General features: G+C 41.1%; 3 protein-coding genes across 3 annotated transcripts; all 3 read left to right on the forward strand.

Annotated features, from left to right (window-relative positions):
- The first annotated feature begins 10,218 nt into the window (after nucleotides 1-10,218).
- On the forward strand, nucleotides 10,219-11,331 carry LOC138368019 (uncharacterized). Its single transcript, XM_069330315.1, has one exon. The coding sequence runs from the start codon at nucleotides 10,219-10,221 to the stop codon at nucleotides 11,329-11,331; it is 1,113 nt and encodes a 370-aa protein (XP_069186416.1).
- A 1,213-nt stretch (nucleotides 11,332-12,544) lies between these two features.
- Nucleotides 12,545-12,883, forward strand: LOC138368020 (uncharacterized). Its single transcript, XM_069330316.1, has one exon. It carries the CDS (start codon nucleotides 12,545-12,547, stop codon nucleotides 12,881-12,883), a length of 339 nt encoding a protein of 112 aa, XP_069186417.1.
- A 1,104-nt stretch (nucleotides 12,884-13,987) lies between these two features.
- Nucleotides 13,988-14,473, forward strand: LOC138368021 (uncharacterized). Its single transcript, XM_069330317.1, has one exon. It carries the CDS (start codon nucleotides 13,988-13,990, stop codon nucleotides 14,471-14,473), a length of 486 nt encoding a protein of 161 aa, XP_069186418.1.
- Nucleotides 14,474-72,089: the final 57,616 nt, after the last annotated feature.

Consider the following 72,089-nt stretch of genomic DNA (forward strand, 5'->3'; position numbering starts at 1 on the left):
CTTACCTTGACCCAGTGTTGGATGATGCCAGCCTGCACCAGGTGCTGGATGCTTACCTTGACCCAGTGTTGGATGATGCCAGCCTGCACCAGGTGCTGGATGCTTACCTTGACCCAGTGTTGGATGAGGCCAGCCTGCACCAGGTGCTGGATGCTTACCTTGACCCAGTGTTGGATGAGGCCAGCCTGCACCAGGTGCTGGATGCTTACCTTGACCCAGTGTTGGATGACGCCAGCCTGCACCAGGTGCTGGATGCTTACCTTGACCCAGTGTTGGATGAGGCCAGCCTGCACCAGGTGCTGGATGCTTACCTTGACCCAGTGTTGGATGAGGCCAGCCTGCACCAGGTGCTGGATGCTTACCTTGTCCCAGTGTTGGATGATGCCAGCCTGCACCAGGTGCTGGATGCTTACCTTGACCCAGTGTTGGATGATGCCAGCCTGCACCAGGTGCTGGATGCTTACCTTGACCCAGTGTTGGATGATGCCAGCCTGCACCAGGTGCTGGATGCTTACCTTGACCCAGTGTTGGATGATGCCAGCCTGCACCAGGTGCTGGATGCTTACCTTGACCCAGTGTTGGATGAGGCCAGCCTGCACCAGGTGCTGGATGCTTACCTTGACCCAGTGTTGGATGAGGCCAGCCTGCACCAGGTGCTGGATGCTTACCTTGACCCAGTGTTGGATGATGCCAGCCTGCACCAGGTGCTGGATGCTTACCTTGACCCAGTGTTGGATGAGGCCAGCCTGCACCAGGTGCTGGATGCTTACCTTGACCCAGTGTTGGATGAGGCCAGCCTGCACCAGGTGCTGGATGCTTACCTTGACCCAGTGTTGGATGATGCCAGCCTGCACCAGGTGCTGGATGCTTACCTTGACCCAGTGTTGGATGATGCCAGCCTGCACCAGGTGCTGGATGCTTACCTTGACCCAGTGTTGGATGATGCCAGCCTGCACCAGGTGCTGGATGCTTACCTTGACCCAGAGTTGGATGATGCCAGCCTGCACCAAGTGCTGGATGCTTACCTTGACCCAGTGTTGGATGATGCCAGCCTGCACCAGGTGCTGGATGCTTACCATGACCCAGTGTTGGATGATGCCAGCCTGCACCAGATGCTTACCTTGACCCAGTGTTGGATGAGGCCAGCCTGCACCAGGTGCTGGATGCTTACCATGACCCAGTGTTGGATGATGCCAGCCTGCACCAGATGCTTACCTTGACCCAGTGTTGGATGATGCCAGCCTGCACCAGGTGCTGGATGCTTACCATGACCCAGTGTTGGATGATGCCAGCCTGCACCAGATGCTTACCTTGACCCAGTGTTGGATGATGCCAGCCTGCACCAGGTGCTGGATGCTTACCATGACCCAGTGTTGGATGATGCCAGCCTGCACCAGATGCTTACCTTGACCCAGTGTTGGATGATGCCAGCCTGCACCAGGTGCTGGATGCTTACCATGACCCAGTGTTGGATGATGCCAGCCTGCACCAGATGCTTACCTTGACCCAGTGTTGGATGAGGCCAGCCTGCACCAGGTGCTGGATGCTTACCTTGACCCAGTGTTGGATGATGCCAGCCTGCACCAGGTGCTGGATGCTTACCTTGACCCAGTGTTGGATGATGCCAGCCTGCACCAGGTGCTGGATGCTTACCATGACCCAGTGTTGGATGATGCCAGCCTGCACCAGGTGCTGGATGCTTACCTTGACCCAGTGTTGGATGATGCCAGCCTGCACCAGGTGCTGGATGCTTACCTTGACCCAGTGTTGGATGATGCCAGCCTGCACCAGGTGCTGGATGCTTACCTTGACCCAGTGTTGGATGATGCCAGCCTGCACCATGTGCTGGATGCTTACCATGACCCAGTGTTGGATGATGCCAGCCTGCACCAGGTGCTGGATGCTTACCTTGACCCAGTGTTGGTTGATGCCAGCCTGCACCAGGTGCTGGATGACTGCCATGACCCAGTGTTGGATGAGGCCAGCCTGCACCAGATGCTGGTTGCTTACCTTGACCCAGTGTTGGATGAGGCCAGCCTGCACCAGATGCTGGATGCTTACCTTGACCCAGTGTTCGATGAGGCCAGCCTGCACCAGGTGCTGGATGCTCTTGTCAAACGTGTGCTTCCAAGGGGTGTGCTTGGCAAAGTACCACACCATTTGGCCATGGTATATACTCTCTCTCATCTCGTAAGTCTTAAAATCCTGACAAAACATAAATTGTCAGAGTTTTCTTATTTACTCAACAATTATTAACTCACACTCAACTCACACTCATCATTATTCCTGAATTATTATATATATTCTGGATCTTAATATTGCCTAGATAAGAGTAAGGAGCTGGATATGCAGAATATTGTTGTTGAAAATAAGTGTATATTCGTCTATATGAACTTGGCAACCCATCCTCCTGTTTAGATAGTCATGAAGTCGTACATAATTAGCTTTCAAATAGTAGTATACTGATTAGTAAGTTTTTTATAAAAAAGTGAAGTAAAAAACAAACTTAAATATTCCTAAGCCTAGTAGAGCACACATATGTAATGCATTAGGCCTCAGATATCATGTATAAGGTCTAGTAAGAGTAGGTTATGGTCCTCGTCATTACCTTGAGTACTACCAAAAGAGGAGGACGGGCTCAACTTGAACACTGTTGATGGTAACTCAAGAAAACTTAGCACACTGAGAAAGGACCATAAGGGTCTTCTCTCATAAGAGGCAATAGGCAGACCATGACATGTATATTACAATACTCATTCTCTCTTATGCCTGAACGATGTAATACTGCACTGACAATCACTCGTTCACCGTCAACTCTATCGTTACACTGAGCCTCCACCTGCTGAGGGTGAGTTGTGAGGTGTGTAATATGAGAAAGCAGTACTTACAATAACTGACCCCTTACTTACACTCAAACAATTATAAAGCCCTTATTTTCAGACAGCTACACAGACCTTACTTACACAAACAGCTATACAGATCTTACTTAGACACACAGCTATGAAGATCTTACTTACACACACAGCTATACAGACCTTACACGCACACAGCTATAAAAATCTAACTTCCACACATAGCTATAAAGATCTTACTTATGCACACAGCAATACAAACCTTGCACACACAGCTATAAATATCTTACACACACACAGCTATATAGACCTTACTCACACAGCTATCCAGATCTTTTTCACATACACAGTTATACAGACTTTACTTACACACACAGCTATACAGATCTTTCTTACAAACACAACTATTCAGATCATACTTACACACACAGCTATAAAGATCTTACACGCACAACTATTACAGTTCTTACTTACACACACACACATCTGTACAGACTTTACTTACACACAAATATATAAAGACCTTACAAACACAGCAATACAGATCTTACTTACCCACAAAACTATAGAAATCTTACTTACACACACACACACAACTATACTGACCTTACACACATGGCTATATTGATCTTACACAAACAGCTGTATAGACTTTACTTACACACACATATGTACAGACCTTACAAACACAGATATACAGATCTTACACACACAGCTATACAGATCTTACTTACACACACACAGCTATACATACTTTACTTACACACACAGCTATACAGATCTTACTTATACACACAGCTATACAGACCTTACTTACACTCACACAGGTATACAGATCTTACTTACACGTACACATATACAGACCATGCACGCACAGCTGTACAAACTTTACTTACGCACACAGCTATTCAGATCATACTTACACACACAGCTATACAGATCTTACTTACACATACATCTAAACAGATTTTACATATGCAGCTATACAGATCTAATTTACACACGCAGCTATACAGAGCTTATTTAGATACACACAGCTAAATAAACATTACTTTCACACACACACATATACAGATCTTAATTACATACTCAGCTATACACATCTTACATACGAAGCTATACAGACTTTACTTACACACACAGCTATTCAGATCTTACTTACACACAACTATACAGATCTTACTTACACACACAGCTATACAGTGCGTACTTACACACACACACACACACACACACACACAACACACACACACACACACACACACACACACACACACACACACAGGTTTACAGATCTTTCACACAGCTATACAGACCTTACTTACACTCATACAGGTATACAGAACTTACACATACTGTAACTATCCACAATCACTGTACCTAAAGCCTACAAATTCCACTGATGTTAATGAAATAATCCTTTCCCTTAAAATCAAGTCTAGTGCCATTGAGGAGATACCAACTTTAATTTACAAAAAAGCCTCCAGATCTTTAGCCCCTGCTATTGCATTGCTCTTCAACAAGTCACTTGAGCGCCAAACCTTTCCAGATATTCTAAAAAAAGCGAGAGTAACCCCTGTCCACAAATGTGGTGATCTCACAGATGTTAACAACTACAGACCTATATCAATCGTGCCTAACTTGTCAACAATATTTGAAAAATTAATCTACAAGCAGCTTTACTCCTATCTAGCCAAACACAATATACTTAGCTCTTGTCAATATGGCTTCAGACCCAAAAAGAGCACTAACGATGCACTTATTAGTATGCTTAACTTGATTCATGCAGCTCTTGATAAAAATGAGTTCCCTGTTGGGTTATTTGTGGACCTGCATAAGGCCATATATATACAACATAAATTGTCAGATTTTTCTTATTTACTCAACAATTATTAAGAAACACTCACCTCACACTCATCATTATTCCTGAATTATTATATATATTCTGGATCTTAATATTGCCTAGATAAGAGTAAGGAGACACTGTAAACCACCAAAACCTTCTTCTTAAATTACATCATTATGGAGTCGAGGACACTCCCTGCAATACCTCAAATCCTACCTTACTGACAGGCTCCAATATGTTTCTGTGAATAATTCAATTTCTCCCAACCTACCCATCAACATCGGTGTTCCTCAGGGCAGCATACATGGCCCTCTCCTCTTTCTCATCTACATTAATGACCTTCCAAATGCCTACCAACACCTCAAACCAATTCAATTTGCTGACGACACAACCTACATTTACTCTAGTCCTGACCCCCTTGCTCTAAATGTCACCGTGAATACTGAGCTAAATAAAGTCCATCTTTGGCTAACTGCCAACAAACTCACCCTTAACATTGACAAAACTTTCTATATTCTGTTTGGCAATAAATCCTCTAATCAAATAAATCTCAGGATAAACTATACCGAAATTTGTAGCAAAATAGATGGCAAATTCCTTGGCGTTCTCATTCATCACAAGCTGAATTTCCAGGGACACATTCTAAATATATAAAAAAAAGTTTCAAAAACTGTTGGCATTCTTTCTAAGATCAGATATTATGTACCCCGCCCTGCCCTGGTGACGCTCTATTACTCCCTTATCTATCCATATCTCAACTATGGTATTTGTGCTTGGGGCTCTACTACCCAAAATCATTTACGTCCTCTAATTACTAAACACAAAGCTGCTATTAGGACAATATCCAACTCTGGCCCCAGACATCACTCGGTACCCCTACTCAAATCTCTGAATATGTTAGATATTAAGTTACTGCACATTCTCTCATGTGTATTATACATATATAAAACGCTGAACTGTAATGCCAATCCTGACCTCAAAAGCTTCATTGAAGATTGTAACAGAACCCATGAGCACCACACCAGAAACAAATGCCGTTTTAATATTCCAAGAGTACGACTTAATCAAACTAGAAATGCTCTACAATTCAAGGGACCCAGAATGTGGAATGACCTTCCCAACCATGTTAAAGACTGTACCTCTCTCAACCAGTTTAAGATAAAAACTAAGCACTACCTAATAAATTCCCTGTAACCTACCTTACCCCTATATTGTCAACCCTTGTCTGTTTTTTTAACAACGCTGTTTGTCGACCTAATTGTATTTGTGCTGCTTTTTCTGCCATGTACCCCCCATTTTTATTTATATTTATATTTGTTCTCAACACATTTTATACTTTAATTTCAATTAGCATTAAGTTTTAGTCCTTATTTTTTTCCTGCCCGAAACGCTTTGCATAATAGTGGCTTTAAGCATTGTATGTACTAGCTCTATTTATAAATCTATCAATTTTTGTATAACCTTTTGTATGTATGTACTTTACCTGAATAAACATTTATTTACCTGAATAAACATACACGTATACAGACCATACACGCACAGCTGTACAGACCTTACTTACACAGCTATACAGATCCTATTTACACATACATCTAAACAGACTTTACATATGCAGCTATACAGGTCTTACTTACACATACAGCTATACAGATCTTACTTACACATACAGCTACACAGATCTTACATACACACACACAGCAATACAGATCTTACTTACACACACATAGCTATACAGATCTTACTTACACACACACACACACACAGGAATACAGATCGTTCTTAGACACATAGCTATTCAGATCTTACTTACACATACAAAGCTATACAGATCTTACTTACACACATCTATTCAGATTTTACTTACACACACACAGCTATACAGATCTTACACACACAGCTATACCGATCATACTTACACACAACAATACAGATCTTACTTACACACACAGTTATAGAGATCTAACTTACACACACAGTTATACAGAGCTTATTTAGACACACAGCTAAACAAACATTACTTACACACACACACAGCTAAACAATCATTACTTAATCACACACACACACACATATACAGATCTTAATTACACACTCAGCTATATACATCTTACATACGAAGCTATATAGACTTACTTACTCTCACAGCTATTCAGATCTTACTTACATACACACAACTAGACAGATTTTACTTACACACACAGCTATACAGTTCGTACTTGCACACACACACACAGCAATCCGGCCTTTCTAACACAGAGATATATATAGATCTTAATTACACACATAGCTATACAGATCTTACTTACACTCAGATATACAGACACTACACACGCAGCTATACAGATCTTACTTTCACACGCAGCTATACAGATCTTACTTACACACACACACACACACAGCTATAGAGACCTTACTTACACACACAGCTCAGCAGACTTTACACACACAACTATACAGATATTACTTACACACACAGCTATACAGACCTTACACTCACAATTATATAGACCTTACACACACACACACATACAGCTATACAGACTTTTCTTACACACACAGCTATACAGATCTTACTTACACACACCGCTATAAAAATCATAATTACACACAAATATACAGATCCTTCTTACACATATAGCTATACAGAATTTACTTGTCGGAAATCCGACACACACACACACACACACACACACACACACACACACACACACACACACACACATATATAGAATAATAATAATAACATATGTTACCCCATAACATATGTAGCCTGGTAGGATGGTAGGCCTCGTAGCCTGGTGGATAGCGCGCAGGACTCATAATTCTGTGGCGCGGGTTCGATTCCCGCACGAGGCAGAAACAAATGGGCAAAGTTTCTTTCACCCTGAATGCCCCTGTTACCTAGCAGTAAATAGGTACCTGGGTGTTAGTCAGCTGTCACGGGCTGCTTCCTGGGGGTGGAGGCCTGGTCGATGACCGGGCCGCGGGGACACTAAAAAAAGCCCCGAAATCATCTCAAGATAATCTCAAGATAATCTCATAAACGAAAAGAGAATGGGTGATTCCGTGACGTCATCGATGCTATGTATTTATATCAACTCTAATTTCTTCTAAACAACAGTCTAGTATTTAAACTTAATAAAAAAGTGTTCACTAGGACTGAATATAAATAAATACAACAGGAATATAGCTAACTTTCTATTCATTAATTAAAAATATAACCACCAAATATTTTAGCACGTCTCCCCTAGAGGCGTCGGCACGTAGGCTATGACAGAATCATAACACAAACAACATGAAGCAAGTGCTCCAGAAAGAGTTGTGATACTAGTCTCTCACGATAGACTTTTTCTATCCCAAGAGATCAACAACAGCAACACCTCTGCCACACAAAACATCCCAAAAAGGTAATTGTGAGGGAAGTTACTGAAGCAGACAGTTGGCCCCCCAATATAACAGTGATTTTACCCTGTTGTATACCAACCTTGTAGGCCTCCTGATAGCCGCTATTTTATGCACTTTGAGGCACAGGGCCACACTCTAGTCTGATGATGAAGAACATGCTAGCCTTAGCAGGCCCCACCTACAGTATTAGCTAAGGCATATATGTTCTTTAATACTGTAGATAGAGTAGTATACATAATTAAATTAGCTATAAGAACAGTAAATTAGACCACCATATGTGATAACATTTATAATTTATATATTAAAGACTAGGTAAACAATTTGTGGTTTATGAAGGATCAGAGTAGTTTAAGCCACAAATTGTCCCCCCCCCCCCAACTGTGTGTGATAAGTTCTAGCAGCTGAATGAGAATATACAGTCCACTAACTAAGAACTAACTCACAAGAAAAATAATATAATATTAAAGTCAAATTAAAAATATAATAGAGTAAATATTTAATATTCATAAAAAGAAAAAGAAAATAACCTGCTAGGATTTTCCCAGATAAGTTATGGTCCTTCAAACCGGATAGAATATATATACGTTAGTGCAATATTTACACAATTTTTACATATACATTAATTATAGCAGAAAGACACTGCTATACAATTTTCTTGCCTAACTTTTCAATCGCTGCTATCAAGTGAACAGAACTTACAACAAGCACTATTATTGTTCTGAGGACTGAACAAAAAGAACAATTGTGTTTTTTCATTACAAGCATTTGATAAGAGGTTAATTTACCCATAAATGTATATGATTTTTATAATTTTATGTGTTTACATAATATTCTATAACAATTACTGCATGCCACATTATTTACAACCAATTCTTGCACAAGGGCAGGACATTTTAGGCTGGTGTTGTACAGCAACTTAGTCTAATTTATTGTGCTAACCTGGTGTAAGGGTAAGAATTTACACTTGTCTAGAGATGCACCTATATTACAACCTAGCAAGCACATATTTTTATTCAGTTTCTCAAGACAACCCGAGTTGCGTTGTCTACATAATATTACCATAACTATAGAAATAAATTAACTATATTCATTGCATCTTTGAGTCTCAATTAGTGTCTACACCAACCTAAGGTGATAATTGAGGATCTTACCTATAGGTACAACCATAGACACTGGATTTCATTCAAATTATTAGTGTGTGTATGATTATATAATGAGTATTTTTAAATGATAAACAGCTCTAGTTTGGAAACTGGTAGCTCTACTAGATCAAGTGCTATTAACAGTCCAAATCAAAGTCCAACAAGTCTTAGTACTGGTACAACTGCAGCACGGCTAGCAAATACAGCCATCATGTCTACTGCCAAAGCTGTAAAAGCGACCCTCACAGGTATGAAGGGCCACTTAACACCTTTATTGGCAGATCAGTAAATGCGATGATTTATGTAAAGAAACTCCAGTTGATTATGTAGAACTGGTAGGCCATCATAAGGTTGGAGAGAGAAAATTTGAGCATGTCAAAGGCCAAATCCTGAAATATCAGGATGTTCTTGCTGCTACTAACATAGATGAAGATGCAATGGACGCTGTAGTACAAGAAAATGCAGATTATGAAGATGCAATACAAACAAAGATACAACACTTTGTCAAGTTAATAACCAAACACAAGGCCACTACAAACATTGCAGCCACAGCTTCCCAAAATCCGACACAACCAGAAGTCAAATTACCATCACTCAGTCTCCCAACTCTCTCTGGTACAGAGGACGAGAGTTGGGATAACTTCTGGAACAAATTTGTCGATTCAGTGGATTCTAATGCCACTATAGCCAAGTCCACAAAATTTACATATTTGCAAGCTGTCTTAACGGATGAAGTGTTAAAAGTGATCTGTAATTTGACCCTAACTGATGATGGTTATGATAGCGAAGTACAGCTTCTTAGGGAAAATTATGCTAGGCCAGAAAGGGCTATCAGACTTCTAACTCAGAGGCTATTAGATATCCCTCATCCAGATGGATCAGCTGACTCACTCCAAGCCTTTAGATTGGAGCTTGAGTCCTTGCTCAAGGCGTTTAACAATAAAGTGAATTGGATTGGATAATCCAAGTCCATATGAGACGCAAATTACCCAGTGACGTACTGGATAAGTTGTTTGTCTTACATAACAAATCTTCACTGACAGTAAAGGAGATAATGGAAGGTTTGAGATACATCATAGAAAGACAACGAGATAACACAGATGGAAAAGCGACATCTAAACCTTCTTCTTCCACTCATAGTAAACAACAGAGTACAAACAGGACTCCAAATACAAGTAAAACAACTTCCCCCTCCCCAAGGAGGAAACAAGGCAGTGTGGCCACATATGCAGTGGGTCCCTCTAAACATACTGTTAATATGTCACCCAAAACGGTGACTCCCCAAGATGCTGTTAACGTCTGGAGGCCATGTGTGTTCTGTGAAGAACAACATACCATGTACAACAGCAAAGCTTACCCTGATCGTACTACACGAATAAAACGACTCAAGGAGTTACGTAAATGCACCCGGTGTATAAGGTCACATAATCCCGTCACCTGTATAACTCAAATACGCACCTGTAATAGATGCAATAAGGGTCAACACCATACAGCACTTTGTGGGGACTCAAGTACAAAGTCTCCCAAGCCACAAGTAGAGAAAGGAACTTCCACTTCAGTACAGCTTTGTACCATACTACCTGACATAAGTGTCTGCTCAACAAGGTCTGATCATAAATCAACTCTACCCACTGTACAATTGATCATTAAAAATGGAAAGTTCAAGGTCACCATACGTGGATTATTTGACCAAGGATCCCAAATGGCTTTTATCTCAAAGGATTTGGTAGATGCCTTTAAACTCAAGCCTATACGAGAAGAACAAATAGACATAGCAGGATTCCTGACTAACTCAGGAGCCCAAGTCTTCAAGGTAGTACAACCTAAAGTACGTTTAGGCGGTTATGTCCAAACGATACAAGGTCTTGTAGTAGATAGATTCCCATCTGACCGGTATGTGTATGGTCTAGGGACAACAGCCAACTTCCTGGAAGAAAAGGGAATCAAATTGTCTCACATAATCACATCAGATAGCCTCTCCAATATTGGAATCCTTATGGGTCCAGATGTCTACAATAAGTTTAACAAAGGAAAGGATGAAAAACATGGAATAAACCTGTTACCTTCTGCAGGTGGCTATTTGTAACAGGTCCAGTATTACGAATGAAGCAACCCCACACCTTTAAACCACCAACATGCCAACTCAGTTATGGTTGCATGACTAGGAGAAGAGTCTCCACTACAATTCAGAGACATGTCCGAGGATGAGCTTGATCCTCCTGTACATAAACTATGGGACCTGGCAACTCTTGGCATTGTCCCTGAACAACCTAGTTCAGATGACGACTGGCCTTACAAGCATTACCTGGACTCAGTTATCTACAGAGATAATCAATACTGGGTCAGGTTACCATGTAAGCTGATCACCCTCAGCTACCCGTCAACCATTTTATGGCACAAAACCAATTAAGGTCACAGATGATGCGCTTACAAAGACATCCTGAGAACTTGAAATTGTACCATGAAATAATCAAGAAACAGCTCGATGACAAATTTATCGAAGTTGTTACAAATGATAACCAAAAGGAAGGGCACTACCTGCCACACCACCCAGTACTGAAAATTTCAGCTACTACCCTACTATGGATATTATTTAATTGCAGTGCTAAGACAAAATTAGAACAGTGTTTCCTTAAATGACTGCCTTCAAACTGGCCCTAGCCTGACACAAAGGCTGTACGACGTGCTGTTAAAGTTCCGCATCGGGACTTATGCATACATGGCAGACAACAGAAAAGCCCTCCTTAGGATAGGTCTACAAGAAGAAGACCGTAACTACATCAAGTTCCTATGGATCAAGGATCCTAACGATCCAAACAGTGAATTAATCACTTATAGATTTGTGTCTGTTTTGTTTTGTGCCACGTCTTCTCCGTTTCTGCTTCAAGCTACCTTAGACACACACTTGAAAAAGTCCAATAGACCAAACTAAAACGGAAATTAGCAATAACTTGTATGTGGACAATTTCCAAGGAACAACTAGCAGTGAAAGCAAACTGCTGGGCATATACCACGAGGCCAATCGAGAATTAATGGCAGAAAATATGCCTCTCCAGTCATGGGTCTCCAACAATGCCAAATTAAATCAACTGATCGAAACTGATTTTCCCGACTACCAGGTACCCGAGAAGACAAAAGTACTAGGCGTCGAATAGAATACGACAGCAGATCAGTTGACAATCAAGTCGGTGGAGCCAGATACCACCAACCTAACAATGAGAAAATTACTCTCACAAGTCAGCAAACCCTTCGACCCATTGGGACTATTGAGTACAATGTTGATAAATGGGAAGTTGATAATGCAGGAATGTTGGCAACAAAGGATAGGCTGGGATGATCTTCTAACACCTACCTTACAAGAAAAGTGGCAAGTGCTAGTGAAAGATTTAAGTATCCTAGAGTCTGTCAAGTTCCCTCGGAACACAGTAAATGAAAAGGAACCAATTAAGCTACATGTATTCTGTGATGCCTCAGGAAAGGCTTATGGCACAGTAGCTTACCTGGTCTCAAATGGGCAAGCTAATTATCTCACATCAAAGGCCAGAGTGGCACCGTTAAAGAAGCGATCATTGTCACAACTGGAATTAACAGCCTTACTGCTAGGAACAAGATTGGCTCATTATCTGATCAAGGTTTAAAGCCTTAAGCAACATCCACTTTGAAGAAACAGTGGTATGGTCAGATAATGAGGCAGTGCTACAGTGGGGGAAAAATAGTAATAATAAAAATCCTTACGTGAGTAACCGCGTTAAGGAAATACGAGAGTTGTCGTCAGGGTATAAACTGAGATATGTACCCACCAAAGAGAATCCAGCTGACTATCTCTCCTGAGGCTTTACTTTACAGCAATTAACCAAAGCAGAGATGTGGTTCAATGGACCTCATTGGCTAGTCACCGACAGTGGCCTGAACAAAAGCCACAAGTCATTGTGACCAATGTCACTGTTCCCACTGAGAATCCAGAACCACCTTGGACTTTGGTAATTGATCCTAATCGGTACTCTGAGCTGAACAAACTAATAGGTGTCACCCAAGTGGTGTTTGATTTCTAAAGAAAATAGGAATCAAGCATTAATTCCCTAGTGCCCTAAGGTACTGGGTCAAAAAGAGCTCAGACAGATACTTTCGGGACAGAATTTGACAATGTCCCTAAGAAGCTACAAAATGATTTGGGTCTCTGGGTAGATACCAACAAATATAACATAATCAGATGCGGAGGCTGCCTACAGCATGCGGACATAGTTCTGGAAACAAAAATTCAATATTGCTTCCTCGTCACCACATAGTAAGCAAACTAATAGTGTTACACATACATAAATACAACACTTTGCATGGTGGGGCATTAGATACTCTCACAGACTTATGACAACAGTACTGGCTACCCCAAGGTAGGCAGACTGTAGAATCTATAATTAAATCCTGTGTTATTTGCCGGAGATATGATGCCAGAGTGTGTCCATATCCTGGCCCTCCTCCACTTCTAAAGGAACGAGTTGTCCCTTTGAGACTACAGGAGTAGATTTCACAGGAGCACTAACACTAACAGGCATCAAGGACAAAAAAACAGTAAAGGCATATATCTGTCTTTTCACTTGTGCCACAACAAGGGCAGTCCATCTAGAAGTGACTCCTGATATGAGTTCTGAGACATTCTTACAGGCTTTCTGCAGGTTTGCTTCACGTAGATCCTGTCCTAAGTTGATGATCTCAGACAATGGGTCCAACTTAGGGGCAGGAGAAGCATGTCTGAGGAAAATCTGTACACACCCAAAGTGCGTACTGCCCTTAATCAACGGCAATGCCAACGGAAATTCATACCTCCCAGAGCACCATGGCATGGAGGTTTCAATGAATGCATGATTGGTACGGTGAAACGTTCTCTATGGAAAACCCTACACCGCCAAAAGATTGACCTACAGGAACTCCAAACCATTGCCATAGAGATAGAGGCTCGAGTTAATGACCGACCACTTACCTACCTCTCTGATGATGTTTTGCAGCGTGAACCATTAATTCCATCTCATCTGATGTTTGGGAGACCTCTCAGAACCCTAGTGTCCCTTAAGGACGAGGAACCAAAGGACCCTTCATATGTCCGAGAGAGTGATTTGGTTCAACGTTTCAAACATCTATCAGGGGTGATAAGTCTTTGGAATGACAAATGGAATCGAGAATATCTAACTGCTCTGAGGGAGCATCATTATGGGGCAAACAACCCCTCCAATTGAATTAACTTGAACCCTGGTGATATAGTTCTGGTGGACAGCGATGGGCTACACTCAGAGTGGCCTATAGGCCAAATCGTCTCTGTTCATCCAGACAGCCAGGGAATCTTGAGAATAGTGAAAGTAAAATGGCGAAGCAACACTATTCTCAAAACATTAGAAAAATATGTTCCTTTAAAACTGGCAGGAAAAAAAAGACATTCAACGACTTCCAGCACCCGAAGAGCTAGTTAGGGACGTCCCTCCCGAGCAGACTGCTGCCCAACGATGCAAACTCAAACAAAAGCAAGACTTTAAAAAAATATTAATAAATTAAATAAAAATAAATAATAAATAATAAATAAAAATAAATAATAAATAATAAATAAAAATAAATAATAAATAATAAATACAAATAATTAATAAAAATTCTGAAGGAGAGGAATAAAGTGTTTGCAGTCCTTACCGGGATTACGATCTGTGATCCTCCCCCCACAGAATTATGTTGGAAATCCAACACACACACACACATAATAACATAAGTTACCCCCATAAAGGAAAAGAGAATGGGTAATTCCGTGACGTCATCGGCGCTACGTATTTATATCAACTCTAATTTCTTTTAAACATCAGTCTAGTGTTTAAACTTAATAAAAAAGGGTTTTCACTAGGACTGAACATAATTAAATACAACAGGAATATAGCTAACAACCTATTCCTTAATCATAAATAGAACCACCATATATTCAGGATGTCTTCCCTAGAGGCCTCGGCACGTACGCCATGACAGAATCATAACAAAACAACACGAACATCCCTGAGAGAGTTGTGATACTAGTCTCTCACGATAGATTTACGCTATCCCAAGAGATCAACAACAGCAACACCTCTGCCACACAACAGAAATACTTGAGTATCCGACTGCTTTATTATTTATATGATTGGTGCATGAAGTAGTATAGATTAAGTAGCCGGTTATGGGAGAGCTTTAAAGCTCACACACGTACGTACTCAACATTATACTTCACTCTTATTCCATGTCACATCTTCACTTAATATGTTAATGTACAACCACTAATGTTAAACATCCCAAAAAGGTAATTGTGAGGGAAGTTACTGAAGCAGACAGTTGGCCCCTCAATATAACAGTGATTTTACCCTGTTGTATACCAACCTTGTAGGCCTCCTGATAGCCGCTATTTTATGCACTTTGAGGCACAGGACCACACTCTAGTCTGATGCTGAAGAAAATGCCAGCCTTAGCAGGCCCCACCTACAGTATTAGCTAAGGCATATATGTTATTTAATACTGTAGATAGAGTAGTATACATAGTTTAATTTGATATAAGACAGTAGATTAGACCAGCATATGTGGTTTGATTTTTAATTTATATATTAAAGACTAGGTAAACAATTTGTGGTTTATGAAGGATCAGAGTAGTTTAAGCCACAAATTGTCCCCCCCCCAACTGTGTGTGATAAGTTCTAGCAGCTGAATCAGAATAAACAGTCCACTAACTAAGTACTAACTCAGATGAAAAAAATATAATATAAAAGTCAATTAAAAAATAAAATAAAATAAATATTTAATATTCATAAAATGAAAATGAATAAAACCTGCTTGGAATTTCCCACATTATTTAAACACACAGCTATACAGACCTTACTTACACATACAGCTATACAGACCTGACTTACACATACAGCTATACAGACCTGACTTACACATACAGCTATACAGATCGAACATACAAACACAGCTATACAGACCTTACTTACACACACAGCTATACAGATCTTACTTGCAAACATAGCTATACAGATCTAACTTACAAATTCAACTAAACAGACCTTACATACACAAACACAGTTACAAAGATGATACTTACACACACACACAGTTACAAAGATCATAATTAAACATACAACTAAAAAGATCTTACTTACACACATAGATATACAGATTTTACTTACACAGATATACAGACCGTACACACGCAGCTATACAGATCTTACTTAAACACGCAGCTATACAGATCTTACTTAAACACGCAGCTATACAGATCTTACTTACATACACAGATAGATAGATCTTACTTACACACACAGCTGGTCAACCTTTACTTACAAACTCAGCTGTACATACCTTACTTACACGCACACAGCTATACACACCTTACTTACACTCACAGCTATACAGATCTTGCTGACACACACAGCTATACTGATCTTACTTATACACACAGCTATACCAACCTTACTTACACATACAGCTATACAGGTCTTACTTACACACACAGCTATAAAAATCCTAATTACACACGACTATACAGATCCTTCATACGCACACAGCTATACAGACTATACTTACACACAAAGCTATACAGACATTACTTACACACACACAGCTATACAAAGGTTACTTACACACACAGCTATACAAAGCTTACTTACACACACAGCTATACAAAGCTTACTTACACACACAGCTATACAGAGCTTACTTACACACACAGCTATACAGAGCTTACTTACACACACAGCTATACAAAGGTTACTTACACACACAGCTATACAAAGCTTACTTACACACACAGCTATACAAAGGTTACTTACACACACAGCTATACAAAGCTTACTTACACACACAGCTATACAAAGCTTACTTACACACACAGCTATACAAAGCTTACTTACACACACAGCTATACAGAGCGTTCAAAGACACACACAGCTATACATACCTTCCATACAAACAAATATATACAGACCTTAATTACATATTCAGCTATACAGATCTGACATACACACACAGTTACAAACATTTTACACACACAAACAGTTACAAAGACCTTACTTAAAAACACAGCTATACAGTTTTTACAAACATACACAGCTATGCAAACCTTACTTACACTGACAGCTATACAGACCTTACACACACACAGCTATACAGATCTCACTTACTCACACAGATATACAGATCTTCCACACACAGCTATACATACCTTACTTACAAAGGTGTACATACCTTACTAACACACACATAAAGCAATACAGACCTTACTTACAGTCACAGCTATACTGATCATACTTACAGACAGAGCTATGCAGACTTTACTTATTCACACTGGTATACAGATCTTACTTACACACACAGCTTTACAGAGCTTATTTACTTACACAGCTATACAAACCTTACTTACACACACAGGTATACACAGCTTATTTACATTCACAGCTATATCAACCTTACTTATACACAGCCATTCAGATCATACTTTCATACACAGCTATACATATCTAACTTACACACACATCTTTACAGATCGTGCACCCACACGCAGCTATACACACCTTACACACAAAGCTGTACAGAACTTACTTACACACACAGCTATACAGACCTTACTTACACACACAGCTATACAGATCGTTCACAGACACTCACAGCCATTCAGGCCTTACTTACACAAAAATATATACGGACCTTACTTACACATACAACTATACAGATCGTGCATACAAATTCAGCTATACAGACCTTACTTACACACACAACTATACAGACCTTATGTACACACATAGCTAAACAGACCTTACTTAAAAACACAGCTATACAGACCTTACATACACACACTTACAAAGATCTTACTTAAACACACACACAGTTACAAATCTCTTACTTAAACACATAACTATACAGCTCTTACTTACTCACATAGCTATACAGACTTTACTTACACACACAGATATACAGACCATACACACACAACTATACAGATCTTACTTACACACACAGCTATACAGATCTTACTTACACACACAGCTATACAGATCTTACTTACAAACAGAGCTATACAAACCTTACTTACACACACAGCTATACAGACCTTATACACACAACTATACAGAGTTTAAATACACACACAGCTAAACAGATCTTCCCTACATACACAGCAATACAAACCTTTCTTACACATACACCTATACAAACCTTTCATACACACACATATAAACAGAGCTTATGTGCAAACACACACAACTATTCAGACCTTACCTACACACACACAGCTGTACATACTATACTTACACACATAGCTGAACATACCTTACTTACTCTCACAGCAATACAGACCTTACACACACAGCTATACAGACCTTACTTACACACACAGCTATGCAGACCTTACTTACACACACAGATAAACAGAGCTTACTTACACATACAGATATTCAGATCTTACATACAAAAACTCAGAACTTACTTAGACACACAATTATACAATTCTCACTTACACACACAACTATACAGACCTTACACACACACAGCAATACAGATCTTAGTTACATACACAGCTATACAAACCATACTTACACATACAACTATACAAACCTTTATAACACTCTTCAGATATACAGACTTTACTTACACACACGGCTTTACAGAGCTTATGTTCACACACACACACACACACACACACACACACACACACACACACACACACACACACACACACACACACACACACACACACACACACACACACACACACACACACACACACACACACACACACACACACACACACACACACACACACACACACACACACACACACACACACACACACAGCAATTCAGACCTTACTTACACTCACAGATTTCCTGATCTTACTTACTCACACAGCTATGCAGATTTTACTTACTCACACTGGAATTCAAATCTTACTTATACTCACAGCTATACAGAGCTAATTTACATACACAGCATACAAACTTTATTTACACACACACGGCTATTAAGGGCGTATTTACATACACAGCAATATCAACCTTATGTACACACACAGCTATACAGATCTTAATTACACACACAGCTATACAGATCTTACTTACTGTCTCTGCTATACAAACCTTTCACACACAGCTATACATATCTTACTTCCACACACAGTTATACAGACCGTACTTACTCACACAGCTATACGGACCTTACCTACACACACAGATATACATTTCTTTCTCACACATATAGCTATTTAGATCTTACTTACACACACAGGAAAACAGACCTTACACACACAGTTATTCTGATCTTACTTATAAACACTCAGCTATTCAAACCTTACTTATACACACATTTATGCAAATTTTACTTACACGCACAGCCATACAAACCTAGCTTACACACACAGCTATTTCGACCTTACTTACACACACAGCTATTCAAGTCTTACTTACACACACAGCTATACAAACCTAGCTTACACACACAGCTATTTAGACCTTACACACACAGCTATTCAAGTCTTACTTACACACACACCTATACAAACGTTACTTACACACCCAGCTATATAGATCTTTCTTACATCCAGCTATACAGATCTTACTTACACACAGAAAGTTATACGTATCTTACTTACACAGGTATACACGTCTTACACACAAAGCTGTTAAAACCATACTTAAACATACAGCTATACTTACTTTACTTACACACACAATTATACAGATCTTACTTACCCACACAGCTATACAGATCTTTCTTACACTCAGTTATACAGATCTTACACACAAAAAGCAACACAGTTCTTACTTACACAGCTATACACATCTTACACACAAAGCTGTTAAGACCATACTTACACATACAGCTATACAATCCCTACACACACAGCTATATATATCATTGAAAGACACACACACAGCTATACAGATCGTTGAAAGACACAGAAATACAGTCCTTATTTACACACACATATATACAGACCTTACTTATACACACAGGTATACAGATCTTATTTACAAACACAGCTGTACAGACCTTACTTACACATATAGCTATACAGACCATACGTAGACACACAGTTGTAAAGATCTTACTTACACACACTTCTATACAGATCTTACTTACATACACAGCTATACAAACCTTACTTACGCACACACAGCTATTCAGAAATTACACACACAGCTAAACAGATCTTACTAACATAAACAACTATACAGGTCTTACTTATATTCACAGCAATACAAACCTAACTTATGCATACAGCTATACAAAACTTGCTTACACACACAGCTAAGCAAACCTTACTTACGCACACACAGCTATACAGAAATTACACACACAGCTAAACAGATCTTACTAACATACACAACTATACAGGTCTTACTTATATTCACAGTAATACAAACCTAACTTATGCATACAGCTATACAAAACTTTCTTACACACACAGCTATACAAACCTTATTTACACACACGGCTTTACAGAGCTTTTGTACACACACTCACAACTATTCATACCTTACCTACACACACACATAGCTGTACATAGCTTACTTACACACATAGCTGTACATACCTTACATTCACACAAAGCTATATAGACCTTACTTACACTCACAGCAATACAGATCTTACTTACACACTCAAATATACAGATCTTATTTACACACACACAGAAATACAGACCTTACACACACAGCTATACAGATCTTACTTGCACACACAGGAATACAGACCTTACCTACACGCTTAGGTATACAGACTTTACTTACACATACAGCTATTCAATCTTCCATTCAAACACAAATATACAAGCTTTACTTACGCACAGAACTATACAGACCTTACTTAAACACGCACCTATACAGATCTTACTTACATACACAGCTATACAATCCTACTTACACACACACAGCTATTCAGATCTTACACACACAGCTAAAGATCTTACTTACATACACAGATAGATAGATCTTACTTACATACACAGATAGATAGATCTTACTTACACAGACAGCTGTTCAAACTTTACTCACACACACAGCTGTACATTCCTTACTTACACACACACTGCTATACAGATCTTACTTACACAAACAGCTCTACAGATCTTACTTATACACACAGCTATACCAACCTTACTTACACATACAGCTATACAGACCTTACACACACACAGCAATAAAGATCTTACTTACATACACAGCTATACAAACCTTACTTGCACATACAACTATACAAACCTTTCTTACACTCACAGATATACAGACTTTACTTCCACACACGGCTTTACAGAGCTTATGTATACAAGCACACACACACAACAATTTAGACCTTACTTACACTCTCAGCTTTCTTGATCTTACTTACTCACACAGCTATGCAGAGCAAATTTACATACACAGCTATACAAACTTTATTTACACACACACACGGCTATTTAGGGCGTATTTACATACACAGCTATATCATCCTTATTTACACACACAGCTATACAGATCTTAATTACAAACACAGCTATACAGATCTTACACACAAACAGCTAAACAGATCTTACTAACATAAACAACTATACAGGTCTTACTTATATTCACAGCAATACAAACCTAATTTACACAGACAGCTATACAAAACTTTCTTACACACACAGCTATACAAACCTTATTTACACACATGGCTTTACAACGCTTATGTACGCATACATAACTATTCAGGCCTTACCTACACACGCAGCTGTACAAACCTTATTTACACACACACACACGGCTTTACAGAGCTTATGTACACACACTCACAACTATTCATACCTTACCTACACACACACAGCTGTCCATACCTTACTTACACACATAGCTGTACATACCTTACATACACACAAAGCTATTGAGACCTTACTTACACTCACAGCAATATAGATCTTACTTACACTCTCAAATATACAGATCTTAATTACACACACACAGAAATACAGACCTTTCACACACACAGAAATACAGACCTTACACACACAGCTATACAGATCTTACTTACACACATAGCAATACAGACCTTATTTACACGCTTAGATGTACAGACCTTACTTACACATACAGCTATTCAGATCTTACTAACAAACACAAATATACAGGCTTTACTTACACACAGAATTATACAAACCTTACTTAAATACACAGCTATGCAGATCTTACTTACACAGCTATACAATCCTTACATACACACACAGCTATTCAGATCTTACACACACAGCTAAAGATCTTACTTACATACATAGATAGATCTTACTTACACACACAGCTGTTCAAACTTTACTTACACTCACAGCTGTATATACCTTACTTACACACACAGCTATACAGACCTTACTTACACTCACAGCTATACAGATCTTACCTACACACACAGCTATGCAGATCTTACTTACACACACAGCTATAAAAATCTTAATTACACACAACTATACAGATTCTTCTTACTCACACAGCTACACAGACTATACTTACACACAAAGCTATACAGACATTACTTACACACACACACAGCTATACAAAGCTTACTTACACACACAGCTATACAAAGCTTACTTACACACACAGCTATACAAAGCTTACTTACACACACAGCTATACAAAGCTTACTTACACACACAGCTATACAGAGCGACCAAAGACACACACAGCTATACAGATCGTTCAAAGCCACACACAGCTATACAGATCGTTCAAAGACACACACAGCTATACATACCTTCCATACAAACAAATATATACGGACCTTACTTATACATACAGCTATACAGACCTTCAATACAAACAAATAAATACCGACCTTACTTACACATTCAGCTATACATATCTTACATACACACACACAGTTACAAAGATCTTACACACACACAGTTACAAAGATCCTACATACACACAAACAGTTACAAAGAACTTACTTACAAACTCAGCTATACAGTTTTCACATACATATACAGCTATACAAACCTTACTTACACTCACAGCTATACAGATCTTACTTACACACAGAGCTCTACAGAGCTTACTTACATACACAGCTATATCAACATTACTTACACACACAACTATACAGAGCTTACTTTCATACACAGCTATACATATCTAACTTACACACACGTCTATACAGACCTTACACACACACACAGCTGTACACATCTTACACACAAAGCTGTACAGAACTTACTTACACACACAGCTATACAGACCTTATGTACACACACAGCTATACAGACCTTATTTACACACACAGCTATACAGATCTTACTTTCACACACAGCTATACAGACCTTACATACACACACACACACACACACTTACAAAGATCTTACTTAAACACACACACAGCTACAAAGATCTTACATAAACACATAACTATACAGCTCTTACTTACACACATAGCTATACAGACTTTACTTACACACACAGATATACAGACCATACACACACAGCTATACAGACCATACACACACAGCTATACAGATCTTACTTACACACACAGATATACAGATCTTACTTACAAACAGAACTATTCAAACCTTACTTACACACACAGCTATACAGACCTTACACACACAGCTATACAGATTTTAAATACGCACACAGTTAAACAGATCTTACGTACATACACAGCAGTACAAACCTTACTTAGACATACAGCTATACAAACCTTTCTTTCACACATAGCTAAACAGACCTTACTTACACGGCTTTACAGAGCTTTTGTGCAAACACACACATCTATTCAGACCTTACCTACACACACACAGCTGTACACACCTTATTTACACACATAGCTGAACGTACCTTACTTACACTCACAACAAAAAAGACCTTACACACACAGCTATACAGACCTTACTTACACACACAGATAAACAGAGCTTACATACACTTACAGATATTCAGATCTTACATAAAAATACACAGACCTTACTTACACACACAATTATACAAACCTCACTTAAACACACAACTATACAGACCTTACACACACACAGGAATACAGATCTTACTTACATACGCAGCAATACAAACCATACTTACACATTCAACTATACAAACCTTTCTTACACTCACAGATATACAGACTTTACTTACACACACGGCTTTACAGAGCTTATGTATACACACACACACACACACACAGCTATACAGACTCTACTTACTCATACAGGTATGAGTAAGTCCTTACACTCACAGGAAAACAGACCTTACACACACAGCTATTCAGACCTTACTAATAAACACGCAACTATTCAGACCTTACTTATACACACATTTATGCAAATTTTACTTTCACATACAGCTATACAAACCTAGCTTACACACACAGCTATTCTAGTCTTACTTACACACACAGCTATTCAAACCTTGCACACACGCACAGCTATTTAGACCTTACTTACACAGCTATTTAGACCTTACTTACACACACAGCTATTCAGATCTTACACACAGAGCTTTACAGATCTTACTTTCACACACAGCTATACTGACCTTACCTACACATACAGCTATACAGATCTTACACACACACACAGCTATACAGATCTTTCTTACATTCAGCTATACAGATCTTACTTACACACACAAAGCTATACAGATCTTACTTACACAGCTATACACATCTTACACACAAAGCTGTAAAGACCATACTTACACATACAGCTATTCTTACTTTACTTACACATACAGCTATTCTTACTTTACTTACACACACAACTATTCAGATCTTACTTACACACACAACTATACAGATCATACTTACACACAGCTATACAGATGTTTCTTACACTCAGCTATATAGATCCTATTTACACACACAAAGCTGTACATATCTTACTTACACAGCTATACACATCTTACACACAATGCTGTTAAGATCATACTTACACATGCAGCTATACATATCTTACTTACCCACACAACTTTACAGATATTACTTACACACACATCTATACAGATCTTACTTACACGCACAGCTATATGGACCATACTTACACTCACAGCTATACTGATCTGATTTACATACACAGCTATTCAGACTTTACTTACACACACAGGTATACAGTCATTTCTTACGCACACATCTATACAGATCTTACTTACACACACAGCTACACTAACTTTACTTACACACACAGCAATACAGTCCTTATTTACACACACACATATATACAGACCTTTCTTATACACACAGGTATACAGACCTTATTTACAAACACAGCTATACAGACCCTACTTACACATATAGCTATACAGACCATACGTAGACACACAGTTGTAAAGATTTTACTTACACACACTACTATACAGATCTTACTTACACACACAGCTATTCAGACTTTACTTTCACACACACAGATACACATACCTTAAACACACAGCTGTACAGAACTTACTTACACACACAGCTATAGAGATCCTACTTATATTCCCAGCTATACAAACCCTACTTACACACACACAGCAATACAGACCTGACTCACACAGCTAAACAGATCTTTCTTACGCACACAACTATACCTTATATTCACTGCAATACTTATATAAGCAAGGTCTTACTTATATTCACAGCAATACAAACCTAACTTACACATACAGCTATACAAAACTTTCTTACACACACAGCTATACAAACCTTATTTACACACACGGCTTTACAGAGCTTATGTACACACACACACAACTATTTAGACCTTACTTACACACACATCTGTTCATACCTTACTTACACACATATCTGTACATACATTACTTACACACACAGCTATTCAGACATTACTTACACTCACAGCAATACTGATCTTGCTTACACACATTTATACAGACTTTACTAACCCACACTGGAATACTGATTTTACTTATATACACAGCTATACAGATCTTATTTATATACACAGCTATACAAATCTTACTTACACATACACAGCTATACAGATTTTTCTTATACACAACAATACACATCTTACACACAAAACTGTTCAGAACTTACATACTCTTACAGCAGTACAGATCCTAATTACACACACAGGTTTACAGATCTTACACAGCTATACAGATCTTACTTACACTCAAAGCTATACAAACCTTACACACACAGCTATACAAACCTTACTTTCACACACAGCTATAAAGATCTTACTTACACATACAGCTATTCAGACCTTACTTACACACTCATATATGCAAATCTTACTTACACACACAGCTAAACAGAACTTACTTTTACATGCACAGCTATGACCTTACATGCACAGCTATGACCTTACATGCACAGCTATGACCTTACATGCACAGCTATGTAAGACACACAGCAATTCGGATCTTACTTACACACACATCTATACTAACGTTACTAACACACACAGCTATACAGATCTTTCTTACCCACACAACTATTCAAACCTTACTTACACACACAGCTAAACAGAACTTTCTTTCACACACAGCTATTCAGATCTTACTTACACACACTCAGCTATACAAAACTGTATTACACAGACAGCTATAAAGATCATAATTTTACACACAACTATACAGATCTTTCTTATGCACACATGTATACTGATCTTACTTGAGAACTCACACACACAGCTATTCAGATCTTACGTACACACAGAGCTAAACAGGTCTTACACACATACCTATACGCATATTACTTCCACACAGAGTTATTCAGACCTTAGTTATACACACAGGTATACAGACCTAACTGAAACGCACAGCAATACAGACCTTACTTAAACTCACAAACTTGTATACAGATCTTACTTACACATACAGCTATACAAACCTTACTTTCACACACAGCTATAATGATCTTACACACACAACTGAATAGATCGTACTTATTCACACACAGCCATACAAACTTTACATACACAGATATACAGATCTTACACACACACAGGAATAGTGACCTTACTTATACACACACAGCGCTACAGATTTTACTTACATACACAGCTATTCAGACCTTACTTACACACACAGTTATCAACATCTTACTTACACACACATCTGTACAAATCTCACTTGCACACACAGCTATACGGATCATTCTTACATACACATCTATACAAACGTTACTTACACACATAGCTATACAGATCTTACTTTCACACACAATTATACAAACCTTACTAACACACACGGCTATCCCGAACTTACTTACACAGCTATTCATATCTTACATGCATAGCTATTCAGATCTAACTTACACACACACAGTTATTTAAAACTTAATGTCACACACAGCTACATAGATCTTACTTACGCTTCACAACTATACAGATCTTACTTACACTCAGCTATACAGATCTTACTTACACACACACAGGTATACAGATCTTATTACACAGCTATACACATCTTACACACAAAGCTGTTCAGAACTTACTTCCACCTACAGCTATGCAGACTTTACTTACACATACAGCTATACACATCTTAATTACACACACAACTATACTGATCTTACTTACACACATACAGCTAAACAGACCTCTTTTATACAGCTATACAGCTCTTACTTACACACACAGCTATACAGTTCTTACAAACAATGGTAAACATTTCTTACTTATACACACTGCTATACAGATCTTACTAACACACACTGCTATTCAGATCATACTTAGACTCCCAGCTATACTGATCTTACTTACACACACATCTATGAAGATTTTACTTACTCACACAGGTATAAAATCTCACTTACACATAAAGCTATTCGGGTCTTACTTACACACAAAGCTAAAAGATCGTACTTGCACACACAATTATTCAAATCTTACTTATAATCACACTGCTATACAGACGTTATTCACACACACATCTATACAGATCTTAGTTAAATACACACAGTTATACAGATCTTACGTACACACACAGCTATAAAGATCCTACTTACATGCAGAGGTATACAAACCTTACTTACACACACATCTATTCAGACCTTACACACACAGCTATTCAGATCATACCTACGCACACAGCTATACAGATCTTACATACACAGTTATACAAACCTTACTTACACTTACAGCTATACAAACCTTTCTTACACAACTATTCAGACCATACTTACACACACAGCTGTACATACCTTACTTACACACATAACTATACAGCCCTTATTTACACCCACAGCTATGCTGATCTTACTTACATTCACAGCTTTGCAGACTACTTACTCACACACTGGTATACAGATCCAGCTTACACACACAGCTATACAGAGCTTATTTACATACACAGCTATACAAACTTTACTTACACACACAGCTATACAGATCTTACACACACAGCTATAAAGATCTTGCTTTCACACAGAGGTATACAGATCTTACTTACACATACAGCTATACAGACTTTACTTACACAGCAACACAGATCTTACTTACACACACAACTATAAAGATCTTAATTACTGACACAACTTTTCAGTCCTTACTCACACACAGCTATACCGAGCTTACTTACACCCACACACACACACACACTCACAGCTATACACATCCTACACACAAAGGTGAACAGACCTTACTTACACTTACAGATATACACACTTTACTTACACAGCAATACAGATCTTACTTACACAACTATACAGATCTTACTTATTCACACAGGTATTCAGACCTTACCTACTCACACTCAGCAATATAGACCTTTCTTACACAAACAGCTATACAGATCTTACTTACACTCACAGCTATTCAAATCTTACACACACACAGCTATACAGATCGTTCTTACACAAACACATACACACACACACACACACAGCAGTACAGGCCTTACTTACACACACACAGCAATACGGACCTTGCTTACACACACATATATACAGACCTTTCTTACACATACAGCTATATAGATTTAATTACACACACAGCTGTAAATATCTTACTTACACATGTAATAAACCCTTCCCCCGTACTACTGTAAACCCTTTACCCTCCACTCACTACCCCATCTCAACACTTCTTGCAGATCACTGTGACCCTCAATGATCTGCCCGTTAATTTAGAGTCTGAATATATTAAATGAAGGGGGAGCAACAGATGAAGGGATTATTAATTTAAAACTAATAAATAAAACTCATTAAACACTGCCACCATCTTCCCGCTAACATACCTGAATGTGTCTGCCTTACTGAACTCCCAGGAAGGAAAGAACCCAAAAATCATAGAACTCAAAGGGTAAAGGAATCTTGGAAAATAATACAAATGTCTGGGGAGTAAGTTATGTCTCTTTTTAGGTAGACTGAATCTAGAGGCTCCCAAAACCGTTCATAAATACCACTTATGAGAATAAATCAATATTAAACAAAGGGGACAGATAACTAAACAAAAATACATTAATAACATTTATTAATTAAAAACACGTATTTGAAAACAGAATTGAAAATATATATATCCTACTCTAAATAAAACAAACTAAAGGCAACGGCTGAAACAATGATGTACATGAACACTCAAGTGCACAAAACCTTAATGCTTAATCTAGCCAGATGTTGATTGGCTGCCCCTCCCAACCCCCCCTTTCCCCAGGTCCTGAAGGGACCTATCTCCAGTCACTCCTTAAGACACACTAAACTTAATATTTCCTTAAACTCTCTCAGTGGGAACAGGCTCCACCCATTTCAAAGGCCCAATAAGCCCTGCCTCTCAAGGCTTCAACCAATGAATACAAAGTCTTACTCTTTGGCCACCCAAAACTCTGAATTGCCCCGCCCCCCCCCCCCCCTAGGCCTCTCTGTCGTCCACCAATCAGATCCAGGCTTGACCATAAGGGCCTATTTTCTTGATAGAAACTCATGTAACGGGAAATGCGCAGTAACAATTAACTTGGTGGGGAAGGTTAAACTGGCCTCCCACCCCTAACTTGAGAGAACAAGTTTATGACCCTAAAGTACAATTCGTCAATGGTTAAGGCAATGCAGGGGGAAAAGGGGAACGATTAGAGAGGGGATTGGGGAGGAGTGAGGATTGGAAGATTAGGGGATTGGAAGAGGACTGACATATGACCTGAGACGGTTGGACAATGTCCCTTGCCTTCACTCGATGAGTTTATGACCGAAGGTGGTCAACAAGGGAGGGAAGGGAACAAGGGAAGGAAAGGCGAACGAGGGAAGGGAAGGGAAGGGGAAGGGGGAAGGGAAAGGGGATAGGAGAAGGGGAACTGCGATCTGCACAAATCACTACACACACACAACTATTTAGATCTTACACACACACAGCTATACATACTTTACTTAAACAAACAGATATCGGGCCTTACACACACAGGAATACAGACCTTACTTACACAAACAACTATTCAGATCTTACTTACAAACACAGCTATACAGACCTTACTTATACACACAGTTATACAAATCTTACTTAAACGCACAGCTATACAAACCTTGCTTACACTCACAGCTATACAGATCTTGCTAACACACACAGCTATACAAACCCTTCTTACAAACACAGCTATTCAAACCTTACACACACAGCTATTCGGATCTTACTTACACACACATCTATACAAACGTTACTTATACACACACACACAGCTATACAGATCTTACTTACACACACACACAGCAATGCAAATCTTACTTATACACACAGCTATACAGACCCATCTTCCAGACACACACACGCACAGCTATACAGATCTTACTTACACACACACAGCTATACAGACCTTACTGAAACGCACAGAAATACAGACCTTACACACACAGATATACAGATCTTACTTACACATACAGCGATAAAGCCCTAGCTTACATACACAGCTATACAGATCTTACTTACACATACAGCTTACAGATCTTACACACACACACACAGCTATACATACCTTACCTACACACAAAGCTATACAGATCTTCCTTACACACACAGCAATTGAGATCATAATTACACACACAGCTATTCAGATTTTCTTTACACTCAGACCTATACTGATCTTCATTACACACACAGCTATGCAGACTTTACTTACTCACACATGTATACAGGTCTTACTTACACACAGAAATATACAGAGCTTTTTTACACACACAGCTATACAAACTTTACTTACATACGCAGCTATACAGATCTTACTTATTCACACACCTATTCAGATCTTACTTACACAAAGCTATACAGATGTTACTTACACACACACAGCTATACGGATCTTACTTGCACACACACAGCTATACAGATGTTACTTACACACACACAGCTATACAGATCTTACTTACACACACACACACACAGCTATACAGATCCTACTTACACAGCTATACACATTTTACACACAAAGCTGTACAGACCTTACGTACTCAAACAGCTAGCACAAACCTTACTTACACACACGGCTCTACAGGTCTTACCTACTCTCACAGCTATACAGACTTTACTTACACACACAGCTATACAAATCTTACTTACACATACAATTATAAAGATCTTACTTACACACACAGCTATACAGACCATACTTACACTCACACTATACCGTTCATATTTACACACAGCTATACAGATCTTACTTACACACTCAGCTATACAAACCTTACACACAGACTACTACACAGATCTTCATTTCATACACAGCTATTCAGATCTTACAAAAACAGCTATACAGATCTTACTTACACTCACAGCTATACAGATCTTACTTACACACAGGCATTCAGACCATACATACACACAAAACTATAGAGACCTTACCTACAAACACAGCAATTCAGAACTTACTTCCGCACAGCTATACAGATCTTACTTAAACACACAGCTATACAGACCTTACTTACACACACAGCTATTCAGACCTTACTTACACTTACAACTATACAGACCTTACTCACACACACAGCAATACTGATCTAACTTATACTCATATCTATAAAGATTTTACTTACACACACAGCTATACAGATCTTACACACACCGCTATACAGATCTTACACACTCAGCTATACAGATCTTACACACTCACACACACACACACACACACACACACACACACACACACACACACACACACACACACACACACACACACACACACACACACACACACACACACACACACACACTCCAGTGTGTGCCCTTCCTACTCCAGACCTACCTACCCAGGCCCTACCCCAGACCCTCCTACCTACCTTCCTAGAAGCCCAGCCCCCATTAGCCCCCCAAGCACCCAAGCACACCTCCTGACCTCTTTCACCCCCCATACACCCCCCGGACCCCAGACACCCCCCGGATCCCCCCGGACATTCCCCGGATCCTCCCCGCCCCCAGTAATCCCCAGACACCCCCCAGATCCCCCAGGTCCCCCCTGCCCCCAGTCACCCCCCAGACACCTACCAGATCCCCCCAGACCCCCAGAGAAAGGGAGAACTCTGGTACAAGAGTTTCCATGAAGAATCTCAAGGTTTGGTACACCAATGCTGATGGGGTATCTAATAAAGCAGAAGAGATAAAAGAAAGAGTGAGTGAAGCAGATCCTGACATAGTTGCAATTGTGGAAACTAAAATTAATGACATGATCTCAGATGCAATCTTTCCTGAAGGGTACCAGGTGATACGAAAAGAGAGGACACAGAGACAGGGAGGGGGAGTGGCACTCCTAATAAAGCGGAAATGGAAGTTTGAAGACCTGGGAAATCGGGTTACCAATGAGTGCACAAGCTTCATACATGGAACTCTGACAGTAGATGGGAGGAAGATTGTGATCTTGGTAATCTACAATCCCCCACCAAACAGTAGAAGACCCAGGCAGGAGTATGATGACAACAACAAGGCATGTATAGATGAACTGCAGAAGGCAGCAACACTAGCCCACAGAATGAGAGCAAAGCTGCTGATCATGGGGGACCTAAATCATGGAGAGATAAATTGCGAATCAAGGAATCCCCATGGAGGGGACGAAACGTGGGGAACAAAATTAGTAGATGTTATAGACAGGAATTTCCTAACACAACATGTGAAGGAAGACACAAGGGAAAGAGGAGGAGATGCACCGAGCCTATTAGACCTGATTTTCACCCAGAACGTAGAAGATATCGAGAATTTAGAGCATGAAATACCTCTAGGGCCCAGTGACCATTGTGTCCTAGTCTTTGACTACATGATGGAATTCAAACTTATGACCATGGTACAAGATATCTGGGAAAGGAGAGTTGACTACAGGAAAGGGGACTATAAGAGGATAAGGAACTATCTGGGTGAAGTGCAGTGGGAGGAAGAAATTAGAGGAAAAACAGTCCAAGATATGAGGAACCTAGTCATACTGAAATGCCAGGAGGCCGAAGAGAGATTTATACCAACAGTAAAGGGAAAAAATAAGAAGGAATATAATAACCCATGGTTTAATAGACAGTCTCAGGAAGCAAAAATGGCCAGCAGGCGGGAGTGGAGGAAGTACAGAAGACAAAGGACAGAGGACAACAGGATCAGATACAACAGAGCTAGGAACGATTACATTAACATAAGACGAACATCGGAAAAGGACTATGAGAACGATATGCAATCAAAGCGAGAAAACAACCTAAGTTACTACACAGTCATATAAGAAGAAAAATGTCGGTGAACGACTAAGTGACAAGACTAAGGAAGACAGAGGGGGCATAAAGTGAAAGTGACAAGGAAATCTGCGAGGCACTGAATGCCAGTTTCCATGGAGTGTTCACTACTGAGCCTGAGCAGCTCCCATTGTTGGAAGAGGTTACCCTAGATGAAAGACTATCAGATATAGAGGTGACAGCAGAGGAGGTAATGAAACAGTTGACAACTCTAGATGCTACTAAAGCAGTTGGACCAGACAAAGTATCACCGTGGATACTAAAATAAGCAGCGCAGGCCGTCAGCGTGACTCTGGCAATGATCTTTAATGAGTCACTTATGTCGGGAGAATTGCCCAGTTGCTGGAAGAAGGCAAATGTCGTGCCGATCTTCAAGAAAGGCGATAGGGAGGAGGCATTTAACTATAGACCTGTATCACTGACCAGCATCCCCTGTAAAATACTGGAAAGAATAATTAGGCTACGACTGGTTGCACACCTGGAGAACATTAGGTTTGTGAACAAACATCAACATGGGTTCTGGACAGGGAAATCGTGCCTAACAAACCTTCCGGAATTCTATGATAAAATAACGAGGATAAGACAGGACAGAGATGATGGGCAGACTGCATATTTCTGGACTGCCAAAAAGCCTTTGATACAGTACCGCACATGAGACTGCTATTCAAGCTCGAGAGGCAGGCGGGGGTGGGGGGAAAGGTCCTAGCATGGATAAGGAACTACCTAACAGGAAGGAGCCAAAGAGTTACGGTAAGGGGCGAGAAGTCGGACTGGCGAACAGTAACAAGTGGAGTACCACAAGGATCGGTGCTGGGACCAATTCTATTTCTTGTATATGTCAACGACATGTTTACAGGCGTAGAGTCCTACATGTCGATGTTTGCGGATGACGCAAAGTTGATGAGAAGAGTTGTGACAGATGAGGATTGCAGAATCCTCCAAGAGGACCTGAACAGGTTGCAGAGATGGTCAGAGAAATGGCTACTGGAATTCAACACGAGCAAATGTAAAGTTATGGAAATGGGACTAGGAGATAGGAGACCAAAGGGACAGTACACAATGAAGGGGAACAGCCTACCTGTGACGACGCGCGAAAGAGACCTGGGTGTGGACGTAACACCTAATCTATCTCCTGAGGCACATATAAATAGGATAACGACAGCAGCGTACTCTACACTGGCAAAAGTTAGAACATCATTCAGAAACCTAAGTAAGGAGGCATTTAGGGCGCTTTACACTGCCTACGTGAGGCCAGTCTTAGAGTATGCCGCCTCATCATGGAGTCCCCATCTGAAGAAGTATATAATGAAACTGGAAAAGGTTCAGAGGTTTGCAACGAGACTCGTCCCAGAGCTACGAGGGATGGGGTATAAGGAGCGCCTGAGGGAACTGTGCCTTACGACACTAGAAAGAAGAAGGGAGAGGGGGGACATGATAGGAACGTATAAAATACTCAGAGGGATTGACAGAGTGGACATAGACGAAATGTTCACACGGAATAGTAACAGAACGAGGAGACATGGATGGAAGCTTGAAACTCAGATGAGTCACAGAGATGTTAGGAAGTTTTCTTTCAGCGTGAGAGTAGTGGGAAAATGGAATGCACTTCAGGAACAGGTTGTGGAAGCAAATACTATTCATAATTTTAAAACCAGGTATGATAGGGAAATGGGACAGGAGTTATTGCTGTAAACAACCGATGCTCGAAAGGCGCATCCACACACACTGCTATACAGATCTAACTTACACACACTGCTATACAGACCTTTCTTGCACACCCAGCTATAAAGATCTTACTTACACACACAGCTATACAGATCTTATTTACACACACACACAGCTATACAGATCCTAATTACACACAGCTATACAGATCTTACTTTCACACACAGCTATACAGATCCTAATTACACACAGCTATACAGATCTTACTTTCACACACAATTATACAGATTTTACTTACACACACAGCTCTGCAGACATTACTTACACACACAGCTATACAGACCACACACATAAAGCTATACAGACTATACACATAAAGCTATACAGACCTTACTTACACATACAGCTATACTGACCTTATTATACTCACTGCTATACAGATCTTACTTACACACACACAGTTATACGGACTTTACATACACACCCAGCTATATAGGTCTTACACATACAGCTATACAGACCTTACACACTCAGCTATGAAGATCTTAGTTACACACACACACACACAGCTATACAGATTTTACTTAAACACACACAGCAATACAGACCTTTCTTGCCTATACAGCTATACAGATCTTATTTACACCCACAGCTATACAGATCTTACTTACACACACACACTCTGCTATATAGATCCTAATTACTCACACACCTATACAGATCTCACACACACACACAGCTATCCAGATCTCACTTACACACACACACACACACACACACACACACACACACACACACACACACACACACACACACACACACACACACACACACACACACACACACACACACACACACACACACACACACACACACACACACACACACACACAGCTATTCAGATCCTAATTATTCACACATCTACATAGATCTTACAGCTATACTGCCCATAATTATACTCTCAGCTATACAGATCTTACTTACACACATACTCAGCTATTCAGGCTTTACTTACACACACACCTAAACAGATCTCACTTACACACACAGCTATAAAATCTTTTTTTACACACACAGACATACAGATCTTACTCACACACATACACAGCAACACAGAACTTAATTACACACCCAGCTATACTGAGCTAACATACACACACAGTTTATACAGGCCTTACTTTCACACTCAGCTATACAGACCTTACTCACACACACACAGCTATACAAATCTTACTTACACACACACAGCTATTCACACCTCACTTACACATACAGCTATACAGATCTTACTTACACACACAGCTATACTGACCTTACTTATACTCACAGCTAAACAGATCTTAGTTACACACACACACAGCTATACAGACTTTACTTACAGACACAGCTATACAGATTTTATTTACACACACAGCTATACAGACCTTACTCAGCTATACAGATCTTACATACCTACACACAGCTATACAGATCTTAATTACACACACAGCCGTACAGATCTTTCTTACACACACAGCTATACAGACCTTACACAAACAGCTATAAAGATCTTTCTTACACACACAGCTTTACAGATCCCTCTTACAGACACAGCTATACAGATCCCACTTACACACACAGCTATACAGATCTTACATACTCAGGTATCAAACCTTACCTACACACACAGATATACAGATCTTACTTTCACACACACAGCTATATAATCCTTACTTACATATACAGCTATACAGATCTCACTTACACACATACAGCAATAAAACCTTACATACACACACAGACATACACATCGTACTTACACACACAGCTATACAGACCTTACTTACACATACAGCTTTACAGACCTTATTTACACACACAGCTATGCTGACCTTACTTATACTCACAGCTATACAGATCTTACTTACACAAACAGCTATAAAACATTACTTACACCCACAGATTTACATATCTTACTTACACACACAGCTATATAGATCTTACTTAAACAAACAGCTATACAGATCTTACGCACACATAGCTATACAGATCTTACTTGCACAAAGCTATACAGATATTAACTACATACACACAGTTATACACATCTTGCACACAAAGCTGTACAGATCTTACTTACACATACAGCTATTCAGGTTTTACTTATACACACAGGTATACAGATCTCACTTACCCACTCAACAATGCATATCTTACTTACTCACACAGCTATACAGTCTTATCTTTCACACACACACAGCTATACAGACCATTCTTACACACACACAGCTATACAGATCTTACTTACACACACAGCTATACAGATCTTACTTACTCACACACAAGTTATATGCTTAGGTTCAATATATTGGGGGATTGGGTAGCACAAAATACATACACAGTGGATACAGATATAGAGGATAAACTCTCATCGGACAAAGCAAGTTTAATATGGTTGGGAAGGTCATTCTACATTCTGGGTCCCTTGATCTGCAGAGCATTTCTAGTTTGATTAAGTCGTACTCTTGGAATATCAAAACTGTTTTTATTTCTGATGTGGTGCTCATGGGTTCTGTTACAACCTTCAATGAAGCTTTTGAGGTCAGTATTGGCATTACAGTTCAGCGTTTTATATATGTATAATACACATGAGAGAATGTGCAGTGACTTAATATCTATCATATTCAGAGATTTGAGTAGGGGTACCGAGTGATGTCTGGGGCCAGAGTTGGATATTGTCCTAATAGCAGCTTTGTGTTGAGTAATTAGAGGACGTAAATGATTTTGGGTAGTAGAACCCCAAGCACAAATACCATAGTTGAGATTAGGATAGATGAGGGAGTAATAAAGAGTCACCAGGGCAGGGCGGGATACATAATATCTGATCTTAGAAAGAATGCCAACAGTTTTTGAAACTTTTTTTTATATATTTAGAATGTGTCCCTGGAAATTCAGCTTGTGGTCGATGAGAACGCCAAGGAATTTGCCATTTAATTTGTTACAAATTTGGGTATTGTTTATTTTGAGATTTATTTGATTAGAGGATTTAATGCCAAACAGAATATAGAAAGTTTTGCCAATGTTAAGGGTGAGTTTGTTGGCAGTTAGCCAAAGATGGACTTTATTTAGCTCAGTATTTACTGTGGCATTTAGAGCAAGGGGATCAGGACTGGAGTAAATGAAAGTTGTGTCGTCAGCAAATAGAATTGGTTTGAGGTGTTGGTAGGCATTTGGAAGGTCATTAATGTAGATGAAAAAGAGGAGAGGGCCAAGTATGCTGCACTGAGGAACACCAATGTTGATGGGTTGGGTGGGAGAAATTGAATTATTCACAGAAACATACTGGAGCCTGTCAGTGAGGTAAGATTTGAGGTATTGCAGGGAGTGTCCTCTGACTCCATAATGATGTAATTTAAGAAGGTTTTGGTGGTTGACAGTGTCAAAAGCCTTACGCAGGTCTACAAATAACCCAACAGGGAACTCATTTTTATCAAGAGCTGTATGTGTCAAGTTAATCATACTAATAAGTGCATCGTTAGTGCTTTTTTTTTTGGGTCTGAAGCCATATTGACAAGAGCTAAGTATATTGTGTTTGGCTAGATTAGAGTAAAGCTGCTTGTAGATTAGTTTTTCAAATATTTTTGACAAATTAGGCAGGATTGATATAGGTCTGTAGTTGTTAACATCAGTGAGATCACCACATTTGTGGACAGGGGTTACTCTCGCTTTTTTTTTAGAACATCTGGAAAGGTTTGGAGTTCAAGTGACTTGTTGAAGAGCAAAGCAATAGCAAGGGCTAAAGATCTGGAGGCTTTTTTGTAAATTAAAGTTGGTATCTCCTCAAGGGCACTAGACTTGGTTTTAAGGGAAAGAATTATCTCATTGACGTCTGTGGAATTAGTAGGCATTAGGTACAGAGACTGTGGATAGTTACCTGTAAGATAGTCCTGAACATCAGTACTGGAAGATGGAATATCATTTGCAAGGGATGACCCAATGGAAGAGAAGAACCTATTGAACTCAATAGCAGAATCAGAGGCTGAAAGCTGATCATCGTTATTGGACAGGAGTGTTGGTTTGTTATTTAAAATCTTCTTTGATCCCAATATTTGTGAAATTGTGCTGCAAGTTTTTTAATGTTGCTCTTTATTTGGGTAAATTTATCTTCGTAGTATTTAGTTTTGGCTCATCTAATTATTTTTTATAGCAATAACGATTAATTCTTTTGAAATTCTTTGGGGACGTTTCCTAACCTATACTTCTTCTCAAGGTCATGTGTTTATTAATGGATGTAAGTATTCCCTTTGTAAGCCAAGGATTGTTAAGCCTTTTGGTTGTGACTTGTTTTGTAAGCATAGGACAGTGGGTGTTATAAAGGCTGAGAGTTTTTTGAAGAAAAGATTGCACTGCTAGGTTGATGCCCCCTATGTTACCTAACTCGGACTCCCAGTTGACATTAGCAGCAGCAGTTATAAAATTGTCTATAGCAGTTTCATTGTGCAGCCTAAAGCTTAACTCCCTTGACTCTAGAGGTGGTTTGTTAATGTTAGTTAAGAGAAATGTGGGGTAATGGTCTGTAGTGCTATCGGTGATTATACCTGAAGTAAGCGGAGAGGTTATGTTGGACCAGATGTGATCTAGAGTCGTGGCAGTACTATCAGTGATTCTAGTAGGTCTAGTGATTAAGGGTATGAGGAAGCAGGAATTCATACAGTTGAGGAAGCTAACAGCAGTAGGGTGTTCAGGCTCGCAGAGGTCAATATTAAAGTCCCCTGCGATAATTAGATGGTTTTTGTTCAGTCTGTTATCTAGTATTAGATTTCTAAGGTTTGAGTTGAATTCGGACATATCAGTGTTAACAATTTTATAGACTGCACTCATAGATAGGACAGACTCGGCACCCTTGACTCTGAAACTGCCGAAGATATACTCCCCACAGCAGTCTCTAGTTCTAATTATTTTTAAGCATATTAGTTCTTGGTGGTAGTAAAGAGCAGTACCACGACCTCTCTGAATTTGACGACAGTTGTGAATTGCCGAGTAGTTAGGCATGTTAAAGAGTTGAGTAGTATCCTCTTTCAACCACATTTAAAAAAAAAAAAAAAAAAAAAAATTAATAAAAGAGAATTTGTTGTCAATAGTTTCAATCAAGGCACTAACATCATCGAAGTGTTTACTTAGAGAGCTAATGTTCAAGTTGATTACAGAGATATTGTGATTATGTGTTAATACATTATTTACATCATGTGCTGTAAAATATCTGCAATTTTGATCATTAAAGTGATGATTGTCATAGATAGTGGATAAGAGGTTTAGTTCTGGGTCTATACTTGCCTGCATAAAAATGCTAGTTGCAGGAAAACAAGGCAAGAATGGCAAATTACGAAAAAGAATTTAGATATAAAAGGGGGAAAAATATGTAAACAAGACTATACAAAACAAACACAAAATGAAAAAAAAAAATGAGGAAGCTTACAAGGGGCTTACAGGTACTCTCAGGTACACTGTAAGTAATAATTTGCATTCTAGAGACACAGGCAAAGCCAGGGGTACAACCCAGCAAACACAAATCATCTACACAACGTTCGCCTATCTCTTCCCATAGGTGTGGGAATGTTTTGCATTGAGAATGGTGCAGGAGAGCCTTTGAGAAACTTTTACTCAAAAAATCCAAACACAAAGGTTTAATTATAAATTGTTTTTCTACAATTATTTTCTTCCAAATGTAAAACAAATAGTTTTTACATGTTTAAATATAAAATTTATGTTTTTTTTTGTAAAATTCATTAATAAATTGTGTATGATATATATTGGCTGAGTGAAACCTTTAAAATCCATTTAGTTATAATATGAACAGAAAAAAGTAGTTTTCCAAATTTTCTAAAAATCGCTCTTTTTAACACAATTTGACTCCTTATGCATTCCACTAAACACTAATATCATGTTTAAATATATAATTTATGTATTATTCCCTAAGATAATTTATATAAATTATAAAAGTTGCTGGAAAGTGGTGAGAAAGAATCTGAAAACGTTTTGTTGTCTTATATTGGCATGTTCTTATTAACTAGAGTGAGTAAGAGTGAGCAAGAGTGGGTAAGAGTGAGTAAGAGTGACTGAAGGTGAGTGAGAGTGCCAGAGAGTGTGTAAGTGTGAGTAAGAGTGAGTATAAGTAAGAGTGACTGAGAGTGAGTAAGAGTGAGAGTAAGGGTGACAGAATGAGTAAGAGTGAGAGTAAAGTGATTGAGAGTAAGGGTGAGTATGAGAGTAAGAGTGATTGAGAGTTAGAGTGAGAGTAAGAGTGATTGAGAGTTAGTGAGAGTAAGAGTGATTGAGAGTAAGAGTGATTGAGAGTAAGAGTGATTGAGAGTAAGAATGATTGGGAGTAAAAGTGATTGAGAGTAAGAGTGATTGGGAGTAAGAGTGATTGGGAGTAGGAGTTAGAGTGAGAGTAGGAGTAAGAATGAGAATAAGAGTGATTGAGAGTAAGATTGAGTAAGAGTAAGAATGAGAGTAAGAGTGATTGAGAGTAAGAGTGATTGAGAGTAAGAGTGATTGGGAGTAAGAGTGATTGGGAGTAAGAGTAAGAGTGAGAGTAAGAGTAAGAATGAGAATAAGAGTGATTGAGAGTAAGAGTGATTGGGAGTAAGAGTAAGAGTAAGAATGAGAGTAGGAGTGATTGAGAGTAGGAGTGATTGGGAGTAGGAGTGATTGGGAGTAAGAGTGATTGAGAGTAAGAGTAATTGAGAGTAAGAGTATGAGAGTAAGAGTGAGAGAGTGAGTATGAATGGGTAAGGGTGACTGAGAGTGAGTAAGAGTGACAGAGAGTAAGAGTGACAGAGTAAGAGTGACAGAGAGTAAGAGTGACAGAGAGTAAGAGTGACAGAGAGTAAGAGTGACAGAGAGTAAGAGTGACAGAGAGTAAGAGTGACAGAGTAAGAGTGAGTAAGGATGACTGAGAGTAAGAGTGAGTAATAGTGCATAAGAGTGATTGAGAGTAAGAGTGAGTATTAGTGTGTAAGAGTGATTGAGAGTAAGAGTGAGTAATAGTGTGTAAGAGTGATTGAGAGTGAGAGTGATTATGAGAGAGTTAAGAGTGTGAGGTGTGAGAGGGTAGCAGGCCAGGGAGGCAGGATGTGTGGTCACAGGCGAGGCCTAGGCCTCGTGATCTCTAATGTTGGTTTTTATATATATGTTGGATTTTTTGTCCTGTTTCAAATTATAATTATTTAGCAGGAATGTAATAAGATATTGCACAGTATTAATGTGACAATAATATATGCATTATTTCCTTGATAATCAAACTTGTTGTTCAAAGATAATATACAATCTTTGAAGGAAACATTTTGAGAGCGCGAGCTGGCAACACTGTTCTGGTGGTGAGAGAGACATGGTTAGTTGTGCTCAGACCTTCAGTGGTGAAGGGTGTGTCCCAGCTGGCCGCCACCAGCCGCCACCCGCCGCCACCTGCCGCCACCCGCCACCCACCACCAGCCACCACCTGCCACCACCCACCACCAGCCGCCACCCGCCACCACCCACCGCCACCCATCACCGCCACTCACCACCCGCCGCCACCACCCACCACCAGCCGCCACCCGCCACCAGCCACCGCCACCCACCACCGCCACCCGCCGCCACCACCCACCACCACCAGCCGCCGCCGCCACCACCACCCACCACCACCGCCGCCACCCCCCATCACCGCCGCCGCCACCACCACCCACCACCACCGCCGCTGCCACCACCTATCACCGCCGCCACCGCCACCACCCACCACAGCCGCCGCCGACACCACCGCCACCACCCACCACAGCCGCCACCACCACCCACCACCGCCACCACCACCCACCACCGCCGCCACCACCAGCCGCCACAAGCCGCCACCGCCCGCCACCGCCCGCCACCAGCCGCCATCACCACCACCACCACCACCAGCCGCCATCACCGCCACCAGCCGCCACCAGCTGCCACCACCACCAGCCGCCACCACCACCACCACCAGCCGCCATCACCGCCACCAGCTGCCACCACCACCAGCCGCCATCACCGCCACCAGCTGCCACCACCACCAGCCGCCACCACCAGCCGCCACCACCGCCACCACCACCTGCCACCAGCCGCCACCACCGCCCGCTATCAGCCGTCACCGCCCGTTGCCACAGTCGCCACCGCAAGCCGCCACCACCAGCCGCCACCAGCCCCCCCCACCGCCGATCGTCACCACCCATCACAGCCGCCACCGCCCGCCACCGCCCGCCACAGCCGCCACCACCCACCACCCGCCGCCACCACCCACCACCACCAGCCGCCGCCGCCACCCACCACCCGCTGCCGCCACCACCCACCACCACCAGCCGCCGCCGCCACCACCACCCACCACCACCGCCGCCACCACCCACCACCGCCAGCCGCCACCACTCATCACAGACGCCGCCACCCGTCACCGCCCGCCACCACCGTCAGACACAGCCGCCAGTGTCCGCCACCGCCGCCACTGTCCGCCACCGCCGCCACTGTCCACCACCACCGCCACTGTCCGCCACCGCCGCCACTGTCCGCCACCGCCGCCACTGTCCGCCACCGCCGCCACCGCCGCCACTGTCCACCACCGCCGCCACTGTCCGCCACCGCCGCCACTGTCCGCCACCGCCGCCACTGTCCGCCACCGCCGCCACTGTCCGCCACTGTCCGCCACCGCCACCACTGTCTGCCACCGCCACCACTGTCCGCCCGCCGCCACCACTGTCCGCCCGCCGCCACCACTGTCCGCCCGCCGCCACCACTGTCCGCCCGCCGCCTCCACTGTCCGCCCGCCGCCTCCACTGTCCGCCCGCCGCCTCCACTGTCCGCCCGCCGCCACCACTGTCCGCCCGCCGCCGCCACTGTCCGCCCGCCGCCGCCACTGTCCGCCCGCCGCCGCCACTGTCCGCCCGCCGCCGCCACTGTCCGCCCGCCGCCGCCACTGTCCGCCCGCCGCCGCCACTGTCCGCCCGCCGCCACTGTTCACCACCGCCGCCAAAGCCGCCACGGTCCGCCCGCCGCCACTATCCGCCACAGCCGCCACTGTCCGCCCGCCGCCACTGTCCGCCCGCCGCCACTATCCGCCACCGCCGCCACTGTCCTCCCGCCGCCACTGTCCGCCCGCCGCCACTGTCCGCCAGCCGCCGCCCTGTCCGCCCGCCGCCACTGTCCGCCCGCCGCCACTATCCGCCACCGCCGCCACTGTCCGCCCGCCGCCACTGTCCGCCCGCCGCCACTATCCGCCACCGCCGCCACTGTCCGCCCGACGCCACTGTCCGCCCGCCGCCACTATCCGCCACCACCGCCACTGTCCGCCCGCCGCCACTATCCGCCACCGCCGCCACTGTCCGCCCGCCGCCACTGTCCGCCCGCCGCCGCCACTGTCCGCCCGCCGCCACTGTCCGCCCGCCGCCACTATCCGCCACCGCCGCCACTGTCCGCCACAGCCGCCACTCTCCGCCGTACAGCCTCCCCTCTCTCCGTTAGTAAATAATTATAATTGTTAGTAAATAATAAAAGAAATATAAATTATTAGATTTTTTTTACCCTTAAATTGGTTTTAATATTTAAATTGAAAATAATAATATAATATAAAATATAATAAAAATAATATAATATAAAATATAATTTAATTTCAAGAAATTTAACTTTAAACACAAAGATGTGAAAAGGGTTCAGATTATTGGCTCAAACCTTTCATAAGAGATTCATATTGGTATATGAATGGATTATGAATGACTCATGTTAGGAGTGTAAAGTTGCCACAACATCTCAAATTAGTGTTAGATACATATGTCTTGGTTATAAGTTTTGGAAACCTATTTAAGTCCACACACAATATCGTATCTGATACGATAAAACAAACGTTTCCAATACTTTCAAATACTTTCCAGATATGTTGTGGCAACCTAAAATTGTTTGCTGGGAATGGAGTAAGGGAGTATGGCGAGGCTAGGCAACCTAGGTAATAAATGAAATCAAAGAAAAAAGTTGAATAATAAACATAGGCAAATTTAAGCTAAAGATTATTAACTATAAGTAGTTTAGTTATGATCGTATAATTAATAAGAACTAAAGAAATATTAAAGCACTCAGTTAATTAAGTCCAATAAATGACTAGTAGAGGAAATTAAAAATTAATTTAAAAAGTGAAACAAAGAGACTTAGGATACCTAGCCCGCACTAGGTGACAAGGGGGTTAATTATGTTGACTCATTGAGAGTGATAATAAAGTGAGACAAACCACATTGGGAGAGGAAAGTGTTGAGGTTATCCTCATTAGCAATTGTAAACATTTTACCTACTGAAGTCTTTCTTACTTTGATCAAGCCATCTCTAACGAAGCACTGATGAATCGCATCTGGGTTTTGATGACGGATTTGATGCAGGCGGTGGAGGAGTTGCTGTCTTTTTCTAGTCAAGCACTCGTTGATGTAGATTCCCTGTCGTTGGGATGCAGCTGTACTGACAAGATGCGATTTCGTGGACTGGGAAGCCAATTTCAGGCGACTTTTCCGCTGGTTTTGTCCTGATAAGTTCATTTTGCCTACTCTGTAGACAGCAATAATGTCTGTTTTGTTAAGAGAGACCTGCAATTCTTTTTTTATGAGATCCTGAACAATTTCAATACACTTTTCAACTTCGCTTTCACGACACAACTACAGAGTCAAGCAGCTTTTGCTGATCTTGTTCATCCTGGGTGACGGAACGGATAATGTGTTGATACATGTAGTCATTTTGCTGAGAGCTTCCTCCTGTTCTTTTATGGCTTCATCAGATTTCAGACGAATGTTTTCCTCACGGAGACCATTCAAGTCATGCTGGAGTTGATCTTGGCTAGCCCTTACGTTTCTAATATCCTCGCGGAGGAGGGTTATATCTTGTTGTTGTTGATGGAGGTTCGCGCGGTTTTCTTGATTTTCAGATTGAAGATTCAAGATAACCGTATTTTGAGCCTCAAGGACTGAGCACAACTTTTTGAACAACTGGTTATCTGCCGAGTTGGGGAAATCCGGTGAGGGACCAGTAGCACGCTTGAATTTCGTATAATGGGATGTAAGCAGGTACGTCTTTCACCATGAGCTTACGAGCTCACCTCGGTAAGTAAATTACTTACCAATAAATTAAAACCATATTAACTAAGTTAATTAGTGTTTGACAAATATTTGAGATATTGCAATTTCTTTACTTAAAGATACTTAAAGACAAATTAAAGTATACATTTGCAATATATAAATTCATATCATTACATAATCTTGTCAGTGTTTATAATAATTCTTATGTGGCAAGATACCAGATAAAAGTATAGGCTAAAATAATTTATAACCGTATCAGTGATAGTTGCATTTATACATATTACTTTTTACCAAGTGGTAAGTGGAGATTTTTCCATTCAACAAGTGCATGAAAGCAGCTCCATTTCTGTTGGATCTCTCTGAAAACTTAGCCAATTAGGGAACATAGAATAGATACAGTCCACTACCCCAAGAAGAAACACAGTTCCCGGTGGCTAGTGATAATAATAATAATAATAATAATAATAATAATAATAATAATAATAATAATAATAATAATATTTTATTTAGGAAAAGTACATACATAGATGCAGAGTTACAAACATTCTGATTGATTTATGGAAAGAGCTAGTACATTCAATGCCTAAAGCCACTAATATGCATAGCATTTCGGGCAAACCAAGTGGCAAACTAAGTGAAGTTAGTTCCGTATTTTAGGGAGTCAGAAGTTAAAAGATTTCCCAAACTACTCTCAGTCTGGTGTATCTGAATTTACCATCGTGATTTTTACTTTGTCGCCAAATTCATCAGTCGAAAATAATGGCCTTTAGCTATCACATAGACATCTACCTCTGACTGGGGTCATAGATAGATAGATGTCTATTTCTGACTGTGGTATATCTGACTGATATAAATATCTATCTCGTATGAATCACGCTCTAGTCAGCCTCCAGCCTCGATCTTCTCGATCAGCCAACCAGAAAATAGGCTGCTGCAGTGTCGTGGGAAAAACATGCTATCAGACGTGTGATGAATCATCAGAGGTCAGGTGGGTGGACACTATCATGGCTATGTCATCGTTTCCCTTGTGACCTCATGCAGTGACCTCACTCCTTAATCCTTTGCCACTGCCTGGGGTCAAAATTCCCCAAAGGGGATACTGTTAAAGAAAGTGGGTTGTTGATCAGTTATACAGTAGTAACTGCTAGCGTGGTCTATCTCCACTACAACCCTTGTGCCATAATCAAACAGCTCGAAACATATGTTTTGCTATAACTACTTTATATTTACAACAGATTAAGTATTTAACAGTTCTGTAATTGTTTTTCTTATTGTATCGTGACCCCATTGCATCTACATGCATATCGATATTGATCCTGATTTAAATCTTCTGTCTCATATCTACACCAATCAGCACATTGATCATCATTACTGCAGGTGGTACACAGCTAACGTAGATATATGACCGAACCTAACCTACCCTACCTAACCTAATCTAACCTATCTTAACCTAACCTAAACTAACATAACTAAATCAATAATTTATGTTCTGAATATAATATAATAAAAATATTTAAAATAAACCAACTGGAAACAATTTATTGAAAATAAAAAAATCAGCCCATTAGACAAATCGGGCCTTGCATAATTGGCCGAGAGGTGGGTTCTGGCTACTAGGTACGACATATATATATATATATATATATATATATATATATATATATATATATATATATATATATATATATATATATATATATATATATATATAAATATATATATATATATATATATATATATATATATATATATATATATATATATATATATATATATATATATATATATTGTGACGGTAAAGCGTTGGTGTTCGGCTGTTTCAAAAGCTAGGGGCAGTGCCTCGTCACATAAAAGAAAAAAAAGAGAAAAGCTGGAGCTTTCGTCTGTGGTAAGGTAATGCGAAGACACACAAAACACAAGTAAATTAACAATGAAAGTTTAATTACTTTAGAAAAACAAGACATGAATAAAGTTAACCACATAAAATATAAAAGACAAGTCAACAAACAAAATAATATGAATAATCACTGGCAAATGAAAAGTTATGTAAAGACAAGTGAGTTACAGTGATAGCAAAATAAATATTAATGCAGCTGGAATATTGGCTTCGAGCTGCCACCTCCCTTAGTACACGAAAGCCAAGGCTTAGTCTACCAGCGAGAGATGTCAACTGCAAGGAGCACTGAGATATTCTGACGATACTGGAGCACTGCAGCCCAGACATCGACTTGTGGTGGAGGGTGGAGGGCAGGTGCGACGGGACACCAGCCAATCAGCGACAGGCAAGCAAAGGACGAGCAGTTTGCTGGTTACAACGGAGGTAGCTAGCAGGTGTCACTGTGTGCTGGGTACGATTTGCTCTCTGGGCAAAACGTTTGGCGATACTTGCTGGACGTATCTTCTATATTATCTTGTATATTTACGTACTTTGTAGGGAAGAGCAGGCTCAATCTCTCTTGAAAGAGATTATCGTCACAACTCTCCCCCCAAGCCTGCGGTTCTGGAAGAAGTACGTTGTAATGTGGTGGAGTATTAGGTGGAGTTGCTTCTACTTCATAAACTCTGGAGAGTGCGCTGGCTATGATGTTGTCAGAACCCTTGATATAGCGGATCTCCAGGTTGAAATCTTGTAGATATAAAGCCCATCGTAGAAGACGCTGGTTACTGAATTGGGCTTGATGTAAGAAGCGGAGAGGGTTGTGGTCTGAGAAGATGGTGGTAGACCTGGCACCTTGTAGGTATGGAGCAAAGTGCTGGAGATTCAGGACGATGGATAGTAGCTCCTTTTCAATAGTGCTGTAGTTCCTCTGGTGGGGTTTCAATTTGTAGCTGTAGTAGCTGACAGGTAGAACCCCCTCGCCTCGTTGCTGCATCAGGACACCACCAATGCCGGTACCACTGGCGTCGACATGAAGGACGAAAGACTTGGTGATATCTGGCGAGGAGAGAATGGGATTAGAACAGAGGAGGAATTTGAGTTGTTCGAAAGCAACGGTTTGCTGCATGGTCCAATTATACCGTTGCTTGGGACTGGTTAAAATGATTAAAGGCGTGGCGACTGTACTGAAATTTCTCACAAACCTACGGTAGTAGGAGGCAAGACCAAGGAAGCGCAGGAGCTGCTTCCTGGTGGTAGGCTGTGGATAATGCTGGATGGCTTGAGTGTGTGAGTCTAACGGAGCTAGGCTGCCACTCCCAATTACATGACCCAGATAACGCACTTTACCTTTCGCGAAGGTGGACTTGCCCAGGTTGATGGTGAGGCCGGCTGTCAGGAGCTTGGCGAACAGTCGTCGCAGCTGGAGCAGATGTTCACTCCAGGTGTTGGATGCTACGACGATATCATCCAAATAGGCGTACGTGTTATCCAAGCCCTGGATGACACGGTTGACAGCTCTCTGAAAGGTGGCCGGGGCATTACATAGTCCGAAAGGAAGGCGTTCATATCTGAAAAGTCCAAAAGGAGTGATAAAGGCAGATATTTCTTTGGCTCGCTCCGTTAAACACACTTGGTAATACCCCTTAAGCAAGTCCACTTGGGACAAGTACTGGGTATTACCAATGGCGTCAAGGATGTCATCTATCCGTGGCAAGGGGTAAGCATCCTTGACAGTCACGTTATTTAACTTACGATAGTCAGTGCATAGCCTCACCTTACCTTGGGGTTTTGGCACCAAGATACAGGGTGAGGCCCAGGGGGACTCACAAGGTGTAGCCAGTCCATGATCCAAGAGGTACTGCACCTCAGCACGCATGACTTCCTTCTTGCTAGGGCTGATTCGGTAGAAGGGTTGACGAATCGGCCGGGTGTCAGGGAGCAGTTGGATGTCGTGCTGGGTAACATTACTCTCTTGGGGGTCATCTCGGAACAACTCCTGATGTTCTTTGAAGATCTTGACAAGAGGTGCACTATGATTGTCCTGAAAATAGTTGGGAATATCAGTAAGGATTTCCGAATTAGAGAGCGCTGACTCCTTGTCAGTACTTTCGGGAGGAGAAGCAGGGAAGGTCTCACTGTGGATGTATGGCTCTGTAAAGGCAGAGTATAATGTCAAGACAGTGGGAGGAGTACCGTTATATAGCTTCAGGAGGTTGACGTGGCACAACTGGGTCTTCCGCCGCCTATCTGGAGTCTCTAGAACGTAGTTATGGTTGTTTCTGCACTCCTTGATGCGGTAGGGTCCTGAAAACCTGTTTTGTAAAGGAGAACCTGGGATAGGAAAATAAGCAAGTACGAAGTCTCCCGGCTTAAATTTTCTTACTTTGCTGGTCTGGTCGTAATGAGTCTTCATCCTCTCCTGTGCTTTCAATAGATTATCTTGGGCAAAACTGTGGACTCTCTCTAGAATGTGTTGTAGGTTTTGAAGAAACTGGGGCACATTCTGATGCTCACTGAAGGTGGCATCACGTAGAGAGTCTTTGAAAGCCTTGAGGGGAGTACGGCACTTACGTCCGTAGAGCATCTCATAAGGAGATACTCCTAGGGACTCATTGGGAAGACTTCTATAGATACATAATATTAGGTCAATTTGCTTATCCCAATCCTTAGAGGTTTCATTACAAAACTTCTTCAGGAGTGCTTTAATAGTCTGATGACTACGCTCAAGAGAACCCTGTGAAGCAGGATGATAGGGGCTGGACAATACCTGTGTGATGTTGAACTCCTCCAGTGTCCTCTTGAAGAGATCACTGGTGAAGTTGGTGCCACAGTCGCTCTGAAACTCCCTGGGAAATCCATACTGGGTGAAGATCTTCAATAAGTGCTTCACCACCGTAGCAGCCGTAATGTTCTTTACTGGAACTGCTATGGGGAATCTGGTGGTAGGACACAGGATGGTTAAGATATAGGCGTTACCTGAACTGGTCCGAGGTAAAGGACCAACACAGTCTATAATAAGTCTGGAAAGGTTCCGCAGGCACCTGTATGGGAATCAGTGGCGCTCTGGGAATAGTTCTGGTTTACCGTTGGTTCGGTTTACCTGCCATCTGACATGTATGACACTGTTTGACGTACTGTTTGACGCTATTTACCATACCTGGCCAGTAGTAGTCTTGACGGATTCCATGGTAAGTCTTGTTAAATCCGTAGTGGGAGAGTGCTCCGTGGGCCAGGTGTAGAATAGTGGGCCGCAGGCTGGCAGGAATCACAAGTTGTTCGACGTTGGCCCAATCGTCCTCCTCCTTCAGTTTACTGGGTCTATATCTGCGGTAGAGCAACTCGTTCTCTAGGAAGAACCCAGGAATACTGTCAGGTTGAGTCTCAGCCTGGAAAAATAATGGTGTCAAGGTAAGATCTTCCCTCTGTAACTTACGGAACTCCAACTTGGTCAGATTCGGGGATAGTTTCTGAGGGTCTTGAGGGACAGCTGTAGTAGTAGAGTCAGCTGGCTGTGGTCGTGCAGCTTGTGCACGGGTGGTCACCAAAACCGGAGGAGAAACTTCATCACTCTCTTGAACCTTTGCTGGAACATACTCAAAAATAGGATTATCCGTCACAGAGGTACACACCTGGGGTTTGTCCATGGCGATCAGGTTGGTCGGTTGCAGGTCTTCTGCCAAGTCGTTGCCCAGGAGAAGTTGCACTCCAGGCATGGGAAAAGGCTTTTCCCTGACGGCGACTTGGACTTCTCTGCTCACGAAGGGACAATCCAGGTGGACTCTGGCGAGAGGATAAGGAGTGGTAGCAGTGAGGTCAATGATGAAGACAGTTTCTCCGGTGTAGGCGATATTGAGCACAGCCGACTTCAAAATAATCGATTGCAGAGCCGCTGTGTCCCTCAAGATCTTCAGTTTGAAACGTCCCTCCGGATTTGAACCGTTGGCAGAGACAGTTCCAGTATACAGGTGTTTACTGAAAAGAGAAAGATCATTAACATGAGCACCAACATTCATCACAGGCTTACCGGACTTAGGAGGAGTTGGTTTGGGTTTTGGTGATTCGGTGGTTCCTTTTGTATTGAGACTTACCACATTTATCTATGGTATGTCCATAGAGTCTACAATACTTACAGTACAATTGCGAGCCAGCTTGATCGGTACTCACTTTCTCGTAACTGTACCAATACTTCTTACTGGAAGATGGTTCTGGTGTCAGCCGGTGGATGAGGCTGTAAGTGTCAGCCGACTTAGCACACTTTAGGTAGTCGGTTTCTTCTTTATCTGCTAAATATAGACGGACAGGAGGCGGCACACACCTCAAGAATTCTTCAACTAGGATAAGGTTGACGACATGTGCTGCTTCCAGCCATTTCATAAAATAACTCCTTTTGGTATTAGCAAACTCGAGAAAGGTAGTTGTACTTGCCTTCAGGTGGTCACGGAATTTCCTTCGATAACTTTCGGTGGAGAGAAGGTAGGCGTCCAACACTGCTTGTTTCAGAGTCTGGTAGTCATTCTCAGACGCCAAAGTACTGAGTGTAACTGCAGCTCTTCCTGTAAGATGTACTCTGAGAAGGGTTGCCCATTGGTCGGCAGGCCAACTAAGTTGATTAGCAAGGGTTTCAAAGGTGGTAAAAAACACATCAATTTCTGTTTCTACGAGTGTTGTTGCCTGCCTGGCTGCGTGCTGACGTGGCCGTGTTGACATGGGGGGCCTGGCCATTCCTCCTGTGTTACGGGTAAATTCCGTGGGCCTGGAATTCACGTGTATGGCTGGTTATCCGGCCATTGAGTTAGTTATGTGCGACATGCTTCGTGTCCCGGTGGAAGCTGTGTATGGCGTTGAGCTTGTTATGGCCCACCGGGTGATTGTCAAGTTCGTGGGGGAGGAGGAGTATCGGGACTTCCTCCGGCGGAACGAGGGGCGTTCATTGCAGTTGCCGGATGGCGCCGGCTCCGTTACGATCTCGGACCGAAGTGGTGCCCTGACATATGTCAGTGTGCACGGTGCACCCCTGGAGTTCCCTGAAGACCTTCTCCGGCGCTTCTTCGGGAGGTATGGTGTAGTCATCAGTGTGCGGGTGAACAAGCTGTCCTCGGGGAAGTATGCTGGGAAGCAGACGAACGTCCGTACATTAGGTATGCGCCTGCGGTCGGATATCCCATCTTCTGTCCGGCTGCTGGGCTACTACGTTCGGGTGTACTATGCCCGGCAGCCCCATACTTGTTTCCGATGTGGCCAGTTGGGGCATCAGGCTGCCGGGTGCTCTGAGACACCTGCTGCACCCATTAACTTATTCCGGGAGGAGGATTTCCCGCCGCTCCCTCAGGGCGTGGATTCCGGAGATGAAGTGGAGCAGGTCCAGTCGCTGCTGATGCGGCCCCTCCTGCGTCACCCGACATGCCCCCGGTGCTTGTTGTCCCTCAGCCGAGTGCGTCTGCGTCTTCCTCGACTCCTGCTGCTGCGCCTGGTTCTGCACCCTCGCCAGGTGTTCCGGCTGTGCTGGGTGTTGGGGGGGCTGCGGAGCATCCTGTTGTGTGCGGCCCGGTTCCCCATGTGGTTGAGGCTGCTGCAGTACTGCGACGGGCGTTGGTTCGCCCGGTTCGTGAGGGCCGTGGTTCTGGGTCCGCCTCCGGCTGTGAGGATGTGCGGCCAGTGCCCAAGCGTTCTAGGCGCTCTTCTACTGCTTGGGCTGATATGGAGGACTACGACGCGGGTGGAGCTTCGGGAGATGGTGTGGCGATTCCGGGTGCCTCGTGCTCTACGACGCTGGTGGTGGCTGATGTCCACGTGTCAGCTGTTGACGATGATTGTGCGTCTAATTTATCTCCTGTTCTTTCTCCTGCAGAAGGTTCTCCGCAGTGGGAGGTGGTTGCTCCTACGGGCGTGGATGGTGTGGATCCTGGTGCGAGCCGAGGCATCAAGCTGGTGCTGAAAAAGGATGCCAAGCGTGGGGGGTCCCAGCAGGTGCAACGTTCAGTGGTTGCCGAGGGGTCCTGTGAGGCAGCTGAGGAGGCTCCCAGTATGCTGCCCATTGCCCGGCCTCATGGGAAGGTGCCTCTCCCTCTCATCTTGGCCTCCGGAGTGGCGAATGATGCTGACCATCCGTTGAGTTTTGATATTGTTGACCGTGTGCGTCCTGATCCGTGGTGCCCTTCTACCATCTGGATTCGTTGGGCTAAGTGTTTTATTGTAGGTGTGCCAGAGTTAATGCCTGATCCTCGTACGCTCAATAGTGACCATGTTTCGGAGGACATTATGCTACTTTGGGAGGTGTATTGTATTCGCTTCCCGGCGGACGAGTGGCCGGACAAGTATGAGATCTTTTCGTAGTCTGTGTGCTTGCTGTGTGTTTGGTGTGGTGTTGTGATGTTTTGTTCTCTTGTTTTCTTGTGTTTGATGTCGGCCCTTCAGGCCGGTTTGCATTCTTGGTCCTTCAGGCTATTTTGGCCTCGCCTTTTGTGTGTGTGTTTTTTTTTTTTTGTTTTTTATTATTGTATTGATTTTATGTTGCTTTACCTGTTGTACGTGTTTGGACAGTCTTGTGTTTGCACTGTTCTGTTTCCTGCTATGCCTCTTGTTGTATGTTTTGTTTTTCTGGAGGTGCTGTTTTGTACTGTGATTGTTGGATTGCCATTGTATTCTGTTTTGTGTTTTGATGTATGCTGTATTTTTCATGTTTTTCTTGTGTATGTGTTTTGTTGTGCTATGCTGTTTTGTTGTGCTCGGCTGTCGGCCCTTCTGGCCGGTGATCTATTGTTTTCCTTTATGTATTCTGTATTTTTATTGTATTTAATTTGCATGCTCTGCATGTAAAAAAAAAAAGAAAACAAAAAAAAATCTGTTTCTACGAATGGTGGCATTAACTTACTTGCATGTGATATATTGAAACTGATGGGAAGATTGGCGATAGCTTGCTGGCGTTGAGCGAGGTGTGAAGTTTCCAACGCGAATTCTTGTTGACGACACTCTATAGCCAGAGTCGCTTGTTGCTTGTCATGTTCGTGTTGCATCTCCAATTGGCGTTGTTTTGTTTCAAGCTGTACTCGTTCCCGCTCTCGGAGTATTGCAACCTCACGTTCTTGTTCTTCTTTCCTCAAGGCAGCTTCACGTTCCTTTATGGCGATTTCACGTTCTTGTTCTTCCTTTCTTATGGCAGCTGCTTCCCTTTGCTGCTCGCGTTCAATCTTAGCCAGCTCTAGTTTGAGTTTCATCGTTGCCAAATCAGTTTTATCTGCAATAAAGTAAGTTTCGTGAGTTTCAGAGTCTATCTTACCTTTCTCTAAGAAATGATCCAGTAACAGGTTATGTATTTCACTTTTGTTGGCTTGGTAGGGAATTGTTAGTTGATACTCATGTGCAAGAGTTTGTGATTCAGCCCTCTTGGCATGACTTAAGGTCCCTATTGCACCTGCTGGATCTGCACGGAAAGCTTGGAGACGAAACATGGTGAAATTAGCAAATAAATGCACAACGAATATACTGTTGTGATATGGTGAATGTCAGAAACAGGACAACGTGGCAACTGGTACCTATCCTGTGGAATCGTTAACAATTAATGTTAATTACAAGATGTTAAATGATTAATAAATCAAGGTCGCAGGAAATCTTGTACCCGGTACTCATGTAAGAGGATAAGGGTAAGAAAATCATACTAAACAAGCGAAACTGAGTTTCTAAAACAAATGAAACAGTTAATTGTCTCAAAAGTAAAATTGGTAGTCCAAGAATGTAGGCATACCTTGCCGAGTCTCTATAGGACATAAGCAAGTTTTCCCACTGAAATTAATATGATACTTACAGAATTAGCGAACTTTTGTGCTCTGAAAAAGAAGGCTAATTCCCTACCAATGTATGTATCATCATCTCTGACCAACGTGTAGGGGTGTGAGGTGTCAACTGGTGACGAGAACTGCTGCTGAGGTCCCAATTCAGCAACTAAAGTTCGTGCTAGAGGAACTATGGCCCTCTTTATCCTCCTACTGTCAGATTGCAGAAGATTAGGTGCACTTGACCCGGGGACAGACCACAGTACCAGGGTACCAATATGATGATCTGTCGAAAATATGAGAAATATCCTAGGGACAAAAGATGATAAACACGAGTAATAACATGGAGGGAGAGATGACCAATTAAGAGAATGACTGCTGCCTACAGTCACCACGTAATCCAAAGTTGTCTCACCTTCACCATATGCTACTCTCGGAATGCACAATACACACAGCACCATATGAAAATAAAATTGAATATGAAAAATAGTGAAAAGCTACATTACCAAAGCCAAATACGCTTACCATAAATTTACTACTTGGCACCAGTACCTGAGTGAAGCTCCTAGGGCAGGCCCCCACTTTAATGTGACGGTAGAGCGTTGGTGTTCGGCTGTTTCAAAAGCTGGGGGCAGGGCCTCATCACATAAAAGAAAAAAAAGAGAAAAGCTGGAGCTTTCGTCTGTGGTAAGGTAATGGGAAGACACACAAAACACAAGTAAATTAACAATGAAATTTTAATTACTTTAGAAAAACAAGACATGAATAAAGTTAACCACATAAAATATAAAAGACAAGTCAACAAACAAAATAATATGAATAATCACTGGCAAATGAAAAGTTACGTTAAGACAAGTGAGTTACAGTGATAGCAAAATAAATATTAATGGAGCTGGAATATTGGCTTCGAGCTGCCACCTCCCTTAGTATACGAAAGCCAAGGCTTAGTCTACCAGCGAGAGATGTCAACTGCAAGGAGCACTGAGATATTCTGCGAATACTGGAGCACTGCAGCCCAGACATCGACTTGTGGTGGAGGGCGGAGGGCAGGTGCGACGGGACACCAGCCAATCAGAGACAGGCAGGCAAAGGACGAGCAGTTTGCTGGTTACGGCGGTGGTAGCTAGCAGGTGTCACTGTGTGCTGGGTACGATTTGCTCTCTGGGCAAAACGTTTGGCGATACTTGCTGGACGTATCTTCTATATTATCTTGTATATTTACGTACTTTGTAGGGAAGAGCAGGCTCAATCTCTCTTCAAAGAGATTATCGTCACAATAAATATATATATATATATATATATATATATATATATATATATATATATATATATATATATATATATATATATATATATATATATTTTATTAAATATGACCGAAAAAGTAAGATTAATAATTCTAACACGAATTTTCTCAATCTTTCGTACATTATGCTTCACTGTTGGAGGTAAATCAAAAATCACTTCTCCAAAATTCATTTTTATTTCTAGTCTGACGCGACACGGGCGCGTTTCGTAAAACTTATTACATTTTCAAAGACTTCACAAATACACAACTGATTAGAACTTGCATTTCCCTGATTTTATATCTACTTTTGAGTGTGGTGGGAAGGGTGATGTGGCATTACATTTGAGTGAGGTGGGAAGGATGATGTGGCATTAGAGGATATTAATAGGGTATTAAAAGTATCAACAGAACACGAAACAATGGATATTGAATAGAAGTGTTTGTAGAAAGCCTATTGGTCCATATTTCTTGATGCTTCTATATTGGAGCGGAGTCTTGAGGTGGGTAGAATATAGTTGTGCAATAATTGGCTGTTGATTGCTGGTGTTGACTTCTTGATGTGTAGTGCCTCGCAAACGTCAAGCCGCCTGCTATCGCTGTATCTATCGATGATTTCTGTGTTGTTTACTAGGATTTCTCTGGCGATGGTTTGGTTATGGGAAGAGATTATATGTTCCTTAATGGAGCCCTGTTGTTTATGCATCGTTAAACGCCTAGAAAGAGATGTTGTTGTCTTGCCTATATACTGGGTTTTTTGGAGCTTACAGTCCCCAAGTGGGCATTTGAAGGCATAGACGACGTTAGTCTCTTTTAAAGCGTTCTGTTTCGTGTCTGGAGAGTTTCTCATGAGTAGGCTGGCCGTTTTTCTGGTTTTATAGTAAATCGTCAGTTGTATCCTCTGATTTTTGTCTGTAGGGATAACGTTTCTATTAACAATATCTTTCAGGACCCTTTCCTCTGTTTTATGAGCTGTGGAAAAGAAGTTCCTGTAAAATAGTCTAATAGGGGGTATAGGTGTTGTGTTAGTTGTCTCTTCAGAGGTTGCATGGCTTTTCACTTTCCTTCTTATGATGTCTTCGATGAAACCATTGGAGAAGCCGTTATTGACTAGAACCTGCCTTACCCTACAGAGTTCTTCGTCGACTTGCTTCCATTCTGAGCTGTGGCTGAGAGCACGGTCGACGTATGCGTTAACAACACTCCTCTTGTACCTGTCAGGGCAGTCGCTGTTGGCATTTAGGCACATTCCTATGTTTGTTTCCTTTGTGTAGACTGCAGTGTGGAAACCTCCGCCCTTTTCCATGACTGTTACATCTAGAAAAGGCCACATCATCCTTCCCACCTCACTCAAATGTAATGCCACATCACCCTTCCCACCACACTCAAAAGTAGATATAAAATCAGGGAAATGCAAGTTCTAATCAGTTGTGTATTTGTGAAGTCTTTGAAAATGTAATAAGTTTTACGAAACGCGCCCGTGTCGCGTCAGACTAGAAATAAAAATGAATTTTGGAGAAGTGATTTTTGATTTACCTCCAACAGTGAAGCATAATGTACGAAAGATTGAGAAAATTCGTGTTAGAATTATTAATCTTACTTTTTCGGTCATATTTAATAAAATATGTCTACAGGAAAGACTGCTACCAAAATATACTAATGTTAAAGTGCACGACCCAGCAGCAAGGAATCAAGCCTTCACGATAAAATATCGCCAGGATCTGATTCGTGATCAGATATACAAGGCAGAGAATGAAATCAAAGACAAAAAAACGCAACTACTTCATGCTACAAACGAGTGGAGAAATAGCAACATCGACCATAGTATCCGTACCCGCATTGAACAACACCTCGACATCCTCACAGACCAACATCACCTCAGCACTGAAACAAGGATTATCAAGAAACTAACAACATTATATGGAGGACCTATGGCAATTCCACGACCAAGAGATGGCTTCCTGAACCTTGCAGGAATTAACCTCACTGAGGACCAAGTCACTCTCCTAAATCTGGGCATAAACTGTCATGTTATGTCCAGACCGAGTGAAATGGCCCGGAAAGTGGAGTTGGAAATTCTGTTGGACGACATATTCGACCTCGAGACACAAAAGAAGGTCACTACCAAAGATACCTTACAAGCAGAACTTATTGCAGAAGGAGGAAAGAATCGAGGCAACTACAGAAGCACCATACTGTCCCCCGAGCTTAGAGCGGCAGCTAAAAGCCTTCGCGAGAACAAGGAGATAGTTGTCAGGAGAGGTGACAAGTCGCCAATATATGTCATTCTTAAAAAAGACGAATATCTGGCGAAAATGAACATCATACTCTCTGACCAAACTAAGTTCCAAAGGGTAACGAAGGACACTACAGCCGAATTAAAAGCAAAGGTCAACAAACTGATCGAAACTGTGAACGCCAAGAAATCCGGACTCCACCTGCCAAAGATCATTGGGGAATATAAACCTGGATATGCGTATGGAAATGTCAAGACGCACAAGCCTGGAAACCCACTTCGGCCAATCATTAGCCAGATACCCACACCCACGTACAGATTGGCAAAGCGACTCAACGGCCTGCTGACTCCTTATGTTCCTTGCGCCTTCAGCCTGAAGTCTCCAAAGGAATTTGTGGACTTACTGCGGGGCGCACGGGCCACAGGGATAAGAGCCTCGTTGGACGTAGAATCGCTGTTTACCAACGTACCTGTGGACGAGACAATCGGAATGATAGCCGACAGAGTGTATCGTGATCCAGCCTGTACTCCTCTTGACATGCCAGAAAGTATTCTGAGGAAACTACTCCAAGCTTGTACTAAAGAGGCACCCTTCTTGAGCCCGGATGGGCATATGTATAAGCAAGTAGATGGGGTCGCTATGGGTTCTCCCCTAGGTGTCCTGTTTGCAAACTTCTACATGGGTACCATCGAGCAAAAAGTCTTAGTCGACATGAACTTGAAACCGGCCATATACTGCAGGTATGTTGACGACATTTTTACACAGGTACCTGATGTCAGACATCTGCAGGAGCTGAAGGAGGCATTTGAGCAGAGTTCCGTGCTGCGTTTCACTTACGAGACGGAAAAGGATGGGAAGCTGCCTTTTCTAGATGTAACAGTCATGGAAAAGGGCGGAGGTTTCCACACTGCAGTCTACACAAAGGAAACAAACATAGGAATGTGCCTAAATGCCAACAGCGACTGCCCTGACAGGTACAAGAGGAGTGTTGTTAACGCATACGTCGACCGTGCTCTCAGCCACAGCTCAGAATGGAAGCAAGTCGACGAAGAACTCTGTAGGGTAAGGCAGGTTCTAGTCAATAACGGCTTCTCCAATGGTTTCATCGAAGACATCATAAGAAGGAAAGTGAAAAGCCATGCAACCTCTGAAGAGACAACTAACACAACACCTATACCCCCTATTAGACTATTTTACAGGAACTTCTTTTCCACAGCTCATAAAACAGAGGAAAGGGTCCTGAAAGATATTGTTAATAGAAACGTTATCCCTACAGACAAAAATCAGAGGATACAACTGACGATTTACTATAAAACCAGAAAAACGGCCAGCCTACTCATGAGAAACTCTCCAGACACGAAACAGAACGCTTTAAAAGAGACTAACGTCGTCTATGCCTTCAAATGCCCACTTGGGGACTGTAAGCTCCAAAAAACCCAGTATATAGGCAAGACAACAACATCTCTTTCTAGGCGTTTAACGATGCATAAACAACAGGGCTCCATTAAGGAACATATAATCTCTTCCCATAACCAAACCATCGCCAGAGAAATCCTAGTAAACAACACAGAAATCATCGATAGATACAGCGATAGCAGGCGGCTTGACGTTTGCGAGGCACTACACATCAAGAAGTCAACACCAGCAATCAACAGCCAATTATTGCACAACTATATTCTACCCACCTCAAGACTCCGCTCCAATATAGAAGCATCAAGAAATATGGACCAATAGGCTTTCTACAAACACTTCTATTCAATATCCATTGTTTCGTGTTCTGTTGATACTTTTAATACCCTATTAATATCCTCTAATGCCACATCATCCTTCCCACCTCACTCAAATGTAATGCCACATCACCCTTCCCACCACACTCAAAAGTAGATATAAAATCAGGGAAATGCAAGTTCTAATCAGTTGTGTATTTGTGAAGTCTTTGAAAATGTAATAAGTTTTACGAAACGCGCCCGTGTCGCGTCAGACTAGAAATAAAAATGAATTTTGGAGAAGTGATTTTTGATTTACCTCCAACAGTGAAGCATAATGTACGAAAGATTGAGAAAATTCGTGTTAGAATTATTAATCTTACTTTTTCGGTCATATTTAATAAAATATGTCTACAGGAAAGACTGCTACCAAAATATACTAATATATATATATATATATATATATATATATATATATATAACTATATATATATATATATATATATTATATATATAACTATATATATATATATATATATATATATATATATATATATATATATATATATATATATATATATATATATATATATATATATATATATATATATATATATATATATGGCACAACTCTCCTAAACACGAAAGTGAAGTATACAACTTTAGAACACTTTCCCACCAGGAGACTCGAACCCTAGCCAGCACAGAAGCCTTCCAGCAACTGGCATAACAGGTACGCCTTAACCCGCTCCACCCGTGGAGCGGGTTAAGGCGTACCTGTTATGCCAGTTGCTGGAAGGCTTCTGTGCTGGCTAGGGTTCGAGTCTCCTGGTGGGAAAGTGTTCTAAAGTTGTATATATATATATATATATACTTTTGACATACAACACCCACCAGGGGACTTGAACCCTGGCCACCAAGATGGCAGGTACACACTTATACCCACTGCACCATACTCAGAGCCCTTAAGAGGTGGGAATTCTGGGGTATTTAACTCCCAGACAACCCATCCTCTCCAGGCAATGGTATAGTGAAGGGCCATTGAAGTTTTCCATCAAGCCCTGTTATATAGGAGAACACGTGGTCCATGCTTAATGCACACACTTTCCTAAACACGCAAGTTAGAAGTATAGAAACTTTAGACACACAAGTCCCCTGGTGGGTGTAGTGTGTCTAAAGTTTCTATACTTCTAACTTGCGTGTTTAGGCAAGCGTGTGCATACATATATATATATATAAATATATATATATATATATATATATATATATATATATATATATATATATATATATATATATATATATATATATATATATATATATGTCGTACCTAGTAGCCAGAACGCACTTCTGAGCCTACTATGCAAGGCCCGATTTGCCTAATAAGCCAAGTTTTCATGAATTATTTGTTTTTCGACTACCTAACCTACCTAACCTAACCTAACCTAACTTTTTCGGCTACCTAACCTAACCTAACCTATAGAGATAGGTTAGGTTAGGTTAGGTAGGGTTGGTTAGGTTTGGTCATATATCTACGCTTATTTTAACTCCAATAAAAAAAAATTGACCTGATACGTAATGAGATGGGTAGTTTTATCATTTCATAAGAAAAAAATTAGAGAAAATATATTAATTCCGGAAAACTTGGCTTATTAGGCAAATCGGGCCTTGCATAGTAGGCCGAGTTCGACGTTCTGGCTACTAGGTTCGACATATATATATATATATATATATATATATATATAACTGAAAACTCACACCCCAGAAGTGACTCGAACCCATACTCCCACAACTGGTATGTACAGGGACGCCTTAATCCGCTTGACCATCACGACCGGACATAAGGAAGTGATAGCCGAGGCTATATGAACCACTTCCCCGCCGGCACTCGGATGGTAATCTTGGGCATAGCATTTTATCAAATCACCTCATTCTTTGGGGCACACGTGAGGAACACAAATGCAAACAAGCCTGAATGGTCCCCAGGACTATATACAACTGAAAACTCACACCCCAGAAGTGACTCGAACCCATACTCCCACAACTGGTATGTACAGGGACGCCTTAATCCGCTTGACCATCACGACCGGACATAAGGAAGTGATAGCCGAGGCTATATGAACCACTTCCCCGCCGGCACTCGGATGGTAATCTTGGGCATAGCATTTTATCAAATCACCTCATTCTTTGGGGCACACGTGAGGAACACAAATGCAAACAAGCCTGAATGGTCCCCAGGACTATATACAACTGAAAACTCACACCCCAGAAGTGACTCGAACCCATACTCCCACAACTGGTATGTACAGGGACGCCTTAATCCGCTTGACCATCACGACCGGACATAAGGAAGTGATAGCCGAGGCTATATGAACCACTTCCCCGCCGGCACTCGGATGGTAATCTTGGGCATAGCATTTTATCAAATCACCTCATTCTTTGGGGCACACGTGAGGAACACAAATGCAAACAAGCCTGAATGGTCCCCAGGACTATATACAACTGAAAACTCACACCCCAGAAGTGACTCGAACCCATACTCCCACAACTGGTATGTACAGGGACGCCTTAATCCGCTTGACCATCACGACCGGACATAAGGAAGTGATAGCCGAGGCTATATGAACCACTTCCCCGCCGGCACTCGGATGGTAATCTTGGGCATAGCATTTTATCAAATCACCTCATTCTTTGGGGCACACGTGAGGAACACAAATGCAAACAAGCCTGAATGGTCCCCAGGACTATATACAACTGAAAACTCACACCCCAGAAGTGACTCGAACCCATACTCCCACAACTGGTATGTACAGGGACGCCTTAATCCGCTTGACCATCACGACCGGACATAAGGAAGTGATAGCCGAGGCTATATGAACCACTTCCCCGCCGGCACTCGGATGGTAATCTTGGGCATAGCATTTTATCAAATCACCTCATTCTTTGGGGCACACGTGAGGAACACAAATGCAAACAAGCCTGAATGGTCCCCAGGACTATATACAACTGAAAACTCACACCCCAGAAGTGACTCGAACCCATACTCCCACAACTGGTATGTACAGGGACGCCTTAATCCGCTTGACCATCACGACCGGACATAAGGAAGTGATAGCCGAGGCTATATGAACCACTTCCCCGCCGGCACTCGGATGGTAATCTTGGGCATAGCATTTTATCAAATCACCTCATTCTTTGGGGCACACGTGAGGAACACAAATGCAAACAAGCCTGAATGGTCCCCAGGACTATATACAACTGAAAACTCACACCCCAGAAGTGACTCGAACCCATACTCCCACAACTGGTATGTACAGGGACGCCTTAATCCGCTTGACCATCACGACCGGACATAAGGAAGTGATAGCCGAGGCTATATGAACCACTTCCCCGCCGGCACTCGGATGGTAATCTTGGGCATAGCATTTTATCAAATCACCTCATTCTTTGGGGCACACGTGAGGAACACAAATGCAAACAAGCCTGAATGGTCCCCAGGACTATATACAACTGAAAACTCACACCCCAGAAGTGAAACACCTGTACATACCAGTTGTGGGAGTATGGGTTCGAGTCACTTCTGGGGTGTGAGTTTTCAGTTGTATATAGTCCTGGGGACCATTCAGGCTTGTTTGCATTTGTGTTCCTCACGTGTGCCCCAAAGAATGAGGTGATTTGATAAAATGCTATGCCCAAGATTACCATCCGAGTGCCGGCGGGGAAGTGGTTCATATAGCCTCGGCTATCACTTCCTTATGTCCGGTCGTGATGGTCAAGCGGATTAAGGCGTCCCTGTACATACCAGTTGTGGGAGTATGGGTTCTAGTCACTTCTGGGGTGTGAGTTTTCAGTTGTATATAGTCCTGGGGACCATTCAGGCTTGTTTGCATTTGTGTTCCTCACGTGTGCCCCAAAGAATGAGGTGATTTGATAAAATGCTATGCCCAAGATTACCATCCGAGTGCCGGCGGGGAAGTGGTTCATATAGCCTCGGCTATCACTTCCTTATGTCCGGTCGTGATGGTCAAGCGGATTAAGGCGTCCCTGTACATACCAGTTGTGGGAGTATGGGTTCGAGTCACTTCTGGGGTGTGAGTTTTCAGTTGTATACAGTCCTGGGGACCATTCAGGCTTGTTTGCATTTGTGTTCCTCACGTGTGCCCCAAAGAATGAGGTGATTTGATAAAATGCTATGCCCAAGATTACCATCCGAGTGCCGGCGGGGAAGTGGTTCATATAGCCTCGGCTATCACTTCCTTATGTCCGGTCGTGATGGTCAAGCGGATTAAGGCGTCCCTGTACATACCAGTTGTGGGAGTATGGGTTCGAGTCACTTCTGGGGTGTGAGTTTTCAGTTGTATATAGTCCTGGGGACCATTCAGGCTTGTTTGCATTTGTGTTCCTCACGTGTGCCCCAAAGAATGAGGTGATTTGATAAAATGCTATGCCCAAGATTACCATCCGAGTGCCGGCGGGGAAGTGGTTCATATAGCCTCGGCTAGTCACTTCCTTATGTCCGGTCGTGATGGTCAAGCGGATTAAGGCGTCCCTGTACATACCAGTTGTGGGAGTATGGGTTCGAGTCACTTCTGGGGTGTGAGTTTTCAGTTGTATATAGTCCTGGGGACCATTCAGGCTTGTTTGCATATATATATATATATATATATATATATATATATATATATATATATATATATATATATATATATACATATATATATATATATATATATATATATATATATATATATATATATATATATATATATATATGTATATATATATATATATATATATATATATATATATATATATATATATATATATATATATATATTATTAAATATGACCGAAAAAGTAAGATTAATAATTCTAACACGAATTTTCTCAATCTTTCGTACATTACGCTTCACTGTTGGAGGTAAATTAAAAATCAATTCTCCAAAATTCATTTTTATTTCTAGTCTGACGCGACACGGGCGCGTTTCGTAAAACTTATTACATTTTCAAAGACTTTAGTTCACAAATACACAACTGAACCGGAAAGTAGAGTTGGAAATTCTGTTGGACGACATATTCGACCTCGAGACACAAAAGAAGGTCACTACCAAAGATACCTTACAAGCAGAACTTATTGCAGAAGGAGGAAAGAATCGAGGCAACTACAGAAGCACCATACTGTCCCCCGAGCTTAAAGCGGCAGCTAAAAGCCTTCGTGAGAACAAGGAGATAGTTGTCAGGAGAGGTGACAAGTCGCCAATATATGTCATTCTTAAAAAAGACGAATATCTGGCGAAAATGAACATCATACTCTCTGACCAAACTAAGTTCCAAAGGGTAACGAAGGACACTACAGCCGAATTAAAAGCAAAGGTCAACAAACTGATCGAAACTGTGAACGCCAAGAAATCCGGACTCCACCTGCCAAAGATCATTGGGGAATATAAACCTGGATATGCGTATGGAAATGTCAAGACGCACAAGCCTGGAAACCCACTTCGGCCAATCATTAGCCAGATACCCACACCCACGTACAGACTGGCGAAGCGACGCAACGGCCTGCTGACTCCTTATGTTTCTTGCGCCTTCAGCCTGAAGTCTCCAAAGGAATTTGTTGACTTACTGTGGGGCACACGGGCCACAGGGATAAGAGCCTCGTTGGACGTAGAATCGCTGTTTACCAACGTACCTGTGGACGAGACAATCGGAATGATAGCCGACAGAGTGTATCGTGATCCAGCCTGTACTCCTCTTGACATGCCAGAAAATATTCTGAGGAAACTACTCCAAGCTTGTACTAAAGAGGCACCCTTCTTGAGCCCGGATGGGCACATGTATAAGCAAGTAGATGGGGTCGCCATGGGTTCTCCCCTAGGTGTCCTGTTTGCAAACTTCTACATGGGTACCATCGAGCAAAAAGTCTTAGTCGACATGAACTTGAAACCGGCCATATACTGCAGGTATGTTGACGACATTTTTACACAGGTACCCGATGTCAGACATCTGCAGGAGCTGAAGGAGGCATTTGAGCAGAGTTCCGTGCTGCGTTTCACTTACGAGATGGAAAAGGATGGGAAGCTGCCCTTTCTAGATGTAACAGTCATGGAAAAGGGCGGAGGTTTCCACACTGCAGTCTACACTAAGGAAACAAACGTAGGAATGTGCCTAAATGCCAACAGCGACTGCCCTGACAGGTACAAGAGGAGTGTTGTTAACGCATATGTCGACCGTGCTCTCAGCCACAGCTCAGAATGGAAGCAAGTCGACGAAGAACTCTGTAGGGTAAGGCAGGTCCTAGTCAATAACGGCTTCTCCAATGGTTTCATCGAAGACATCATAAGAAGGAAAGTGAAAAGCCATGCAACCTCTGAAGAGACAACTAACACAACACCTATACCCCCTATTAGACTATTTTACAGGAACTTCTTTTCCACAGCTCATAAAACGGAGGAAAGGGTCCTGAAAGATATTGTTAATAGAAACGTTATCCCTACAGACAAAAATCAGAGGATACAACTGACGATTTACTATAAAACCAGAAAAACGGCCAGCCTTCTCATGAGAAACTCTCCAGACACAAAACAGAACGCTTTAAAAGAGACTAACGTCGTCTATGCCTTCAAATGCCCACTTGGGGACTGTAAGCTCCAAAAAACCCAGTATATAGGCAAGACAACAACATCTCTTTCAAGGCGTTTAACGATGCATAAGCAACAGGGCTCCATTAAGGAACATATAATCTCTTCCCACAACCAAACCATCGCCAGAGAAATCCTAGTAAACAACACAGAAATCATCGATAGATACAGCGATAGCAGGCGGCTTGACGTTTGCGAGGCACTACACATCAAGAAGTCAACACCAGCAATCAACAGCCAATTATTGCACAACTATATTCTACCCACCTCAAGACTCCGCTCCAATATAGAAGCATCAAGAAATATGGACCAATAGGCTTTCTACAAACACTTCTATTCAATACCCATTGTTTGTGTTCTGTCTTGTGTTGATACTTTTAATACCCTATTAATATCCCCTCCTGTTCTGTCTTGTGTTAATGCCACATCACCCCTCCCACCTCACTCAAATGTAGATATAAAATCGGAGATACGTATGTTCAGTTGTGTATTTGTGAACTAAAGTCTTTGAAAATGTAATAAGTTTTACGAAACGCGCCCGTGTCGCGTCAGACTAGAAATAAAAATGAATTTTGGAGAATTGATTTTTAATTTACCTCCAACAGTGAAGCGTAATGTACGAAAGATTGAGAAAATTCGTGTTAGAATTATTAATCTTACTTTTTCGGTCATATTTAATAATATATATATATATATATATATATATATATATATATATATATATATATATATATATATATATATATATATATATATGTATGTATATATATATATATATATATATATATATATATATATATATATATATATATATATATATATATATATATATATATATATATATATATATATATATATATATATGTCGTACCTAGTAGCCAGAATGCACTTCTCAGCCTATTATGCAAGGCCCGATTTGCCTCATAAGCCAAGTTTTCCTGAATTATTATATTTTCTCTAATTTTTTTCTTATGAAATGATAAAGCTACCCATTTCATTATGTTTGAGGTCAATTTTTTTTTATTGGAGTTAAAATTAACGTAGATATATGACCGAACCTAACCAACCCTACCTAACCTAACCTAACCTATCTTTATAGGTTAGGTTAGGTTAGGTAGCCTAAAAAGTTAGGTTAGGTTAGGTTAGGTAGGTTAGGTAGTCGAAAAACAATTATTTCATGAAAACTTGGCTTATTAGGCAAATCGGGCCTTGCATAGTAGGCTGAGAAGTGCGTTCTGGCTACTAGGTACGACATATATATATATATATATATATATATATATATGTATATATATATATATATATATATATATATATATATATATATATATATATATATATATATATATATATATATATATATATATATATATATATATATGTGTGTGTGTGTGTATATCACGAAAATAAACACGTGATTAAAAATGTGACAATGTCAGACCACGGAGGAAAAATGAAACAGGAATTTCCTTAAGTACCTTCGTATATTAATACATCTTCAGAAGGAGTGAAGGACTCCTTCTGAAGATGTATTAATATACGAAAGTACTTAAGGAAATTCCTGTTTCATTTTTCCTCCGTGGTCTGACATTGTCACATATATATATATATATATATATATATATATATATATATATATATATATATATATATATATATATATATATATATATCTCACACCCCAGATGCATATAGGGGTGTAAACACATTCAGACGCATATAGTCCTGGGGACCATTCAGGCTTGTTCGCATATATATATATATATATATATATATATATATATATATATATATATATATATATATATGTATATGTGTGTGTGTGTGTGTGTGTGTGTGTGTGTGTGTGTACTCACCTATTTGCGCTTGCGGGGATTGAGCTTTGGCTCTTTGGTCCCGCCTCTCAACTGTACGCGTGTGTGTGTATATATAAGTCAGTGCATATTGCATAAACAGGAGTTTTACCACATTGACAGTGGCTTGATGAAAGAACGTGAATTAATCCCTCACCAATCTGGTCCCCTTGGGAGATCGAGAAATTTGGGTAAATACCTCGAAATCTGATATTGGGGTATTGGCCTAAGGCGTACTAGTTATGGCAGCTACTGGAAGGTAGTTGTGCTTTCTGGGTTCGAAGCTCACTGGTGGGTGTTTTCTAAAGAAGTTTGTTAAACTTCACTTGTGGTGTTTAGTGAAGATATATATATATATATATGTATATATATATATATATATATATATATATATGTATATATATATATATATATATATATATATATATATATATATATATATATATATATATATATATATATATATATATAAATATATATATATATATATATATATATATATATATATATATATATATATATATATATATATATATATATATATATATATATATATATATATATATTGTAACGAAATCCCGGATGAAATGTTGAGAAACACATCATGTAGGGAGTAGACTAAACGTTTGAATCCTAAGGCAAGTAAGGTTCAATATTGCTCATCCATAGAAAACGGACAGGCAGAGCCTGTGATATACTGAGAGAAAATTTTAATTAACAGAATGTGGAAAACAATATTTTCTCCATTCACAGCGTGGCACAGGGTGTAGTATCCACTTCCATGTCATATAAATTGACTTGGGCATGGATACTAAATACTAAGTACTCTAACCAAGCCTAACCTCCCCTAGAAACCCCTAAGCCTAATGCATAAAGTAAATACCAACCTAAAGGTTGGTATTTACTTTATTTTGTAATAAAATTTTATTTATTTCATTTATTTAGGTTCATGCAAATAAATAAATTAGCTAATTTATTTTTAAAGTAAATAATTTATTTCTAAAATAAAAAACTTATTTATAAAATAAATAATTGATTTATAAAATCAATAATTGATTTATAAAATAAGTAAGTTGTTTATAAAATAAATAATTTCTTTATAAAATAAATAATATATTTATTTACTAAATACATATATTTTATATTTAGCCTAATGTCTTAAAATTCTTTAAAATTCAAAATACAAAATGGAAGCAGTTTGGTTGTCAATCACTACATATTGGTACTTATGACTAAATAGTTACTATCACTTCAGGAGGACGGAAAGAGGAATGATGAAAACCAAGAGGCTTCGTGAGGGAGTGCAAGTACCATGTAACAAGTGTCCAAGCTAGAGGCTTCATGAGGGAGTGCAAGTACCATGTAACAAGTGTCCAAGCTAGAGGCTTCATGAGGGAGTGCAAGTACCATGTAACAAATGTCCAAGCTAGAGGCTTCATGAGGGAGTGCAAGTACCATGTAACAAGTGTCCAGGCTAGAGGCTTCGTGAGGGAGTGCAAGTACCTTGTAACAAGTGTCCAAGCTAGAGGCTTCGTGAGGGAGTGCAAGTACCATGTAACAAGTGTCCAAGCTAGAGGCTTCGTGAGGGAGTGCAAGTACCTTGTAACAAGTGTCCAAGCTAGAGGCTTCGTGAGGGAGTGCAAGTACCTTGTAACAAGTGTCCAAGCTAGAGACTTCGTGAGGGAGTGCAAGTACCATGTAACAAGTGTCCAAGCTAGAGGCTTCGTGAGGGAGTACAAGTACCTTGTAATAAGTGCCCAGTTGAATGCGATAATATGTTGGAGTACGGATGTTGACGTGAGTGCCAGCCTGCATAGCGGCCTGGATTTCATCTTCATTGTTAAAAAAGTCCAATTTGTCCCTTAATCTCCGGTAAACATCATCTTCAGTCTTCTTAAAAACCTCCAATAAGGCACCTGAATATCTCCTTCTTCCCAGTCTTCAAACAATAAATGCACATCTTAGAGCCAAATCTATAAATTTGATGTTTCTAAGCAATGCATAATATATTGATTATATAATATATTGACACATGGTGGAGGGGAGGGAAGTTATGTGCATGTCATGGGCCAGTTAGGGTCGGCCCCAGTGTCACCCTTAAAGAAATATTGGCATCAATAGCGACCCCTTG

Source organism: Procambarus clarkii, chromosome 24 (genome assembly GCF_040958095.1).
Source record: "Procambarus clarkii isolate CNS0578487 chromosome 24, FALCON_Pclarkii_2.0, whole genome shotgun sequence".
Classification (NCBI taxonomy): Eukaryota; Metazoa; Arthropoda; class Malacostraca; order Decapoda; family Cambaridae; genus Procambarus; species Procambarus clarkii.

What these genes read in the sequence shown, in the direction of transcription:
- LOC138368019 (XM_069330315.1), top strand. Translation starts at nt 10,219, where the DNA reads ATGAGACGCAAATTACCCAGTGACGTACTGGATAAGTTGTTTGTCTTA.
- LOC138368020 (XM_069330316.1), top strand. Translation starts at nt 12,545, where the DNA reads ATGCAGGAATGTTGGCAACAAAGGATAGGCTGGGATGATCTTCTAACA.
- LOC138368021 (XM_069330317.1), top strand. Translation starts at nt 13,988, where the DNA reads ATGTCTGAGGAAAATCTGTACACACCCAAAGTGCGTACTGCCCTTAAT.